At 41.4% G+C, this 72089-nt stretch overlaps 1 protein-coding gene across 1 annotated transcript; it reads left to right on the top strand.

Annotated features, from left to right (window-relative positions):
- The first annotated feature begins 35912 nt into the window (after positions 1-35912).
- On the top strand, positions 35913-68186 carry LOC147622474 (Sec23/Sec24 protein transport family protein). The gene is made up of 5 exons (XM_086822055.1): positions 35913-36676; positions 38119-39939; positions 40084-40200; positions 67444-67515; positions 67671-68186. Exons 1-5 carry the CDS (start codon positions 36074-36076, stop codon positions 67806-67808), a joined length of 2751 nt encoding a protein of 916 aa, XP_086678181.1. The 5' UTR covers positions 35913-36073; the 3' UTR covers positions 67809-68186.
- The last annotated feature ends 3903 nt before the right edge of the window (positions 68187-72089 follow it).

Raw genomic sequence — 72089 nt, 5'->3', positions numbered from 1 at the left:
AGTGGGGTGGACTTGGTGAACAAAATGAGATTAGGAGGCCCTCTTGAAAACCAATGGGTCCACTTTGATCATGTGCACCACTCTAGTGGTTGGACGACTATGAGTGCACATGTTTATCATCCATTTCTATGTGATTTAGTTACTATTGCAATCGAAGAGTTTAAGGTTGAAAACACAAATGCAAAAGTGGTATTCTGGACAATGCTAAATGACACTGTGGCGATGTGGATATGGGGCTACCCAATCTAATGGATTTATGTGGTTAATGAAGCACAGGCCAATTGGTTGGCAGTTCAGACAATCTTCAATAGAGGTGAAAAAAATGTTATGCTACACAAAGAAAGATCATGCCTATTTCATTAGGAGAAGAGCATGTTGGAGCATGCCAAGTGTATTAAGCCACAATATCAAGAGGAGCACAAATAGCTATCCAAGCAATGGAGAGATGCACCAAGTGAGGTTGCTACAGAAATAGCAAAAGACAAACTTGTCTCTTTTTGGAGATTGGGGCATGCACGAGAGGAGGACATCCCATCATTGGAGACATGGCTTGCTTGGTGGGAAGTGCGTGAATTACATTGGTCAAGAAGGATGTTACGTGGGAGAATAGTGGTCACTTTGTTCCCACTGTTAATCTCTCAGAGTCAAAGAATGCATCTATGAGGGCTCCCTAGGGTATACACAACAAGTCAGTCTGTTCTCTACTTGTGTTGCTGATCTTGCAATGGTTGTGCATCAAAGTGCTCACTACTACAAAGTAGACTTGACAGGAAGACATGAGGGCTCCAGGTTTGAGGCAAGTGCTCACTACAAAGTAGACTTGACAGGAAGACATGAGGGCTCCAAGTTTGAGGCAAGTGCTCACTACAAAGTAGACTTGACAGGAAGACATGAGGGCTCCAGGTTTGAGGCAAGTGCTCACTACAAAGTAGACTTGACAGGAAGACATGAGGGCTCCAAGTTTGAGGCAAGTGCAAAAAAGGTTTGAGGCAAGTGCAAAAAAGGTTTATATATGGTGATGAGGGAGTTGGTGCAAAAAAAAGATTGGTTGATTTGACATCTATGGTGTTGGAAGAACAAGATATATGTACTTCTTGTATGCAACATGCAGAGCAAAGAAGTATGTTGAGGAAGAGAAGAAAAGTAGATTCTAACATTTGCGATGTGCTTAGGGTTAGGGTTTGGGAGTGATTAGTGCTAACTACTTGTTCCCTCCCTCTCTCTCTCTCTCTCTCTCTCTCTCTCTCTCGTGATTAGGCTATGTGAGATCCCACTGCCCTCTCCGCACACCGGATTCCCGGTATAGCTGGCAGAGCGGAAGCAGCTCCCTCATGCGTAGGGCAAGGTTTCCCACTCAGGGCCTCGCCCACGAATGTCTGGGCACGAGACTAAGCTGGTGGTCATTCCAAAAACCAAAACCCGAAAAATTTCCCATGCGCGAAAAACGGGGACGATTCCACCATTTTGAATTTCTTAACAAATTTTTCTAACAAGGTCAAGATACTGAACTAACCTTCATCTAATTAAACCAGATAGAAGGAAATTTATTACAGACTTATCTTGAAGGAATCAACGCTTTTTTCCTAATTGAATCAGGCACAACCGTTGATCTATTCATTTGAGAAGTCTTCAGGTTATTATTTAACTATTCGAGTTCTAAGCATATTCCTATTAATCAATTTTATTATTAAACCTCTACTGCTAACCACATCCGGCCCATGGGTCAACCACTGGAATTGGTAGAACCAGACAAGTACTCACCCACCCATAATTGAATACCTTTCTTAACTTTTGCTTTAGAATACAGATACGCACACACTCCTCTTTAAACTTTAACTTATAAAACAATCCATTGACAAACAATTATTGGTTACAGATATCATAACTTAAAATTTCCATCCAGTTCCTTGTTTCTCAAAAACAGGTATCAGTGTGGACTCTCCGTCGAGACCAGTTGGTCAGCCAACGAGATCCAGTAAACAGATTACAATAATTTTTTATCATCATACATATATATCTTCCACGACATACCCATGGGTGTCCTAAGCACCGTGAGCCCGTGCATCGCCTGGTCAGAACCCTCCAGGATCCTCCTTAGGTGTCCTGGCACTTCACTCAGGGACCACTTCGTCGGCCCTCGCCCATCGTACCGGAAGCACACCATTTTTCACCATACCAAGGCTGGTCAAGACCTGGGTAGGTTTTTGCCATGTGAGCCGTCCTTTGAACATTTCTCGCCAGCTGTTGCAACCGAACTTCCCTTAGAAAAACACATATACCAAATGCTCCCTCCAGCATTCTGGCGTAAGACAGTCCTTTAAGAAAACAGGGTTTCTATGCAAGTTTTCATTTTTTATTTTCTTTTGAATATAATGAGTATATCTTAAATCCGTATCCCAATACTTCTAGATCGCAGGTCTAAATTCCAACAGAATTTCATGAATTCTGTAACCTTGATCCTCAGATCCGAATCAAAGGGTCTTAACTTGATTTCACATTCGGTGGGTGATTTGAGTGAATTTTCTTGAACTGGTCACATCATCTTTTCTTGAAACTGACGAAGGAGTTATGTCTTGGTCATAGTCTAATTCAGGGTTTGAGTCTTGAAAGGTTCTCCATAAACTATCTTTCTCAAACGGTAATATTTCAATTACTACTTTACTGAATTTCATTCATTGAGTATTTGCTTAACTGAATTCAAATCTAATCACACGAATTCCTAAGAGGAATAAATTAATCATTTATCTAAAAGTCTGACTTCGATAGTTTTTCTGAGTTTTCTCATTACCATCCTAGAGAATATGAAACGGTAGAATTTTCTCTCACAGAGTATTTACTTATTCATTTATCAATATTCATGGGATCATAGGATTAAAGAGAACTCTTATTTTGATATAAAAATTCTGTATGCATCTATTTATGCATAAAATCTAACTTCTATGGAAATAACACTTTTATATAAAAGAAAATCCTTTTATGCATCTATTTATGCATAAAAAATAATTTTGATGAAAGTAACACTTATAATTTAAAAAAAATCTTTTAAGCATCTATTATGCATAAAAATCAATTCTGATAAAAGTAACACTTTTATAATAAAAAAATTCTTTTATGCATCTATTTATGCATAAAAATCAATTTTGATGAAAGTAACATTTTTATAATAAAAAAATTCTTTTATACATCTATTTATGCATAAAAATCAATTTTGATGAAGGTAACACTTTTATAATTAAAAACAATTCTTTTATGCATCTATTTATGCATAAAAATCAATTTTGATGAAAGTAACACTTTTATAAATAAAAAAATCTTTTATGCATTTATTTATGCATAAAAATCAATTTTGATGAAAGTAACACTTTTATAATAAAAAAATTCTTTTATGTATCAAAATCAATTTTGATGAAAGTAACACTTTTATAATTTAAAAAAAATCTTTTATGCATCTATTTATGCATAAAAATCAATTTTGATGAAAGTAACACTTTTATAATAAAAAAATTCTTTTATGCATCTATTTATGCATAAAAATCAATTTTGATGAAAGTAACACTTTTATAATAATAAAAATTCTTTTATGCATAAAAATCCATTTTGATGAAAGTAACACTTTATAATAAAAAAAATTCTTTTATGCATCTATTTATGCATAAAAATCAATTTTGATGAAAGTAACACTTTTATAATTAAAAAAATCTTTTATGCATCTATTTATGCATCAAAATCAATTTTGATGAAAGTAACACTTTTATAATAATAAAAAAATTTCTTTTATGCATCTATTTATGCATAAAAATCAATTTTGATAAAAGTAACACTTTTATAATTAAAAAATTCTTTTATGCATCTATTTATGCATCAAAATCAATTTTGATGAAAGTAACACTTTTATAATAATAAAAAATTTTCTTTTATGCATCTATTTATGCATAAAAATCAATTTTGATGAAAGTAACACTTTTATAATTAAAAAAATTCTTTTATGCATCTATTTATGCATAAAAATCAATTTTGATGAAGGTAACAATTTTATAATAAAAAATTTTCATTTATGCATAAAAAATATTTTTGATAAAAGTAACACTTTAATAATTAAAAAATTCTTGTATGCATCTATTTATGCATAAAAATCAATTTTGATGAAAGTAACACTTTTAGAATTAAAAAAAAATATCCAATATGCATCTTTCTATGCATAGAAATTAATTATAATGAAAATAACACTTTTATAATAAAAATATTTCTAATATGCATTTTTCTATGCATAGAATGAAAATAACACTTTTAGAATACACAAACGGTGGGGATTACTCTTTTTGAATAATAAAAGATAAAACTTATTTCGTAAAATTTAAGAAAATTTTACCATAACCTCCTTTGTATGGTTGACCATTTTTTATTTTTTTCATTCTCAAGTTACTTAGAAATTATCCCAAATGGTTTAAAGCATTCTAAACTAATCAAATTTCACTTTTTAAAGAGAAACAATATGAAAAGTTTAATTCTAAGAATTTGATTACATATCTAGGATAAAGAAAGACTGAATTCAAGAATGAAGAGAGGGGGAAAGCCTTTCCAACAAGACATAACATCATTTTTCATTTTAAAGAAAACAAAAATTAGAAAACCATTAAATGGAATAAAAGAAAAGTAGGATTTCTAGCTTACATGAATTTTTATGAGCTTTTCTTTGGCTTGATGGTTTGAGGGATCTACTCTTATTTGCAACAAGAGTGGCCACTAATTCTTTTGAAGAGGAAATGGTCAAAAACTAATGAATTATCAATAAATTCACTGTTTTTGGCTCTGGAGAGGAGTAGAATAATAGTGCATAAAACACTATTAAGCTTCTACAAAGGGGGAGGCTTCTATTTATAGGAAAAAGTGAGCTTCTAACCAAGCAAACTGATTCTAGAATTTTCCAGATCAGTTTGGTCAATTTTTGACCATTTTTGGGTCAATTTAGTTCACTTTTTGGATCCAGTTTTGAATTAGGAGAGAGGAGAGATAAAATATCTAATTTTATTGATTTAAAATTCAAAAGCAATGATGGGAAAAAGGTGCCTACTTCATGAGGGGGAATCCCCACTCTGAGGTGTCAAAAATTCATTTTTTAGTATTTCCTTTGGTCCTTAGTCCACTCTTCATCTTATGTGAGTATTTACTCATTTTTGGGGGGATTTTCTTTATTTCTTCAATTTACCTCCTCCCTATATTTGGATTAATCTTATTGGTCCATAGGAACCTTAATTTAAAATTTTTAAAAAATTTAGACCCTTAGGATAAGGCCTTTTGAACATATTATAATTTATTTCTAATGCACCTTCTGAAATTCTTTTTCAACTTCTGTTTCAGGGGAATTTATTTTAATAAGATGAGATATTTTTCCATCCAAAAATATTTAAAAACTGAAACACCTCTCTCTAGAAGATTTCTCTAGGCCAAAACAGGTAGAAACAAGATCTTTTATATTTCTGAAGAGGGATTTGATTACAGGGAAAGATACTGGACTTCTTGAGAGGCAGGGGAGGAATCTTACATTCTCTCCCACTTGAAAAACGCGAGATGTCCTCATCTCGCAAACTGGGGGAAATCCTGCAACAGTTCGGCTTCTTTCTCCCAGGTGGCATCTTCAAAAGGATAGAACTTCCATTTAACCAATAATTCTCTCAGAATTCTATTCCTCAGAACCTTCTCTCGAACATCAAGGATTTCTTCAAGTTGGAGTTACATCTGCCCTTGGGTTGAAGAAGTTAAGATTTCATCACATCAAGCACATGATTCGGGCTTAGTACATACTTTTTAAGTAGGGTGACATGAAATACATTATGTACTTTGAGATGAGGAGGCAAAAGAAGTTCGTAGACTAAGTCACCTACTTTCTTTGTAATCAGATATGGCCCCCAATATCTGGGGGATAACTTCTTGTACTTCCCAAGAGATAGAGAACTTCTTTTGGGGCATACTAGAATGAAGACCATATCTGCTTCTTTGAATTTTCTGTCTGTCCTCTTCTTATCTGCATACTGTTTCTGTCTATCCTGGGCAGCTTTTATATCTTTGCGAATTGACTGCATCTGCTGCTCCATGTCATCAAGCATTTGTCTGGACATCTCGACCCTAATCAATGGGTTGGACCAAGTTAATGGAGTTAAGCAATCTTGTCCATACACAGCTTTGAAAGGGCTCATCCCAATACTTCGATGATAAGAAGCATTGTAGGCGAACTCAACTAGGTGCAGATAACTTAGCCACTTCTTGGGTTCCCTGCCTCGATTACTTGGTTTACCCTTTCTGATTGACCGTCGGTCTCAGGATTGTAAGTTGTGCTGAGATCCAAGAAGGTTCCTACTGCTTCGAAAAATGCAGTCCAGAATCTTGACGTGAATTTGGGGTCTCGATCACTTACTATTCTTCTGGGTAGGCCATGCAATCTGAAGATTTCCTTGAGGAACACTCTGGCCACAACCACTACAGTGTAGGTTTCTTTTACTGGAATCAGATGGGAAACTTTGGTTAGTCTATCAACTACCACAAAGATGGAGTTGTAACCTGATTGCACTAAAGATAATCCAGTAATAAAATCCATACTGATGCATTCCCACTTCATCTGCTAATGGATGTAACTTCCCAGGCATTTTTACTCTCTCAGCCTTGACTTTCTGACATGTCGTCAGACATTGACGTACATGATTAAGTACATCCTTTTTTAGTCCAAGCCAAAAGAAGCTTTTCTTCATAGACATGTAGGTTTTGATGAAACATGGATGTCCTGCAATAAGGCTGTCATGGGCTTCATTCAGAATTTGACCCCCCTTAGTTCCCTCATCATTTTGGGAATGCATAGCCTGTGATTATAATACATAATTCCATCATCCAGGCTGTACCCTTGAGCTCAGTTCAACTCCTATGGAGTTTTGCTTTCCTGCATAAGTAGGTAGCAATAGGGCCAAAGGATCTATCTTGCATGATCTTCTCTCTTGCTTCAATAATCAAAGGATTTGACACTATAGTAATTGCAAGCAAGGAGGCTTTTCTGCTAAGGACATCTGCTACCACATTTTCTTTGCCTAGGCGGTACTTAATTTCAAAATCAAATTCCTGCAAGGTCTGCATCCACCTTCTTTGGGGCATGTTGAGATTCTTCTGAGTGAAGATCCACTTTAAGCTCTGATGATCTATCTCATCAAAGTGAATCTTTGACCCAATAGGTAATGTCTCCACAACTTCAGGGCATATACTGCTGAAAGTAGTTCCAGGTTGTGGGACAGCATAATTCCTCTCATGCGTTCTGAGTTCTCAGGATTCATAGGCCACTGCATGACCTTCCTGCATGAGTGCACCTCCCAGGGCAAAACCACTGGCATCGGTTATTATTACTACCTCAAAGGGTAGAGGGAAATCTGGCAACTTCAGAACAAGATTGGTTACCAAGGCGGTCTTCAGCTTATCAAAAGCACTCTGGCACCTGGCAGACCATTGAAACAGGGTATTCCTCTTGAGAAGATTAGTCAGGGGGGAAGCTATGAGAGCATACTTTGGTATAAAAATTCTATACCAACCAGTCAATCCGAAGAATCCCCTGACTTCTTTCACTGATTTTGGTTCAAGCCAATCTATGACTGCTTGGACTTTTGCGGAATCTGGAGAAATTCCATCTTTGGATACCAGAAAGCCCAAGTATTCAACATGGTTGACAGAGAAAGTGCATCTGCTCTTTTTTGCAAAGAGTTGGTGCTTCCTTAGAATCTCAAGAACTTTTCTGACATGAGCTTCACGGTTAGGTGCATTCTTTGAGTAAATCAGAATATCATCAAAGAAAACAATCTATGACTGCTTGGACTTTTGTGTAATCTAGAGAAATTCCATCTTTGGATACCAGAAAGCCCAAGTATTTAACATGGTCGGCAGAGAAAGTTCATTTGCTCTTTTTTGCAACGAGTTGGTGCTTCCTTAGAATCTCAAGAACTTTTCTAACATGAGCTTCACGATCAGGTGCATTCTTTGAGTAAATCGAAATATCATCAAAGAAAACAAGAACAAAATCATCCAAGTATTCTCTGAGAATGTCCTGCATTAGGCGATTGAATGTAGTTGGGGCATTTGTCAATCCAAACGGCATGAGAGTGAGGTGGGGCTCCTGAGAAAGTGTTCTATGGGAAGGGTCTTCCTTCACTTCTGAATCTCCCAGTATCCTGATTCTGATTTGGGCCTTGCTGTCTCTTTGGGGGAGGAAAATTTGTACTTCCCGGGGTTTGGAATCTTTTAAAATTAGAGGGTTCATGCTTCAGCGGGACCTTAACTATACAAAGGCTTTGGCAAAGTCCTTTGCCATTCTTACTGCTTCGGCCACCATTGAGACAGGTTTGGCATTCTTTACTAAGGTGTCTAATAGCTCGTTCATTCCTCGAATGAACCTAGCCATCAGTTGTTCTTCATCCAATTGTGGAGAATATTTGAGGAGAAGGGCAAAAGCTTGATGGTACTCTTCAATTGTCCGGCTATCCTGCTTCACTTCTAAGAATTCATTCATTTTGGTTTCCAGGAAGCCCGGAGGAAAGAACCTTTTCCTAAGATATGCTTTAACATCTGACCAGGTCTGGGTATTTCTGTCAAGATGATTTGTCTTGCAATGGTTCCTCCATGCGACCCTGGCCGTTTCCACAATCTTTAATCTGGCAAGAGCCATCTTGCTTCTCTCATTGTAGCCAGTTACATCAAAGTATTCTTTCATAGCCTCAATCTACTTTTCCACTACTTCACCTAACTGCTCCCCTTCACCCTTGAAGGGACCAGGTTGGGATCTGTGCAGTGCTTTTCGAACATCCGGATCTAACTCTTCGTCACATCAGTTAGAGGATCCGGTTGCCTTGAACGGGCCGCGCGCCTCATGACTCTGACAAAACGAGATTTTTGTCAGCTTAAATTTGACAATAGATTTATGATTATTTAATTTTTAAGATTTATCTTTAAACAGATAATTATTTCATCATACTTCTTGAACAAGATTAACCATATTCACAATTATGAAAGTAATTTAGATTTTTTTTTTGCAAAACCTCATTTATTATCAAAAGTTTTCAATATATACATAGAGCATCACGGCTCCAAAGTCACTACCTCAATTGCGTACGCATAAAGAAGCGAAACTGCGAAGGAGACATGCCATGGTACACACATGATTCATTACAGAAAGAGGTGCTGTAATTGTACTTCTAGGGATAAAGCGACTAAGAAGCCTAAAAACTCGGCATGAAATTCGGAAGTTCCTGGGTGAATGATTAAAGAGTTGTACATGCTGAACAAACCCTAGCCTTATCAGAATCATGGCTAAGAAAATATTTTGCATGAGCCTCTGATGCTGATTGGTACTGATATTAATACATCGTCCTCTAAAGGACCATATATACCGACGTCACTCCTACAAGATCAGGAAAGTAAAGACTCTCAAAATGACGTGCGAGTCTCACTCTGCTTACTCGGGTCGTAGCAAAGTTGATGAGGTACTCGAATGCAAAGGCTATCATATCCTGACTCTGGGAGAGTTCAGGAATGCCAAATAGATTCGGGGTATCCATCTATAAGTTTCCAATTCAATTTATGAGTTTTCAATTTTTGAAGTTCATTCAACATAATATTAACAAGCGAAAACATTATTTCCTAGATTTACTTTAAAATTTTAAGCAATTTCTGTTGCTGTTACGTAAATTTACAACAGCACTCTAATACCAACTATGAGATCCACTACCCCCTCCGCACATTGGATTCCTGGTAGCTGGCAGAGCGGAAGCAGCTCCCTCATGCGCGGGGCAGGGTTTCCCACTCGGGACCTCACCCTCAAATGTCTGGGCACAAGACTAAGCTGGTGGTCATTCCGAAAACCGAAACCGAAAAAATTTCCCATGCCCGAAAAACACGGACGATTCTACCATTTTGAATTTCTTAACGAATTTTTCTAACGAGGTCAAAATACTGAACTAACCTTCATCTGATTAAACCAAACAGAAGGAAAACTATTACAGACTTATCTTGAAGGAATCAACGCTTTTTTCCTAATTGAATCAGGCACAGCTGTTGATCTATTCATTTGAGAAGTCTTTAGGTTATTATTTAACTATTCAAGTTCTAAGCGTATTTCTATTAATCAATTTTATTATTAAAACTCTACTGATTCCAGCCTAACGCCATCCAGCCCATGGGTTAGCCACCGCCCAACCACTAGAATTGGTAGAACCAGACAAGTACTCACCCACCCATAATTGAATGCCTTTCTTAATTTTTGCTTTAAAATACAAATACGCACACACTCCTCTTTAAACTTTAACTTATAAAACAATCCATTAACAAACAATTATTGGTTACAGATATCATAACTCAAAATTTCCATCCAGTTTCTTGTTTCTCAAAAACAGGTATCACTCTGGACTCTCCATCTAGACCAGCTGGTCAACAACGAGATCCAGTAATAGATTACAATAATTTTTCGTCATCATACATATATATCTTCCATGACATACGCATGGGTGTCCTAATATAAGCACCGCGAGCCCGTGCATCACCTGGTCAGAACCCTCTAGGATCCTTCTTAGGTGTCCTGGCACTTCACTCAGGGACTGCTTCATCGGCCCTCGCCCATCGTATCGAAAGCACACCATTTTTCACCATACCAAGGCTGGTCAAGACCTAGGTAGGTTTTTGCCGCGTCAGCCGTCTTTTGAACATTCCCCACCAGCTGTTGCAACCGAACTTCCCTTAGAAAAACACATATACCAAATGCTCCCTCCCCAGCATTCTGGCGTAAGACAATCCTTTAAGAAAATAGGGTTTCTATGCAAGTTTTCATTTTTGATTTTCTTTTGAATATAATGAGTATATCTTAAATCCGTATCCCAATACTTCTAGATCGCAAGTCTGAATTCCAACAGAATTTTATGAATTGTGTAACCTTGATCCTCAGATCCGAATCAAAGGGTCTTAACTTGATTTCACATTCGGTGGGTGATTTGAGTGAATTTTCTTGAACTGGTCACATCGTCTTTTCTTGAAACTGACGAAGAAGTTATGTCTTGGTCATAGTCTGATTCAGGGTTTGAGTCTGGAAAGGTTCTCCCTGAACTATCTTTCTCGAAGTGTCTCACTAGGCTCTGTCCTATGCACACACACTGCATAAATCTTCATCATCGATAGCCATCCTGGTATACATATGTGGATGGGGGGACCATAGTGGGCGCAAGCCTGGTCCATGGTACGATGACCCATCGCCTAGATCTTATTAATCACCACCCCTGCTTCACCCGAATAATTGTGCTTCATGCCTAATCAATCCTACCCTTAACTTCTTCTTCGACTCCACATGTATGGATCCTCGACATATCGACTACCACTCCTATCAACACAAGATCCCAGAGATCCAACAATGACAAAAGAAGACAAAGCATAAAAAGAAAAAGAGAGAACACCGCAACCTAATGACTCAACATACACGGGAGCCAAGATACCCATCACAGTGTCTTGACAAAGATGCTAAAGCTTCATGAACATCGCCATTGACATGCAGCATCTTGGAATGCAAGCAGTATTCATGCATGTTGCCTTCTTGTCCCTTCGGAATTCCCCCCTCGCCACTTGCTTACTAACCCCATTGTTTTACTAACTCCTCTTTAATCATACCACCTACCACTAGGATACTATGCTCAATTCATTCAAGTACTCTTAACTCCTCTAATGAGGATGTCCTCGCAAAGGTGAATAATTTATTTTTAAAAAGGAAAAACCCAAAAAATAAAATAAAGAGTACTATTAGGCACATACAAGAAAGCAAACTCATAAGAGCCCATATACGACTAGCTGGATACTCTACTAACTTCTTTCCATCTTACTAACTCCCCCACCCCCTCTCGTTTCTGGAGCGACAAGAGAACCAACCAAGTGTGACACTTCCCTATGTGCCTCCACAACCCCTCACCAATCACGAGGACGTGATCAACTTTAAGAAGGGGAGTATGTTAACCGCATATTGGTTAACACATTCCTATGACAACTATGTCCACACACTTATGTAATGGGTGCCCATGCTATATTGTAAATCCCGTCATTTGATGAGGGAAATGCCCTAAAGATGTTCCTAAGTATTGAGCTTTGATGGACAGATAAGAGGATCTTGGTCAACTCGCCAAACCATAGAGAAAAGCCTTGTAACTATGTTTTGGATGCCTCGGGTCCGAGTGGCCTAGTGGGAAAAGGCTTCGAACTATAAAAGCCAATTTCTCTGTTTGTAACTCATTCTCCCATTTGTGCAATAGAAGTGGAGTGTTCTCTCTCTCCCTCTCTCTTGCAACTCTAACCTAGCATGTGTGGTGTGCTTAGGGTTTGGGTTTGGGAGTGATTAGTGCTAATCACTTGTTCCCTCTTGCTCTCTCTCTCTCTCTCTCTCTCTCTCTCTCTCTCTCTCTCTCTCTCTCGTGATTAGGCTAACCAATGCAATCATCTGCCATGAAGATCCCACATGATCTTCGAGAGAGAGCTTGCATCACCCATTTGATTAGAGCAATCGTCTCAAAGTGATAACATTGTGTGAGAGGATAGCCGGCGATGACGAGCGGCTACGTTGGAGCTCTTGAGCCATGCTCGAGCTCGGCAGATAGGCAACTTTCCACGACACGTTAGGGTAGGGTTCCCTTAACATATGAGAAATTTATTCCCTTAACATATGAGAAATTTATTATCATTAGAGTTGGAAATTATAAGGGGTAAAAAGAATTAAATTAAGCATTAAGGTCCTTTACTCTAAGGTTGGCAAATTATGCAATATTAAATTTAAGAAAAATATGTTTATGGTAACCATGGTAGGGTGGTGACATATGTCTATACCCTTACTCAGTTCATCCCATGATTTCATGCAAAAAAAAAAATTTGTATGCTCACATGACATCTTTGAATGGTATTTTTGAATGGTTAGTAGTAGGTGAAACAACAATGATCTTGTAATTTTTTTGGATAATTTTTGTAGTATGAGAAAAATCGACACCCTTTTTCTATTTTAAAAGCTCCATTATAGCCTGTGTGCACCTCCATAGCCAAGCTACTTGTGCCAAGGTTGATGCTCAATCTCTTGGGGATTGATTCCCATCCATAGAAGCCACCTACCTAAGCTTTTAAGCCTGCTTTCTTTAAGTAAGAAATCTTCTTGTAAGCTGCGCAATCTCCTTCTCTTGGTGGTAGTGTTGTTAAATGTTGAATGATCACCCCCTACTAGTAGCCTTTTCAAGCCCTATAGGTTGCCTAATTATCCAAGTGATGAAGCCTTAGACAAAGAAGAAAGCATATCTCAATTTTAGTATACTCTTCAAGCTGTCCATCTTCCCTTAAAGAGTTGCGCTTTTTTCCTCTATACATTATACCCCATCTATGAGATCACCTTAATCCCTCCTTGGTGAGACTATCGTACCTTTTCTACCTTGCCTCTGCTGGTGTGGATGAGGCATCCCTAGTTTAAGGGGTTGCCACTAGGCACTTCAAAGCTTCTTTATGTAAGCTCATTTCACTTCAATATTTCACTTCAATTGTTTCACCTTAAACTAGGCATACCTAGTTTAAGGGGTTGCCACTAGGCACTTCAAAGCTTCTTCATGTAAGCTTATTTCAACTCAATTGTTGCACTTTTTTTTCCTCTACTATTGGCAGCCCTATTGTGTACCCTCTCTTGAAGCTTACCATTTGTTTATAATTCTAGCCATATATTGAGTTTACCTTTCTATGCTTAAGAGGTTGCTTTAGCTCCTTGATAGTCTTAAAACTTCACAAAATTTAGTGCTAGTTTTTTAATAGAGATGAACTTAAAGAAAATCAATTTAAATCCATCCCCAGGGACCGAGTGGTGGTAGCGTGATGGCTAGATTACAGGAAGATCAAATCAAGGCTCAGGTCTCCTCCCCCCTTTTTCCCCAATGAAATAAATTAAGATATATATTTCGCTGCTTATTTAGAAAAGTTTTAAATGGGTCAATTTTTTTATATATAGACAATGCATGTTGAAACCTCTTTGGATTCAAAGGAGCATCCATCCAGATCCTAAGTTGGAGGCACCCAGTTACCCATGACGGCGATCCCAAGAGGGAGGGCCTCACAAGTGCTATCAGAGCCACGTACTCTTGTCACTAGTGGAGATAAAGATGACCTTGGCTTTGTGATATATTTAGGCCATGGAAGAGGTAATTCTCCAACGATGCTAGCATCCACCTGATGATTTTAATGAGTATGTGAGCTTGTTCCTAAGAGGATATACATCAGTTTGTTCCTAATAGTTGGGGCACTGGTGTGGTGATTAAGTAAAGGGATTAAGTAAAGGGATTAAGTAAATAGTTGGGGCAATGTGTGATTTAGTAAAGGGACTAAGTAAATAGTTGGGGCAGGATGTGATTTAGTAAAGGGACTTAATAACAACAAGAAATTTTCCTTGGGTATAAAACACTATGTTGAAACCCTTGTTTTAAATATTTTAATAAGTTCTAATGTGTCTAGCTTGAGATCAGAGAATTGCCAAGTTTATCTATATGTATTTTGGATTTCTTTTTGGGCCATTTAAATTAGTAAAATCCCTGCCCATCTAGATATTCCCTTACTGATTGAATTTTATAGACAGTTATGATGACCCCTTTAACCTTGAGGTAGGCCTAGATATGAGAAATTTATTGGCATTAGACTTAGAAATTATAAGGAGTAAAAAAGAATTGAATTAAGCATTAAGGTCCTTTGCTCCAAGGTTGGCAAATTATCCAATATTAAAATTAAGAAAAATATGTTTATGGTAACCATGGTAAGGTGATGACATTTGTCACCATCCTCACCCCCCGCAATGAAGAAAGATCACACATTTTCCCCTTGCTAATTTTGAAGGCTTGAGATCATTCCAAACTAGATGTATGGTATTTTTAAGAGGTTAGTAGTAGGTGAAACAATCGTGATCTTGTAATTTTTTTGGATGGTTTTTGCATGAGAAAAATCAGTGCCCTTCTCTCTTTGTTTTCAAAGCGCCACTACAAGATGTGTGCACCTCCATAGCCAAGCCGCTTGTGTCAAGCTTGGGGATTGATTCCCAACCATAGAAGCCACCTACCTAAGCCCTTAAGCCTATTTTCTCAAGTTAGAAATCTATTTATAAGATGCACAATCTCCTTCCCTTGGTGGTAAATTTGTTAAATGTTAAATGATCACCCCCCTAGAGCCCATTTCAAGCCCTATGGGTTGCCTAATTATCTAAGTAATCAAGCCTTGAATAAAGGGGGAAGCATATTCTTCATGATGTCTATCTTCCCTTAGAGAGTTACACTTTTTTCCTCTATAGATGATAGCCTGCTGGCTATGATCACCCTAAGCCTTCCTTGGTGAGACTACCATGCCTTCTACCTTACCTAAGGTGTAGAGGAGGAAATCCTAGTTTAAGGGATTGCACCTCGGCACTTTAAAGCTTCTTCATGTATACTCATTTCACCTCAATTGTTGCGCTTTTTTCCTCTACTATTGGCAACCCAATTGTGTACCCTTGGGACCCTCTCTTAAAGCTTCCAACATCCTTCATCAAGTTCTCAAAGCCAAGGCTAGGCTTCAAGCTCTACCTTTTTCAGCTATCAAGTCAACAATCAACAAGGTCACCTTTCTTAACTCTAGATTATAATTCATTATTCTTGTTGATAAATGGTTTAATTGAAATTAATTCAAGTGTTTACTTATCTAGAAAAATGAGAAGTCTAGTAGAGATTCATGCATGACTTTACCCAATTGAGATATGGTGTGGGTGAGTTGATGTCTATCAAAAGGAGTTGTTTTTCTTGCAATGAAGGGTGAATTTTTTGAGTTTATTTTAGAAAAAAAAGCATATGAACTATGGAATCTTTCTTGTCTAGATATTAAACTTGTGAATGGGTAATTGTCTATATCAGTTATGTGATGTAATCTTTCTAGCCATGTTCAGTTGGATATCATGTTTTGTATAAGGGCACAAAGGATAAATTACTCCACGATTTACCCTCTTGTCTAGATTTTAGATTTGTGAATGGGTGATTTTCTTTGTCAATTATGATGTAATCTTTCTAGCCATGTTTAAACTAAGTTGGGATCATGTTTTGTATAAGGGCACAGAGGATGAAGTCCTCCATGATTTACCCTCTTGAGTACAAACTGTATAGATGATGAGTGATGTGAGAGAATGTAGCTTAAAGAGAGTAGCCATTGCCATTTTTTTCAACCATGTCAATGTTCTAATACATGCATATGGTTTCATAGGTGATGTTATGCATGTCTAAGGTCATGTTAATGATGTAGTGCATGTATGTGGATTCATAGGTGATGTATATGCTTACATATGCCTCCGTAAAAGTCATATTATGCATGCCTATGATTCATATTAATGATGTGATAGTGCATATTTATGTGATTAGTGCATCTCATGATCATGTAATTCATATTAATTCTTGTGCAAGGGCATAGGGATTGGAGAATCTCATGCCAATTTTTCCCTTCTTTTATTTGAAATTATGTAATGAGAGAGAGACAAAGAAAAAAGAAATTAGGGCTTATCTTTGCTAGTCTAGATAGATTAAGTTGTTTTTTTACTAGCTTAGATTAATTATACCATAGTATTGATTTTTTAGATAGTGTATACTATGGTCTTGATAATTATAAAATATAGAGACCTAGTCAAAGTAAGGATTTTGATTTTCTAGATGATGTAAATCATAGTATTCTTAGCTTTGATGTTGCATGTGGTTGTGTTAAACAAGATGATGCTTAAAGTGATATTGTTATTATAGATTAGATTTATATGATATTGTTTTATTGAGTGGGGGCATAATAATGCCATTTTGATGTGAACAATGATGTGTTTGGCTAATCTAATCTAATCATAGGATTGTCAAGTTTTGATGCTTATATCTATCAATGTCTTTTCTTATCAAGTTTTGATGCTTATATCTGTCAATGTCCTTTCTTATCTCATTTATCATAGGATTGTCAAGTTTTGATGCTTATATCTATCAATGTCTTTTCTTATCTCATTTATTTGAAGTAAAGGAAGACATGCTTTGAAGTGTTTCTGGGGTGATGTTTAACTATGTGAAATTGAGTTTTAACCGCAAGCAAGTTTAGACATGTTGATTTGACTATATGATTGTATGTAGAATTTCTTCTTTTGAAATTTGGGGATTTCATATTAAATCAATCAAGGGAAGAAATATGTGTGTGTAAGTCCATAAAGATTTAACTAGAATAAATTCAATCCATTAATAAAACAAGACTTAAACATGAGCACTTAGTTCCAGAATTGGTTCAAAATATAAATTAGATTTTTCAGTAAGGGGATTCTTGTGTAAGCATGAGTTTAACAAGGAATCTAAGGATTTTTAATTAACCCTCCATGTTGAATTTACATGGAGACTCAAGTCCCCAGGGATGGAGCTACACAAATATTTAAGATGTGGGAATAACCAAAGATTTAGATGGTTGAGAATGGGATGGCCTCCTATCCGAGGAATGTCACTAGTCTCCGCGTGTAGGATAGTGATCAAATTATGCCACCAACTTCTCACTCAATGGAGAAGATTAATCAGTGAAGGAATGATGAATAGAGGGGCCATGACCCAATCCCTTCCTTGAGTCCCCCACCACTAGGTGACCAGGAAGAGGTCTAGTGATGTGGTCCTAGGAGAGGCTATCACCCACGACTCCTGGGAGAGTTTGGAAGTGGAGTAATTAGAAATCCTACCTAGAGACATACTAAGGTTAAGGACCAAGGTGTCTGGAGTAGAACTCCAATGTTGGGCAACCAATGAACTGAGGATGGGACTCTAGTGCAAGAAATCTTAACATAAAAAAATCTAGATTGGAATTGAAATTGCAAATTGTTTGTTGGGAAACCAATGAATTGAGGATGGGCCTCTAGTGTAGGAAATCTTATCATAAAGAAATTTAGATTGGAATTAAAATTGCAAATTGTTTGTTGGGCAACCAATGAACTGAGGATGAGCCTCTAGTGTAGGAAATCTTCTCAAAATCTTATCGTGAGGAAATTTAGATTAGAATTGAAATTACAAATTGTTTGTTGACTCTTGAATAGAAAGATGAACTTAAAGGAAAACATTTTGAATCCATCCCTAGGGGACCAAGTGGTAAGGTGGTGGTTGGATTGAAGAAAGGTCGGTAAAGGAAGGTTAGATCTAGGCTTGAGTCTCCTCCCATGTTTCCTTGGAGGAAGCGATAAACTATAAACTGATATATATTCCACCTACCTATTAGAAAAGTTTTAAATGGGTCAAAAAATCAAAAAATCTAGATAATTCTTGTGTGAAACCCCTTGGGTTCGGAGGAGCATCTGGATCCCAAGTGGGAAAAGCACTCGAGGGCAGTCCCAAGAGGGGGGAGCTGGGCAGGACCTCATAAATAGTATTAGAGCTCACTAGTGGAAATAAAGATGACCTTGGTTTTGTGATGTATTCAAGCCATGGAAGAGGTAATTCTCTAAGGATACAACCATTCACCTGATGGTTTTGATGAGTATGTAAGTTTGTTCATAAGAGTATATGTATGAATGAGCTCACATGAAATTTACTGAAGAGTGGGCTATAAACCTTGGACTCTTCACTAAAAATAGTTTGGACACCTAAGTATCCGCCCGTGATGTTGGGATAAGTTTTGTAACTCTAACGAGGACTATTGCAATTGTTAATCATAACCTCTATAGGAGATGCCCATTATTTTATTTCAAGATATTTTATTTGGGATACACCTTTTATTTATATCATTTATCAAGATTCATGTGTTTAATCAAACTGTGTGCACTGGTATGATTTGGTTAGGATTAATGTGTTTAATCACATGTGTGTACTGACTAATATTATTTTGGATGTAGGCAAAGAATCAGTGCAGATTATATGTTAATCGCGGGTGGAACATGTGTTGGACCACTATGAAATATTTTGGAAGACATGTGAACACCTTTTATGGTTTCATATTTAGGCATTTATATTTTTGTAAGGTTAAGGCCTCATACCTTTGTACATACCAAATAGTGTTTTATACTTTTGGTAGGCCCAAGACTTTATATTAATGCTTGTTGTATTTTTGGTAGGCCCAAGACTTTATATTAATACTTTTGGTAGGCCCAAGACTTTATATTAATACTTGTTGTATTTTTGTAGAGCTTGCTAGCTCAACTGAAAAGCACTTGTGCTTTGTTTTTGGAACAATCTTTTTGGAAAGCAAGTGCTTTTTCTAATACATATAAATATGGGTAAGTGATACAAGGGGCACACTCTACCCAAGGGAGATTCAACCCACTCTTGTTTTCCATTACGACCCATTGCAACGTTTTCGCTATAAAGTTTTTTTGTTAAGATTTGTTATTAAAAGCTTAAAAGCCTTAGCTTCAAAGCTTTATAAGCTTTGTTTCTAAGATTTTATAATAAAGCTCTAAGAATTTACTTTTTTTAAAGCTTTATATTAAAAGCTTACAAGCCCTTATCAAAAGCATCACTTCAAGCTTTTCAAAAATTGTAAGCTTTTACCCTTCCTCAAATATATATATATATATATATATATATATATATATATATATATATATATATATATATATCTCTCCAAAAAGCTAAGGCTTGAAAAAAAAATTCAAAGCTTTGGATTACTACAAAAGCTGGTATTTTCAAATTTTGATTTTGGGGACAAAGGCAAACATCACAAAGGCGGATTTGGGCTATTTCAACAAATCAATCTCAAAGGCTTCAAATACCACTCACGGGATTTGTGAGACCTGAAGTTGGGAATTCTTGCTCCACAAAATTGGAACAACATATACAACTTCAACAAATTTGAAGCAAGGACCGTAAGTATTACTCTTCACATATTGTTTATTTGCTTATCTTAATTACTATCAAATTTTTATAATTTTATTTTTCTCTCTCTATCTCTTATTGTGTCAAACGTACAATCTCCTTCTATTTCCAAGCAACTTCTATCTCTTAAGCTCAATAAGATAGAATTGGAAGAACCGGGAAAATATCAAGAAGTGTTGAATGTGATTTTGACATTAGACTCACCATCAAAGAAACATTTTGTGAACAAAAAAAACAAAAAAGGAAATAAAATTAGTCGTAAAGTTTTAACATTTCAAAATTTTTATGGTAAAAAGGATGGAAAAATGGTGTTGTCATCGATTAGTCAACTTGATGATTATCTTTCTCGAGAATAATGTTTCGAGAAAGATAAAGTCAAGTGTGCTGCAATTCATTTAGTTGAAACTACATCATTATGGTGAAATGCAATCAAGCAAGGACGTCAAAGACCTAGAACTTGGAAATAATTTCAAAAGCTTATTAAAAAGAATTTATTGCCATCTCAATATAAAGCAAGAGCATGTCAACAATGGGACATGCTTTGTGTTGACAAAGAGACTGTATAACTTTATGTAAGGACAAATTTCGGCAAGTTCTTGTTCAACCCCAAGCCATTGAACGAGTGAGAACAAAGGAGCAAAAATGCAAATTCATTGCCAACTTAAAGCCTACTCTTTGAGTGGAGATCAATATGTTCCAGCCTCATTCTCTCTTTAAGGTGATCTCTTTGGCTTTACAATAGCGAGTGAAAGAATAGAGAACCAAAGAACATGAAACAACCACAAGATTCTCATGCTAACAAATTTAGAAAGTTTGTTCCTTTTTGTAAGTTTGATAGGTACACTAATGATACCAAGGGTATTGCTTACCGTTGTATTCATATGATGTTATTCTTAGAATGCCATGGAGACATGAGCATAACCCACACATTGATTATGATTCACATGTCATATCTTTTGTATTCAATGGTGAGAATGTATGCTTAAAAGGATTACGGGAATCTAGTGAATATGCACTCCTTAGCCATACCCAAGCTAAGCGAGCTATGAGAAAAAAAGAAAGGACTTATCTAGTCATGGTTAACGAGGATTCTACTTCTAAACCCATTTCCAAGGACATCTCGCACCAACCATTCATTTCACAATTTTCGGATTGTTTTATGCATGAGTTACCTCCTAGATTACCTAATTCTAGACCAGAAGACAAATTATCATCGGTAGTATTTCTCCTTTGTAGGGCTCCTTATAGAGTAAATTTTCTAGAGAAAAAAGAGACCCAATCTCAAATAGAGGACCTACTTGATAGGAAACTTATTAGGCCTAGTAGTTCACCATATGGAGCGCCTGTTCTTCTCATCAAAAAGAAGAATGGAACATTTCGCATGTGTATTTTCTTCCAAACTTTAATAAGAATACTATCAAGAATAGATATCCTATTCCACGTGTGGATGATCTCTTAGATAAGTTGAGAGGAGCCAAATTATTTTCCAAGATTGACCTTAAGTCAGGCTATCATCAGGTTAGAATGGTTGAAGAAGATGTTTATAAGATTACTTTTCGTACACAAACAAGTCATTATGAGTTTTTAATACTTCCTTTTGGACTTACTAATGCACCGACTACATTTAGTCGCATGATGAACCATATATTCTTGAAGTACCAAATTTTTGTTTTTGTTTTCTTTGATGACACCTTAGTTTTTAGCAAAGTCGAATATGAACACAAGAAATATCTAAAGATAGAATTCAACCTTTTGAAAGAAAATCAACTATATGCCAACCTAGACAAGTGTGAATTCTTTCAAAAAGAAATTAAGTACCTTGGACATTCTGTGTCTGCCCGAAGGAATTCGTGTCGATCCCAAAAAGATAGAGACTATTAGATCATGGCCTAGACCAAAGGAGATTCGTGAGTTGAGATATTTTCTTAGTTTATGTTCCTACTATAGGAGATTTGTGAAAAACTTTGCTTACAAAGTACATCATTTGACGGAATTATTGAAAAAGACTAAAGTTTTTCTTAGGATTGACATGCATGAAAAATCTTTTAATACACTTAAGTATTACTCGTGCACTTGTATTAACATGGTTAGATTTCCTTAGACCATTCTTTGTAGCAGTGTGACTGCTGATGCTAGTGGACATGTTATTGGTGTTGTGCTTATGCAAGATAATCACCCAATTGCCTTATGCAAGATAATCACCCAATTGCCTTTGAAAGTAGAAAATTGAAACCACCTGAACTTAAATATCATATCACCCAATTGCCTTTGAAAGTAGAAAATTGAAACCACCTGAACTTAAATATCATATCTATGATAAAGATTTAATTTATGTTGTTCATGCATTAAAATTTTAGAAACATTGTCTTTTGGGTTTTGGGTTTATCATTAAAAGTGATCAACAAAGTATTAAGCATTTGCTCTCACAACCTCTGGTATCAGATAGACATATTAAGTGGACATCTTTTATTGAAAGTTTTTAGCCTACTATCCAATACACACCTGATGTAAAAATGTTATGGCTGATGCTTTGAGTAGGAGACCTACCATTAATAATATATATGCTATAAAAGGCATTTCTTTTTATAACATCAAGGGAACATATGACAATGATTCTAATTTTTTTGATGCATACAATAAGTTGAAAGATAATGATTGGTTACCACATTTTGATTACTCGTTTGATGATGGTTTTCTTTTCTTCCAAAAGAGATTATGCATTACTAAATCATTTAGGCAAACCATTATTGAAGAATCTCATCAACCTCCTTTCGTTGGTCGTAGAGGAGCATCATCTACTTTGCAAATAGTTACTAGAGATTTCTTTTGGCCTATTGTGCATAAAGATGGTGCTAAGTTTGTCTCTGAATGTGTTGTTTGCCAAAAGATTAAGATTCAAAAAGGAAAGAAGTTTAGTTTGTGTATGCTTTTGCCTATTCCTAACAAACCATGGGAATAAATAAGTATAGATTTTATAACTCGATTTCCTGTTACTTCTAGCAAATAGGCTTACTTTATTGCTTACAAAAAGACATTCACTGCATATCAAGCTTCACATATGTTCATTAAACAAGCGTTTATACATCATGGTTTACCAAAGATTATTGTTTTAAATAGAGATACAAAGTTTTATAGCGAATTCTGGACGACATTGTTTGATACTCTTGAAACAAAACTTGATTTGTCTATTGCTTTTCATCCTGAATCTAATGGACAAACTAAAGTAATAAATAGCATAATACTTGATTTGCTTAGATCTTATGTCTCATCCCAACCTAAGTAGTGGGATAAATATTTGCATATAATAATTGTCCTCATACTGCTATTAAGAAAGCACCATTTGTGATAGTCTATGGTTAGGCTTTGCCTACTCCTACCACTAGACTTTCACATTCTATAGAGGCTAAAAATTCTTTTGTTAGAGACTTTAACAAAATTCATGAAACAATAAAGTTAAATATTCAAAAAGGTCAAGAGAAATACATAAAGTACATAAATTATAAATGCAAACATATTCTCTTTAATGAAGGCGATTATGTGCTTCTCATATTGAGAAAAGAAGACTTAAATCTGTAGAGACGAACCTTGTAATTAAGTTAGCTCCTAGATTTTATGGACTTTTCAAGATAATTACAAAGATCAATGATAATGCATATAAGTTGGAGCTACCTTCTACTTGGCATAACTATTTTCATATTAGTCTTTCAAGACCTTTTAAAGTACCTCTACCATCTCATCCTACATTAGAACAACTTTCTAAATTGGCAGATGCAGAAGAACATCTTATGTCTGAGTTTATTATTAACCATGAGACCACCACTACACGCACAGGTAACACTTATGTTAAGTATTGCAACCGGACCTTTAATTTTCTTGAAGAGAATAATCAAAAGACTCATAAATTAAATCAAATATCAAAACAACTACTTGAATTAAATTAAAAATTAAAGCACATATCAAAACATAGAGCAAGAGAAAGAAATACATCACCATCAACACAAGGCAACACAAGACTGGGTGCAATCTTCCCCCCCCCAACGTGAGTGGCTTCTTCTCGCGTGGGTATTTTTATATGTTCCAAAAAGTAGGCTTTAAGCCAAAAATAAAGTATACATCCATATTTGGACTTGGCCATTTAATTAACCTTTGTCCTCAAACCTTCTAAGGTTTGCACAATTCTTTTAATACAATAATCTAACTTGTGCACATATGCACATTACAAAATAAATCAACTAATGCTCGTACACACACTGTACAATAAATTGACGCGTGCACACATCACACTGATGTCAAAATAATATCAAATGCCATAGTACAGCCACAAAATATTGTGAGATCGGTCCACACGCCATGACTCAATCCACCATCCGTGCGACACCTAAATCGGTACCCTTGCACACCTCATCACCTAAACTCATAAACATAAACCACGTCAGTAGTAACAATCAATTGACATCACATCAATCAATCTTAATGTGTTCATGAGAAATAGGCATCATAAAAAATATATAAATCAATGACCATGATTATCATTCAAATAACATGGGTCATAACAGTCCTCCCTGTTGGGAATCAACTGTCCTCAGTTGTATAATCAATGAGTGGATGGCTTCATGGCACAAGTGGGGGACAAGATCATCACATCAAACAATTTCTGAAATAAAACCAAACAAATGAACGCATGTGAAAAGGATCTAAGTGTCCCATACCACATAGGTACCTTCCACATACAAACACTCGTTGGTAAAAGATAGAAGACATAGATACGTCTGAGGTAGGTATGTAAAACCAATCTAATGTCCCATACCATAGATTAATTCCACACAACACTACCTTAAGAATAGAAGTTTGAGATGGAGTAGCTAATTCCCTCTGAAACTTTCATTCTGACATAACTTTTCTCTATCCTCAAAATTAAACTACAAGTCTTATTCCAAAAATGAATTAGGTTGAAATGGAAATTCTTATCGACTTAAAATTGAAAAAATAATCACTTACATTACTGTCAACTTGATGAATTATGGAGAATTGTTCTTGATCTTAATCTTGTAATTGTCTAACTAAAATTTCAAAAATTATAATCTTTGAATAGGTATATAATTCTTGAATTTGTGAATCTTACTTGTAAACAATGAAAACTAAAGAGGATCTTGATCTTAAGCTTAATCTTAAACTTGAAATCAAAACTTGAATAATGATAGACCCTAGTTGATAGCAAGAACTTGATATACTAGTAATGAATCTTGGCTTAGATTAAAAATACTTGAATGGATGAAAATTGAGAGATCATAATTGCAATTGAGAGAAAATTGAGAGATCAGTCTTAAATCGTAATTGAAATTCTTGAATAAATCTTGTTCTTAAGGGGTTTAAATCTTGTGGTTGACTTAGAACAATTCTTGGTCTAAAAAGAATCTTGTACTTGGATAGATCTTAAACTAGAACCCTTGAAAATTTAAATAAAACTTTACTTGAATTGGTATAAATTTCGTAATTGTGATTGGTATACAACTTAAGCTTAGTTTCTAGTCACTTGAGAGCTATTTCTTTACTTTTCTCATCATCACTAAATTCGATGGTGAAGCAATTGATAACTTGAATCAAAGACTAGAGAAACTTGCTTGGTTCTTGAATCTTCAAATTGGTCTTAATCTTCTATGAAATGTCTAGCAATCATTTTTACTTAAATTTGGGCAACTAGATCTTGAAGATAACTTTTGCTAATCTTGTCTTGATCTTTCTAGTTAGGTCACTGTATCTAAAATTCTTTTCAGGAGCTAAAGTTTTCTAACTAGGTCTAGAAGAAAAGAATATTCAGAAGACAGATACAAAAGTAAACAAGAAATTGTATACAATAAATAATTTTTAACACATACCTCCACCTTTGGTTATTAGTGTGTCGAGTGTGTTAACCTCTTCGGTGTCAAGCATGTCCTTTTGTGCAATTTGGTTCTTCTTTCTAGTTGGGCAAGATTTAGCATAATGCCCCAACATCTTACACCTGAAACACTTGACAATAGGCAGCTTGGATACGATGTCATTGGTCAGGCTATGCATGTCAGATGCTTCCACAATTTTAACTTTCTTCTTAATATATTTGTTTATTCTAGAGATAGACGTCGTTCAATCTTTCTTTGAAAGTTGTCGCGATGCTCTCGCTCTTGATTCAAAAGAATATAGAGTGAATCAAGCTGTTCCTGAATAGTACGATAATGTTGCGGATATTCACCCATTTCCTGACAATTAAAAAGAATAAGAAAATTTTAAAACAAGAGAAAAGATAGGATTTCTTATCTCATATGGAACGTCGAGCTAGATGTGAGTCCTGCCAAGTTAGCTCAATACACAAATGTATAATTTTTCAAGAAATAATCCATGTACTCTTTAAAATTAGAAAACTAGCCGTAAGTTAAAGCAACATTTTAATGATATCTTCACTAACAAGCTGTTTATATTATTTGGACTTCATGAGGATTTAGAAAACAACATTATTCACAAGAATTTGACAACTCTTGAGGTAAATTCTAAAAATCTGTAGAAGAAATCCAAACTAATTATATGCACATGAGATTCTTTTTGATGAAATATGAAGAGAATAGTCAAAAAATATTTTTTTTCTTTTGTAAAACATTTTACTAATCTCATTTGTAAAGCTTTAAGCTTATATGAAAGCTTATTTGAAAAACTTAACAAAGCTTTATAATAGAAACTTTTTCAAGCATTTCTCAGCCTGAAATGTCAACTCACAGCTAACCTAAATTTAGAGAATAGATGATATATTTATAAATATGGTCTCCTTTAAAAAAAATCAAAACTTTATACTAAGCTTTATCTCATAAAGCTTTTAATATTAAACTTATTTAGCTTATTAAAAAGATTATGAAAGCTTTACTATTAAAGCTTGCCAATGCCCAACGCCAATCGTTAGAAAGCAGCCCACTAAAAAAAAGAAAATTCAGCATCTAATATAAAAATAAAAAATAAACATTGTAACTTATAAAGCTTTTAGATAAAATAAGCTTTGTAATAACAAAGCTTTTAAGCATTAAATTAGTAAATCAGCTGAAAATTCCTCTCTTCCCCTGAATTCGAAATCGCAGCGCTGGCCGCCCCGCCGCCGACGGGATGGAGAGAAGAGAAAAAAAAAGAAAAAAGAGAGACAAAAATTTGCCACGCCTCAGCCCTTCAGGATGCGCATGCCGTCGGAAGGAGGGAGGAGCCGCTGCAACCGGACCTTTAATTTTCTCGAAGAGAATAATCAAAAGACTCATAAATTAAATCAAATATCAAAACAACTACTTGAATTAAATTAAAAATTAAAGCACATATCAAAACATAGAGCAAGAGAAAGAAATACATCACCATCAACACAAGGCAACACAAGACTGGGTGCAATCTTCCCCCCCAACGTGAGTGGCTTCTTCTCGCGTGGGTATTTTTATATATTCCAAAAAGTAGGCTTTAAGCCAAAAATAAAGTATACATCCGTATTTGGACTTGGCCATTTAATTAGCCTTTGTCCTCAATTAACCTTTGTCCTCAAACCTTCTAAGGTTTGCACAATTCTTTTAATACAATAATCTAACTTGTGCACATATGCACATTACAAAATAAATCAACTAATGCTCGTACGCACACTGTACAATAAATTGACGCGTGCACACACACACATCACACTGATGTCAAAATAATATCAAATGCCATAGTACAGCCACAAAATATTGTGAGATCGGTCCACATGCCATGACTCAATCCACCATCCGTGCGACACCTAAATCGGTACCCTCGCACTGTGCAATACCTAAATCGGTACCCTTGCACACCTCATCACCTAAACTCATAAACATAAACCACGTCAGTAGTAACAATCAATTGACATCACATCAATCAATCTTTACGTGTTCATGAGAAATAGGCATCATAAAAAATATATAAATCAATGACCATGATTATCATTCAAATAACATGGGTCATAACAAGTATCTTGTGACTTTGATGCCAAATGAATGCCAAAAAAGTTTTTTTGTTCTTATCAAAATATCATCCACTTACTATCCACGCAATTGAGGTCAATTGCAACCTGAGCAAGAGGGAATGTTAGTCATAACCTCTATGGGGACACCATTATTTTATTTCAAGATATTTGATTTTGGATGCGTCTTTTATTTATATCATTTACCAAGAATAATGTGTTTAATCAAGCTGTGTGTGCTAGTATGATATGGTCAGAATTAATGTGTTTAATTAGTTGTTTATAGCACTGACTAATATTATTTTGGATATAGGCAAAGAATGAGTGATGGATTATGTGTTAATCGTGGGTGGAACATGTGTTGGACCACTATGAGATATTTTGAAAGACATGTGAACACCTTTTATGGTTTCATATTTAGTAATTTATATTTTTGTAAGGCTAAGGCCTTATATCTTTGTACATACCAAATAGTGTTTTATACTTTTGGTAGGCCCAAGACTTTATATTAATGCTTGCTATATTTTTGTAGAGCTTGCACGCTCATAAACTCAAAAGCACTTGTGCTTTATTTTTGGAAAAATCTTTTTGGCGTGCTTTTTCTAATACATATAAATATGGGTGAGTGGTACGAGGGCCACACTCTACCCAGGGGAGATTCAACCCATTCTTGTGTTGACGATAACCTCTACTCTATCTCTCTCTTATTTATTTTATTTGGTTTATTAAGGTTTATGCTTTTAATTTATGCAAGTATATGTTATGCTCTAATTTTTGTGTTGAGAAATTAGAGTTTCCTTCTCTAAGTGTCTTAAGGTCCTGACATGCATGGTCCTAGTCCCTTTGGGTTACCATGGAGGACTCACAGAAAATATATTAACTGGTAAGAAGATGGGCCTGGGAGGGGCTAGTAGCAGAATGAATGGAAGGGGCTAGTAGCAAGGTACATATTTGAATAACGTTAATAAAAATTATCATGTTGAAATGAAATTGATATCAACCATGGAGTTAGACAGACTTCATGGTTTACACACTGATCCTAATGAGCATGATCCCACCAATACTTGGGGCTTGATTTATTTCCAACTAGCAAGTGAGGTTGTCAAAGAGGAAGCTCGACATGAATCCTACGAGAGGCAATACTTTAATGGCCGTAGATCTACCATGTGGTAGAAAGTTTATTTCTAAGACTTTAGGACATTTACTATTCAAGTCCTGTTTGGACCTTTCCCTAGGTGGATAGCCAACCTTCATTTTTGCCTAAAGCTAGGGTCCGCTCGTATCATTGTGAACTATGTTATATCGAACGATGATGATGAGTTCCATTAGAAACTCAACTATCTTTTGGCTTGGGTAGATGGAAAGGAAATGTTAAAGAGTTATCACCAACAACTAACAAACAAGTGAGGATAACTAACAGCCAACTGAGGATGATTGGATGTGATCCGATAATCATTGCCAACTCACAACCAAGAGAGGATGAAGGACCAATCAAAGTCTACCAAGAGGAGTTTAGAAGATTGTCGAAGTATACTCGTGGCATGATGGAAGGGCACTTGCTTAACCAATGTGTTATTAGTTTAGAGAACCCTCTCACTAGCGAGATAATGACTAACATCTATCATGGATGCAATAAACCAAGCAAAGGCTAAATTGGAGATGATGCACCCTTCTTGTCCACCTTTACCTCCTCATAATAACAAGAAGAGGCCTTTTGTTCCTGACTCAAAGAGGTTTGATAAGAAGCAATCATCCACTCTCGGGGACAAGTTCCAATTTAACCCGGACCTTTAAATCGGAACAATCACGATAAAGACAGAGGAATTGGTTTTGTCTCTTGAACTAATGAATAGAGAACGTATTGAGGGGAAGTGCTTCAAATGCTTTGACAAGGGCCATGTCACAGCAAAGTGCAGTGAGAATGTACCTACAGCTTCACATGCTAGCAACATGACAAAATACCCCTAACATTTTTAATCCTTTTAGGAGGACTCAACCAATAGGGAAGCACAAGTAGTTACACTTATGGATGAAGTGGAGGAAGAAGAATAGCATGGTAAGAATGCATGATGCTATAGTTGAAGCCAAGATGCATAATAGAAAATTTTCAATAAACCAAGCTCAAGGGTCTCATCAAGGTATTCCCTTCAGTCTAATTAATTTTAGGAATACTCACTCTTTTATATCTCCATCATGTGTAAAGAAGTTTAAAACTATATGAACATCTAAAAAGCTTAGGGTGACATTGGCCAAGGGAAGGAAAGAGATCACTAATAGCAAAGTTGAGTGATTTGGGTTTTCCCTTTGTGGTAAGGAGACTTTAAAGGAATTTAGAAAGAATCATGCCTTTGGGAAATTATGAGGAGATTTTAGGCATGGATTGGTTAGCCAAGAACCAAGTTGAAATCAAAATGTCAAGATAGGATTATATCCTTTATGGATCTTAATGACGAAAGTCTAGATTCATGGTATAGTTGTGGGAAACCTCCCCTACATGTTAAGATTACTATACTTATTAAGGGACTTAGAAAAGGGTTAAGTATTTAGGCCATCAAACTCAACAAAACCAAAGTTTAGAAAGGAGACTTTAAGCTTGAATGGTCTCCACATGAAGTTAACCATGAGATAGAGTTGGAACCAAGGTCTAGACCTATGGCTAGGAGAGCCTATAAGATGTATGTGCCCGAAGCAATTGAATTGAAGGATCAACTGAAGCAACTCTCTGATCAGGATTTAAAAAAATAACATCCCCAAGATTGCTTTCAAACATGGGCATTATGAGTTTCTTGTCATGCCATTTGGGTGTGTCACCATTCAAAGTTTTGTTTGGACAAGAATGCATCACACCCTTGACTTGGTTTTACCTTTTAATCAGAGTCAAAGCCACCAAACAAATGTTAGAAGGCATGGAAATTCAAAATAAAAAATATCCTATAAAATTTAAAGATAGCTCAAGACCATTAAAGAATGATCTAAAGATATTCATCAGAACTTTTGAAGAAGGAGGCATGGTGTTTCTTAGAAACAAACCCAAGTGAAGTACCTTGGGCATTAGGCAAATTTAGGAAGTTAGCAAACAATTTTTTTGGCCCATATCTGGTAACAAGAAAGGTAGGAGAATAGGCATATGAACTTTTGTCACCTCCTCATCTCTAAATCCACAATGTGTTCCTTGTCAGACTACTTAAAGAAGTATTTTCTCGATGAAACTCGTGTATTCATTGGTGACCATATTGCAAACTTGAGAGGATATTGGATATCCAAGAGAAGCCCCTTATATGTAAATGGTTGGGGTAGTGTGTGATTCAATAAAGGGATTTGGTAACAACTAGAATTTCAACTATGTTGAAACCCTTATTTTAGATATTCTAATGAGTTCTAGATGGTTGCTATGTCTAGCTTGAGATCAAAGAATTGCCAAGTTCATGTGTATATAGACAAGATCTTTTAAAAATGGTATTTTGGGAAAAAAATAGGCCATTTAAATAGTCAAATCACTTGCAAGATTAATTTGAAAACTATTAGTGACCTATGTAAAGGGATTTGTCACCTCAAGTATGGCCTTCCCTATCTAGATGCCCCTTACTGGATGAATTTCACAGATGGTTACGATGACCCCTTTGACCTTAAGGTGGACCTAGATATGAGAACTTTATTAGCATTTGACTTGGAAATTATAAGGGCTAAAAAGAATTAAATTAACCATTAAGTTCCTTTACTCTAAGGTTGGCAAATTATCCAATATTAAATTTAAGAAAAATATGTTTATAGTAACCATGGTAGGGTGGGGACATTTGTCACCACATATGAAGGAAGATCACACATTTTCCCCTTGCTAATTTAGAAGGCTTGAGATCATTCCATACTGGTGTATGGTATTTTTTAATGGTTAGTAGTAGATGAAAAAACTCTGATCTTGTAATTTTTTTGGATGGTTTTTGCATGAGAAAAATTGACGCCCTTCTCTCTCTATTTTTGAAGCTCCATTGTAGCCTATGTGCACCTCGATAGCCAAGCTACTTGTGCCAAGGTTGATGCTCAATCGCTTGGGGATTGATTCCCAACCGTAGAAGCTACCTACCTAATGTCTTAAGCCTACTTTGAGCAATCTCCTTCTCTTGGTGGTAGTGTTGTTAAATGTTGAATGAAGAACCCTCGAGCAGCCCTTTACGCCATGTCGGTTGCCTAATTATCTAATTGATAAAGCATATCTCAATTTCAGTATACTCTTCAACCTATCCATCTTCCCTTAGAGAGTTGCACTTTTTTCATGTACAGATGACAACCCACCTATGATCACCTTAACCCCTCCTTAACCCACCTATGATCACCTTAACCCCTCCTTTTGTGAGACTACTATGCCTCTTCTACCTTGCCTAAGGTGCATAGGAGGAATCCCTAGTTTCAGGGATTGCCACTCGGTATTTCAAAGCTTCTTCATGTAAGCTCATTTCACCTTAATTGTTGTGCTTTTCTCCTCTACTATTGGCAGCCATGTTGTGTACCCATGGAACCCTCTCTTGAAGCTTCCCATTTGTTCACAATGTCGCACCTTGATTTTACATTTCTACTCTTAAGAGGTTGCTTTAGCTACACGTGAACCCCTCCTTGGCATTCTTAACAAAATCTTGTAGAAATTAGTGCTAATTTTTCCCTCCATTCACCATGTCAATGTTCTAATACATGCATATGGTTTCATAGGTGACGTTATGCATGTGTAAGGTCATGTTAATGATGTAGTGCATGTATGTGGATTCATAGATGATGTATATACATACATATGCCTACATAAGAGTGATATTATGCATGTCTCTGATTCATATCAATTATGTGATGTATGCATATGGATTCATGAATAATGTGATGCATGTCTATGCTCATATAAATGATGTGATACATGCATATGGATTCATAAGTGATGCTATGCACATCTATGCCCATGTCAATGATGTATTATATGCATATGGTTTTATGAATAATGCAATGCAGATCTATGTTCATGTCAATGAAATAAGGCATGCACGTACTTCCAAGGATAATAAAGATCCATGCTTGTACTTATATAAATTATGAAATTCGGGCTAAGGCTTATGTGAATAAGGTTAATGAAGGTACATGTTTGTGTAAATAGTCCTCACTATTGTTTTGATGTTAGAGATAGTGCATACTCATGTGATTGGTGCATTTCATGCTCATGTAGCTCACATTGATTCTTGTACAAGGGCATAGGGATTTAGTCACCCTATAAATTTTCCCTTCTTTTATTTGAAATTATGTAATGAGAGAGAGAGAGAGAGAGAGAGAGAGAGAGAGAGAGAGAGAGAGAGAGAGAGAGAATGGTTTCTCTTTGCTAGTCTAGATAGATTAAGTTATTGTTTTTTTTTACTAGCTTAGATTAATTATTCCACATTATTGAATATTTAAATAGTGTATGCTATGGTTTTGATAATCTGATAATTTATAAGATGTAGGCCTAGGCTAGTCTAAGTAATGATTTTAATTTTCTAGATGATGTAAATCATAGTATTCTTAGCTTTGATGATGCATGTGGTGGTGTTAAACAAGATGATGCTCAAAGTGATATTGCTAGTATAGATTATGTTTATCATGATATTGTTTTATTGAGTGAGGGCATAATAAGGCTATTTTAATATGAAGAATGATGTGTTTGGCTAATCTAATCTAATCATAGGGTTGCCAAGTTTTGATGCTTAGATCTATTGATGTCTTTCTTATCTCATTTATTTGAAGTAAAGGAAGGCATGCTTTGAAGTGTTTCTAGTGATGTTTAACTATGTGAAATTGAGTTTTAACCACAAGCATGTTGGCTTGACCATATGATTGTATGTAGAATTTATTCTTTTGAAATTTGGGGATTTCATATTGAATCAGTGAAGGGAAGAAATATGTGTGTGTAAGATCTAACTCTTATAAATTAGATTCATTGGGAATAGTGAACATGATAAAACAAGGCTTAGACATGAGTTCTAGAATTGGTTTCAAAATATATATACGATTTTTTAATTAGGGGGGATTCTTGTGTAAGCTCGAGTTTAAGAAGGAATCTAAGGATCTTAATGAGCCCTCCTTGTTAAATTTACATGGAGACTCAAGTCTCAGGGATGGAGCCACACAAACATTTAATATGTGAGAAAAACCAAAGATTTTGATGGTTGAGAATGATTTGTATCCATTGTCTTATGCATATTGAAAGAAATTCTCGATGGGGATGGCCTCCTATCCAAGGGATATCGCTAGTCTCCGCGTAGGGGGGATAGAGATCAAATTATGCCACTAACTTCTCACTCAATGGAGGAGATTGATCAATGAAGGAATGATGAGAAGTAGAGGGGTTGTGACCCAACCCCCTCATTGGGTCCCCATTAGGTGACCAGGAAGAGGTCGAGTGATCCATGACTCTTGGAAGAGTTTGGAAGTGGAGTAATCAGAAATCACAGGGATCATTTGAGTATTGGACACACAAATGAACCAAGGTCAAGGACCAAGGTATCTTGGAGCAGAACTCTTGCAACAAACGAACTTGCACAGATATGAGGATGGACCTCAATAAGTGTAGGAAATCTTATCATAAAGAAAATTGGATTGGAATTGAAATTGCAAATTGTTTGTTGACTATTGAATGGAAAGAGGAAATCAATTAAAATCCATCCCTAGGGACTGAGTGGTAGGGTGGTGGTGGCTGGATTACGAGAAAGTTGGATTCATGCACAAGTCTCCTTCCTTGTTTCCCCAATGGAAGCAATAAACTGTAAATTAAGATATGTCTTAGAAAGGTTTCAAATGGGTAAATAAATAAATAAATAATATAGATAATGCTTATTTATTTAAAAGTTTTAAATGGGTTAAAAAATAAATAAATCTAGATAATGCTTGTTGAAACCCCTTTGGGTTTGGAGGAGCATTTGCTGTCCAGATCCCAAGTGGAAGGAGGCACCCAGCCACCCATCAAGGCAATCCCAAGAAGAGGGAGCAGGGCAAGGCCTCACATGGAAAAAGTAGATAAACTCTCCAGAGACTTTCTATGGGGCTCTAAATAAAAGAAGAAATGACACACTATCTTTTGGGCTTAGATGTGAGACCCAAAGGAGATAGGTGGTGCGGGTGTGTCCAACGTCTAGTTGAAAGCAAATGGTATAGTATGCAAGCTGGTTACCCTAGTATACAAGCAAATGGCCTAGTATGCAAGATTATTACCCTAGTATGTAAGCAAATGGCCTAGTACACAAGCAAATGGCCTAAGCTGATTACTGTGGGTAGGTAATCACATACTCCTGGGTTGGCTGATTGGAGTGGACCTTACAAAAAAACAATGCTTTAGTTGGTTCATGGAGAAGGCACATAAGAAACTAGTCTGTTCAACTATCCTTGGGCTGGTAGGATAAGCATATACTCATTGCCTCTATAGTGTTTGTTGCCTCAATCAATGCCTTCACACAAAAAGCTAGTGGGCAAAAGTGGATAAACTCTTCACTATGGGCCCCTCTGAACAAAAGAAGAAATGGCACTCTATCTCTTGTGCTCAGATGTGAGATCCAAAGGAGCTAGATGGTGCGGGTGTGCCCAATGTTTAGTTGAAAACAAATGGCCTATGCAAGTTGATTACCCATATATAAGATAACGAGCCATGGTGGTGCATTACCTGCATTACCAAGCATTGGCTATCAAATGTAGGAGGGCTCCCAGGCAAATTATATTGGAGGGACACGCTATTCTCAAAGGCTCCATGTAAGATCAAGCACTTTATTCACCTGTAGGGCATAGTAAGCTGTTGGCAAGGTGCACTCAAGACGTTAAAATGGATTGGGCAAAACACATATAACTTTCAAGAAATGGATGCCTTCCAGAACAACCCCATGGCTCAAGCCACGAGTTACTATGAATAGCCACATAAAACTAACCATGTGAAGTCATGCCATTGTATAGGCTCTAGCCTGTTGTACATACCTTTTCTTTTATATTTAAAGTTTTCACAAAAAAAAAAAAAAAACTCTATGGAGGCCGGCTGATTACACACTTGACCTGCCAAATCATCTATGCGGTGCAAACGGTGCAAGCAGGACGGCCGGTGGACGCTGCCAGTTTGGGCACCTGAGTGTGGCATGGATGGGAGGAAACGCCAGAGGTAAATTGATCTCAGAAAAGAAAGCTGTGGACTGAGGAATCACAGAAGGAAGAGACGCTGATCGGAGAAGACATCATGGGCGACACGCAGAACAGTGCTTACTCTACACCCCCTCCTCATCACCACCACCACCACCACCTTCATCAACACACGCACAGCCCATCTCACTCTTCATCTTCGCCCGTCTTGCAGGGCCAGACCCCTCTGCCCACTTCATATGCCCCAATTGCAAGACAATTCTCATCGCCCACAACCCCTTCAAGCAGTGCAAGTACAGGGATCCCCCTCTCCAATGGCGCGTGGATGGGCGGCAGATCAACCCCAGAACAGCAGCACCAATTCGCCCACCAACAGCAAGCCACACAACCCTCTGGATCCACCACCAGCAATTATCCCATACACAATTTTGCGCACCTCTCCCCCCTTCCCCCTCCCCCTCCCCCTCCCCCCGACTTCAGATCAGTAGCCCAATTCTCACCCCCTCCTCCCCCGCCAGCCTTTTCCTCTCCATCTGCAGCTTTCGCTGAGATCCCAGTCTCTGGAGCAGACCTTCGGCAGCCCATTGTCATGAATGGAGCCCAGACACAGACTCTTCCGGATGATGGGTCCTTAGATCAGCAGCTTGATTCTGCCAGTTGGTCGGCAGCATCGTCCTTCGTCTTGTTCTCTGCGCACACGGTAAGTGGGATTTTCTGTGTTGCTTAACTTAGTTGGATTTTGATTCATGTTGCTTAGTTGGGATTCTGATTCAAGTTGGGCTTTTGATTCATGTTACTTAGTTGGGCTTTTGATTCATGCTGTTTTGTTGGGCTTTTGATCAATGCTGCTTAGTTGAGTTTTTGATCCATGCTGCTTAGTCAGGCTTTTGGTCCATGCTGCCTAGTTGGGCTTTTGATCCATGCTGCTTAGTTGAGTTTCTGATTTCCAGTTCGTGATTGAGCTTTTGATCCATGCTACATGATTAATGCAATTTAAATGGTGTCGTTATCCAATTCGCTTATCAAAGCTTTTGATCTACACTACTTTATTGGGCATCTGATATATCTTGATTGCGAGATTATTTTGCTCTTCAAGCTTTTCACATAACATAACTGGTATATAGCGTTTTCCAGGGCATCTACATGCATACGCCCTCTTGTAAACACAGCCATAACGCTTGCACTTTCATTTACAACATTTTTAAAAGCAATGCTACTTGGTGGCAAGTCACCATGAGATCCTCACCTATAGCGCTAGAAATTACATTGGTTTTCAGGCATTTTTCATTCCTTGTCTTGCAGGTCTCCTTTGTAAGATGCAAATTGAGTGCTCTTTCCCTCTTGGTCATAGTTCATTTGTCACATGAACTACATTATTCTCGAGGATGAAAAAAGCAATCATCATTATTTTTCATGATGATGATGATCTTCATCCTTTACCATGATCATCATTCTCATCATCATCCTCCTCCTCCATCACGATCATGATGCTTACGATCATCATCCCTCATCATGATCATCATTGTTATTGTCGTTGCCATTGTCATCATCATTTATCACAATCACCACGCTTCATCATGATCATCATTATCATTGTGGTTGCTGTTGCCATCATCCATCATCACGATCATTATCTTTCATTGTGATCATCATTGTCATCAGTGTTGCCATCTTCATGATCTTCATCATCACAATTGTCATCTTTCATCCTGATTGTGATCCTTCGTCACTATTTTTATCCTTCTTCATGATCTACTTTGTCATAGTTGTTGCCATCATCATCATCATCACGACAATCAGCATCATCATCCTTCATCGCGATCATCATTGTCATCATTATTGCCTTTATTTTATCCTGAAAACAAATCATAGGCGTAGATAGTTTCATTGCATGCTACACCTGACAACTACTATGTGGAGCAAGCATTGCTATTTTGTGTGTGTGTATGTGTGTGCACGCACTTGCGCTTTTGAGTGCTATTGTCTGTTTTCTGTTTCTAGGCAAGGTGCTATGTTAATCCCCTTTTGACACTTCATTTTTGCTGATAAATGGAGGCATATCAGTCCCTAATTTGTGACACACTCTTTACCCTAATTCTTTGTTTCCCCCTTTGATGAATTTTTCTGGTATTTTGTGATCAGGTCCTGAGGGAAAAGAAGGCCTTCAATATTCCAAGTCTTGGATTTGGTGCAATAATCTGCCCTGGGAGGGAGGTGATTCCTAGCCCCCCTACTATAAGACACAGTGCTTCTTGCTGCCAAAACTGTGGTGCGTTTTCCAACTTGTACTGTAGTATAGTTCCTAGCACAGGCCAATGGAAGTGTTCCCTTTGTGACAAAATGAACAGCAGCTCTGGGACTTACAGGGCGGCAAGCAAAGAGGATCTTCAAAACTGGCCAGAACTTGTAACTTCTGTGGTGGATTATGTTGAAGCCAGCACTCGACGTCCAGGCTTTGTGCCTGTTTCAGAAACAATAATGGCAGCTCCATTAATGATCCTCATTGATGAGAGCCTCGATGATGCCCACTTGCAGCATTTGCAGAGCTCTCTTCATGGTTTACTTGATTTGTTACCACCTGCAACTCGAATCGGACTTATCACCTATGGAAGCACTGTTTCAGTCTATGACTTCTCTCAGTCAGGGGTGGCGGCAGCTGATGTTTTTCCAGGCAACGTTCTTCCAAATCAGGAGCTTCAGAAAACGTTACTTTATGGGACGGGGGTTTATCTGGCCCCTCTGCATGTTTGTTTGTCAGTAGCGCATGCCATTGTATCATCATTGCGTCCATACAGAGGGGGGTTGGCAGAAGTGGCAAGACATCGGTGCATGGGCACAGCCGTTGAGGTTGCTCTTTCTCTAATCCAAGGCCCCTCTATTGAAATGCCCAGAAGCATGGTAAAGAGGTCAGGTGGCTGTAGTCGCTTATTGATTTGTGCAGGGGGTCCTAACACCTTAGGTCAAGGATCTGTGCCTCATTCTCAAAGCCACCCAAACTACATGTACCTGGAGCGAAAAGCTATCAAGCAGATGGAGCATCTTGGTCAAGAAGCTCGAAGACAAGATGCTGTGGTGGACATCCTCTGTGCAGGGACATGTCCAGTGAGAGTGCCTGTAATACAGCCATTGGCTGCTGCTTCAGGAGGTGTGCTTATTCTTCATGATGACTTTGGTGAGTCCTTTGGTCTTAATTTGCAGAGGGCAGCAAAGAGAACTTCTGGGTTTCGTGGTGTTTTTGAAGCACGTTTTTCCGAGTGCTTTACTGCGACTCACGTCATAGGACCAGGAAAAGAAGCCGCCTCTAGTGCTCGTGAGACTGCTAGAAATGATAGGTCGGTAACCATGGAAGTACCAACTATGGAAGAGTGTCAGAGCTTTGCAATGAGCTGGGAGTTGAACAAAGATATCAAAGAAGAAAATGTGTACTTCCAGTTTGCAGCCCAATACACCAACTCATATTTAATGAATGTTACTCGGGTGATCACTGTAAGACTCCCAACAACCAGCAGCTTAGCACGCTATTCACAAAGCATCGATGATGAGGTGGCGGCAGTTCTGATTGGCAAGCGCACGGCAGCGTTTGCCAAAACTGCTTCTGATGCTCTGGATATGCGTATGTCAGTTGATGAAAGGTCAAAGCAGATTGCTTTGAAGTTGGGCAGAACCCTGAACAAGACCAAATTGCGCTGCTTTCCCAGTGAATTGCCCAGATTAGGAGAGATCCTATTCCATTTAAGACGAGGTCCTTTGTTGGGCAGCATTGTTGGTCATGAGGATGAGAGGGTGGTGCTCAGGAACCTTTTCTTGCAGGCATCATTCGATTTATCTTTACGAATGCTGTCTCCACGAGTTCTTATGCACCGTGAGGGTGGTACTTTTGAAGAGCTGCCTGCATACGATCTTGCAATGCAGTCGGATGCTGCTATTGTTCTTGATCATGGCACAGATATTTTCATTTGGATGGTACTCTCTGTGTGTGTGTGTGTGTGTGTGTTTCTCTGTGTCTCTCGTGTTTCTGTGTCTCTCTCTCTTTCTATCTTTTCTCCACGTGCTTCAGGTTGTAAACAAAAAATGCTTTAAGACCTTTCTTTGCGTTTGCTCAAGCAGGGGTCTGATTTGGCAGCTAACGAAACACTCAGTGCAGCTGCTCTTGCGGCGTGCAGGACACTTGTGGAAGAGCTCACAGAGCAGCGGTTTCCAGCACCTCGGGTCCTTTCTTTTAAGGTTTTATCCCATTTCAGTCGTTGACATCTCATTCTTTTTTATGCTTATAGTCTTCTGCAATGTCAAATAGGGGATTGTTGTAACTTCAAGCGGAAGTGTGATTGTTAGCCTGCATACCTTCTTTTGTGATGGTTTTTTTTTACATCATTTCTTTTTAAAGGTCCTGTGATATATGGGTGCTTGATCACTCGTTTATGACAGTTTGTGGTGAGCACATGTTAATTCTAAGTAGGTGCTGAGTGCTGGCAACACCAACATCGACAGCATTGTGATATCTCAGAGCAACATTTTTCATAATCATATCTATAAAGACCAGTAGGTATTGTACTCAAAACTATTTTTGGTTGTCCAAGGAACAATCTTGGAATACCTACTACTTCTACAAAGGCTAATCCTAGCTTTTATCAGTCAACAGCATTTCAAAAAGTTGTATAATCAGAAAACATCTCGTTTGGTTCTCCCTGTATGAAACCATTTATTATAAGGGTATGAACCATGTTGTTTGGTTCTCCCCATTTATTATCAGGGTGTGAACCATCCATCATACACATAAAAGTCCTTCATTTAGTACTTTTTCCCATGAACACTTTTCCCAGCAAACATGGGGGCCCACAGTATTTTCCCGCATGTATCCGTGGGCCCAATGGCCGCCTTGACAAATGCATGTGCACTGACCATCTCCCAAGCACCAAAACATGACCAATGGTGCTTGACTCATTGTATTGGATAATCCTTTATCCTCAATAATTTGTACATGCTAAGGAGCTATTGTCTTGCTAGGTGATAGTTACCTCTGCCTTGAGGTCCGTCTGTATGCGTGATAGTTAGCAGAGAGCTAGAAAGTAAGAAAAAACGGGATGTAGATCAGGTGTATGAGAATAATGAACTCTTAAAGTGCTATGGATACATAGGTGGTCAACGTGTTGTTGTAGTGAAAGTAGTGGCTAGGAGGATGCCATCGCGGAGCAGGCTGCTCGGCATGCTTGCTTTGTGTTGACATCCGCTAAGAGGCAAGTAGACGTTTTTGATGGCGGCATGAAAGAAATATAACTATGATGCCAAGTCGCTTGTCCAGCACATGGAGTTTGTGTACGATTTTATGGTCACTCCTTTAGTAGGAGCAGACATAATTTTGGGTACAAGTTTTGATGCATGACTAACCGGGTGTCACATATGTTTATTATCTCAACAAGTGTGTGGCGGGCCACCGGTCACATTTAAAGGTAAACCAGGCATCCCAAACTTCCCCCTCGGTTTCTTATTTTCAGGCAAAGCGGGAGATTTGGAAAGGTGGAGTGTGTAGTCATATATGTCGAGGTAGCGTACATGACAACCGATATCTCCAAGAGATCCTAGGCCTTGTTCAATCGATTTGAAAAGTCGTTCCTTTGGAACAATCTGTACCCGCGACTACCACCCTCTTGACCCACAGATCACACGATTAAATCTTATCTAGGCTCGAAACCACCGAGCAAGTTCTCGTACTGCCCAAGTAAATCTATGAAGGTAGAGCGGACTAGCTCTAAGAGTTGTTGAGGTCAAGGGTCATTCTTGAGCATTCAGATATAGAGGCTTCCAAGCCAAGACCAAGAGCTAGAGAACCAAGACCAAGGGTCATTCTTGAGCATTCAGATATAGAGGCTTCCAAGCCAAGACCAAGAGCTAGAGAACCAAGACCAAGGGTAGAACCAAGGCATGTGGATCACTACAGAAGCTGTGAAGTAGCAAGACCGAGCAGCCCTCATGTGTATTAGAGCATGCAACCTTGGATTGCTCTAATCTCTAATGCTGCACCTGTTCTTCTTGTCCCCTCCTTGGGCTGAAGCCTTGTGGCCCAAGACTTAGATCCATTCTTGGAAACTTGCAACCCCTTGTTTCTCCTTGGGGGCTTCATACCCCATGATACCAAATTGGGGGCTCTATACCCCATGGCTACTCTTCTTCTGGCACCACCAGGGGTACTTGATGTTGAAGAACCACTTGGCTGCGTTTTCTTGTCTGGACCAAAAACAACCACCTCTGTGTTGTGCGTTTCCCAAATCTGCATCAATTCAGCACCTCTAGGGCTTCCATCAGGCTCTAATACCAATGTAACATGTGGAAGAATTGCTTGTATTAAGAACTATGCAAAAACGCAAAGATGAATAGAGAAAAAAGAGAGAGGTGTTACTGAAACAGTGTTTTGTGTATATATTATATGCTTTTATGTGTGTGTGTGTGTGTGTGTGGAGTGCGTGTGTGAGAGCATATCTTGATACAGAGTTCTACACCCACTATTGGGCACTGATGACGTTAGTGGGGATGTCGTAGCCATACTATGCATAATGGAGTTGATAGTTATATAGTCTTGTGGGTTGACTACCATGAGTATATAACATGCACGTTCCTAAAAGGTGAATTTGGGCATGTTCTTGGATTCATCTAGGTATATAGATCCTAGCCAATCATGGCCTGCAAAAGTTTACGTCTATGCCTATGACCTGTCCCACAAACTTGGGATCAGATGACTATATTATGAACTGCTCTATCCTATTTATAGACTCATGGAACTCCCCTACCTATACCTGAGTGCTGTTGGCCAGATCCTTAGACATCAAATTACCAAAAATCCCATAAAAAGAACTGTTCAATGCCCTAAAAGGCTCCTAATCATAGCCAAAATCGAGGACTAAGTATGCCCACATCTGTGCATGTGACATCTATTGTGTCTTATTAAGTTTTTGAGTAGTGTTAATCTCTCATGTGCTCACCTTTAATCTACGTTTAAGTGTTTTGTGGTATCACTCATGTGATTGGACGACCAAGAGCAAGTTTTTGACGTCACTCATCGAGTGTATGCTTGGGTGTTTGAACGGTGCTAAAGTTTTCTTGAAGATTGACCTCAAGAGTGGGTACCACTAGGTCCAGATTGTGGTGGGGGACATCCCCAAGACGTCATTTTGCACTGCATGGGCTCATTGTGAGTTCGTGGTCATGCCCCTTAGGTGAAAAAGCAGATCGGCTACATTCAATTGGAGCATGGTTTAAGGTGAGACGTATAGTACGACGTGTATCGTTTCTAACATATGGTACCTTAGAAACCTTGCATTTTTTTTCACTCACACGTACACTCACATGCATTGTCACATGCATCTTGCACTGGAGTGCTATGTGACACACTGGCTCTACATCAGTGCAACATTCATAGAGTGGGATTACCTCTTTTAGGAATATTTGTCGTATGCCGTGACCCCATTGTAAGCCCCAGTCTGGGACATGTCAAGCACGAGCTACTACGTAGGTTAGTCTCCACAGCCATAGAGAGTCTGCATGTGTTAGTCCTCTTACCCACTTGGAGAATTCATTAGAGTCGTGTAGAAGTCTACCCTAGGATTAGGTGTCAGCACATAGATGCATCCAGGATGTATAGAGCATGTAGAGGCTAGATGCATGCCTAAGGGCCAGCCCATGGCCATAGCCTTAGAGTAGGCAGCCTGTTTGGGGACTGTTTACAGCCTTGGACAATAGATAGAACTAGCCGACAGCAGTCGGCCAGCCTAAATAGCATCCAGCAGCAGTAGGTTGGGTGTGTTCCTACAGTCGGCCAGCATAAAAGACTTGCAAACATGCAGTCGGCCCAGCACTGTAGTCGGCTAGCATAAAGGACAAAATATATAGAATATGTGCAGCATTAACCACATATATATAAGAAGCGCATCCATTCAGTCCATCAGATCTCTTTTCAGCCATGCATAGATCATCCATCTCCTCAGTGTTTCCTTCCCAGGCAACAAGGAGAGCATCAGTTCAGCATTAGTTCATCAGCGTTTCAGCATACAGACAGCATCGCATCAGTTCCAAGCATTCCCTTCAGCGTTTCCTTCCCAGGAGACAAGGGAAAGCCAGTGGGGCAGCAGTTCATCCAGCAGATAGTCATCAAATCAGCATATTCAGCATATAAGTCATCATTCCTACCTCCAACATAGAGGGAAGCCGGCATCGAAGGGTGGACCTCAGCATTGGAGCAAGGAACAGTCCTCATCTTCAGCATTCAGCCCATCCTCTCATCCCAAGAAGGATCTTCATCTAGGACAACATCATAGATCTATTTAGATCTCATTGTAAACCCATTCATCTAATATAGCTGCAATGCATTGCATTGACACTATTTGTCTATCTCTTAAGCATCATTAAGTGAAGTTTAGTTTGCCTAAGGTTGTGTTTACGACGGTCAATCGCTCACATGTCACAAACCGGTTGCAAGACATCTGTAGAAGCATGTAAGTTGCATGTAGAAAGGGGTCAGCCCTTAGGGATACCCCAGAAGAGGGATGCAAGTCCAGTACCATCAGTGGGCATTGGGTAGGCTCTAGGCCACCCAAGAAGGGCCAGGAAGGCCCTAGGCTTTGCCCACCAACCGAAGGAAGGGTTGGGCAGGCTGTCGGCCACAGCCCAAGGGGCTTGGCCAAGTAGCCGACAGGATCTTGGGGCCAACCCAGCCAGGCAGCTGTTAGCAGTCATCTCCTGTCTGTACACTACGCCAGGGCCTCTGTTGTGGGTGTGCCCGCCCATTTTTGGTGTTCCCCCATTTTTCCTCCCTTTCCATGTATTTTTCCCATTTTTTGCTAGGTGTGGAAGATTGTTTTTTTCCTGTCGGCTGTATTTGTTGCTGGTCGATTGCACTGTGCTACCCGACCTGACCTACAGCACTGGCCAACTGTGTTTCACCCAGCCGACTAGGTCTTTTGCTAGTTGTGAGCAGTCTGGGTGCTGTTGGCCTGTTTTAGGCTGGCCGACCAGCAACCTGGGGCCATATAAAATGGCCCTTGCCCCCCCCACACTTGCATTGTACCATTCTGGGATTTTCTAGTGTATATACAGAGTTTATACAGCTTCTCTCTCCCTCTCTCATCTGCGTTTTGCTCTCTACAGTAGTTGTCTTCATATCCGCTATGCATTCTGACATGGTATGAGAGCCCGAGGTGGCTTGAAGCTTGGAGATAGTGGGACCTTGAGGGTTTGCTGATTTGAGGTGTTGATTGGAGATTGCTTGGGTTGTTCGGGACTTGGAGATCAGGTAGAAGGCGACCATCACCGTTGGACAGCCACCTTGCATATTATTTGCAGCCTCTACTTCTTCTTCTTTTTTCCCACCCACCCTCCCTTCACAAGACCTTGTGAACCCTTGAGATGGCAGACTTGCTTGAGATGGCTGAGAAGCATGTGAAGATCCCTACACTCCCCACGTTCCCGGTGGACCGACAGTTGGACGGGAACAACTATGCCATATGGAAGGTAATGATGGAGTCCATTTTGGAGTCTTATGACTTGGTTGATTTCATTGTAGTTGGTGTTCCACGGCCGGAGTTGGAAGACGGGGAGTTACCCTCTATATGGAAAGAAGGGGAGGCTCAGGCACACAGTTATGGAATGGTGTCGATGCCTTTGTGCGTTCTTTCATCTTCCTTAATTGCACATCACAGGTGATTAATCATATAAAGCATATGACGCTGGCTAGAGGGATTTGGCAGCATTTGGCTTCTCTATATAACAGGGTATCACCCATGAAGCAGATCTCCTTGGAAGTGTAGATGCGGGTGATGAATCCTGCAAAGTCTTCGACAATGCGAGAGCACATCAACAAGTTGCAGGCTCTTCAACAGGAGGTTCTTCAGGCTGGGAAAGAGAGATCTTCAGAGGACATGGCCAGTTGTCTCATTTTTTCGCTCAGTACTCAACATTTTACTCCTCTTTGATCACCAGTGGCAAGCTCAGCACCATCACGTGGGAGGAGCTTGTGCCTATGGTCTTGGACCAAGAAGAGCGTTTTATGAACCCTCCACAGGGTGGAGGTTCTGAGGCCTTGATGACTGGCCAGCGATCGAAAGGCTGTAACAACAACAACAATAAGGGCAAAGGGAAGTCTTCATCGGAGAAGTCTTCTGTGAAGAAGCCCGATTCAGATCGTGAGAAATTGAAGGCCGAGTGGACCTGTAACGATTGTGGCGAGAAAGGCCACTATTGGAGAAAGTGTCCCAAGCGGAATACCGCGAAGAGTGCTGATTCTTTAGCTTCAGGTGCAAAGACTCCAGTCTTTGTGCACTTGGAGATTTTGGACACAGATGCTTCATCTTCTTGGAGTGAGGAGGCAGTTGGCTTCACCGCCAGGGATACTCGGGAGTGGATTCTTGATAGTGGTGCTTCCAGGCACATGACTCCTTCCTGTGAGTTCTTACAGGATCTTAAACGGCAGCTAGGTCGCATTTTCATTGGCGACAATTCCACTGTACCGATTCATAGTGAGGGCAGGATGGAGATTATTCCTGATGGCAGAGGGGGGAAGCATTCCTCTCGTGTTCTTTACGTCCCCGCACTTGGTTTTCATCTATTGTCAGTGCATGAGGTTTTCAAGACTGGCTTCCGGGTGGAGTTTGAGGAGCATTCTGTTGCTCTACGGGACAGAGAAACAGGCCAGGTTGTTTGGGAAGGTAGAGTGGAGAACGGTATCTACAAACTCTCAACACTCTCCTCTTTGATAGGCACTCAGACCGGTGACTTGTGACACTATCGTTTTGGCCACTTGAATGTGGATGCGTTGCGGCGGGCTTTCCAGGACCAGATGGTGGATGGCTTGCCAGATGTTGGTAGCAGGCAGGGACGCTGTAGTTCTTGCATCCGTGGGTAAGCAGCATAGGGAATCTTTTCCAAAGCAGGCTTCTAGGTGGGCTTCGAAACCTTTGGAGTTGGTACACACTGACTTGTGTGGACCTATGCATGTGTGGACCTATATAGACCCCATCCTTGGGAGGTTCTTTGTATTTTATGCTGCTGCTTGACGATTGTAGCAGATTCACATGGGTTTATTTCCTTTCCCAGAAGGACCAAGCTTTTGCTCGGTTCAAGGAGTGGCATGTGATGATGGAGAAAAAGTCTGGGTTGTAGATAAAGACTCTTCGGGCTTACAAAGGAGGAGAGTTTTCTTCCAATGCGTTTGTGCGGTTTTGTGCAGAACATGGCATCAAGAGGGAGTTGGCCAATACAGGTTCGCCTTCAGAGAATGGAGTGGTTGAGCGAAAGAACCGGATTGTGGTGGAGATGGCGAGAACGATGTTGGAGCATCATGATCTTTCTCGTCCACTTTGGGGAGAGGCTGTGGCTACGGCTATCCATATCCTCAACCGATCTCCGAGGACTTCAGTACCAAAGATGACTCCATTTGAGGCTTATTTTGGCAGGAAACCAGATGTCTCCCATTTTCGTGTGTTTGGGAGTGATGCCTATGTTCACATTCCAAAGAAGCAGAGGGGGAAGCTTGACTTGAAGTCCTAGAAGCTTGTATTTGTGGGATATAACTCTCTTTGACCCAGAGTGGAATGAGGAGGTTGTTAGCAGAGAGATGTTGTTTTTGATGAGCATGTTCCAGCTTCCACTGTTGATGAGCCGCCACTTCTTGGAGACCTAGATGAGTCTGATGATGATTCCCAGTCTATTGTTCCAGCTGGACAGCCTGAGCAATTGTTGAGGTTGAGCCCGAGGCTGGAGTTGAGCCCCCGCAGTAGTAGCAGGAGGCTCCGTGTTCTGTTCGAGTACCCAGGTGGTTGTTAGACACCCTTCGGGAGTCAGGTGCTATGGAGCTTCCCTCCGAGTGGACCATAGAGGACGGACCTTGAAGATCGCAGAGAGTTCGTGACAAAAGTCATTCAACGGAGCTCTTATAGGTAAACTATGCTTTGATGTCTTGTATCATGCGGGACAAAGAGCCCACTTCCGTGAAGGAAGCTCTTTCTCAGGATACTTGGAGGAAAGGGCAAGTGGAACTGGATGCCATAGAGAAGAATAAAACTTGGGAGTTGGTTCCGCGGCCGTCAAAACGGTCAGTCACTCATTGGTGTCAAGTGGGTCTTTAAGACCAAGTATACGTCAGATGGGTCGGTGGACAGACACAAATCCAGACTTGTGTCTAAGGGTTATGGTCAACGGCCTGTCATTGACTATGAGGATACCTTTGCACTGACGGCGAGGATGACCACGATTCGGACCGTTCTTGCCCTTGTCTCTTCTCAACAGTGGCCTGTATATTAGATAGATGTGAAATCCATGTTCCTTAATGGTGACTTGAAGGAGCAGCCTCCAGGCTTTGAGGTTCTAGGATCAAAGGGGATGGTTTACAGGTTGCGGAAGGCCTTGTATGGTCTTAAGCAAGCTCCCAGGGCTTGGAATCAAAAGATTGATTCCTTCTTTCTACGGACTGGATTTCAGAGATCAATTGCAGATCCTAACTTGTATCTCTTTCGGGAACGCGATTTGGTCACGTTGATCATCCTTTATGTGGATGACCTCATTCTCACTGGCGGTCATGTGGAGCACATTGCAGTGACGAAGGTTGCCTTGTCAAAGGAGTTTGAAATGACCGACTTAGGCTTACTCCTTCTTGCGATTGGAGATCTGGCAGACCCAGAGGGGGTTCTTTGTCTCTCAGCAACGGTATGCTCATGAGTTGCTTGAGGCCTTTGGGATGGAGAACTGCAAGCCTATCATGTCACCGAACACGAAGCTTACAATGAATGATCCTTGTTAGCCAGTTGATGCCTCTCTGTATCGGAGGCTTGTTGGTTCATTGATCTGGTTGTTGAACTCCGAATTGGACTTGAGCTTTCCTACGGGCTGTTACGCTCGTTCATGCAGACGCCTTTGAAGTCTCATTGGGATGTAGGATTGCGAATCTTGCGGTATTTGCAGGGTACGAAGGATCTTGGACTCTTCTACGACATTGGAGAGGAAACAAAGGATCGAGTCCGACTCCAAGGCTAGAGTGACTCAGATTGGGGAGGAGATCTAGACACGAGGAGATCTACATCAGGCTATGGATTTACCCTCGGCTCAGGAGCTATATCATGGAGCAGCAAGAGGCTGCCAACTATTGCCTTGTTGTCTATAGAGGCAAAGTACCGGGATGCTTGTGGTGCTGCTTGCGAAGTTGTGTGGCTGCAGATGTTGCTTGGTGAGATTGGGTTTCCACAGAAGGAGCCCACGGTCATCCAGTGCGATAACCAGAGTTGTATTGCTATTGCTCGGAACCCGGTCTTCCATGCCCGGACCAAGCACATAGAGATACAATATCACTTTGTTCGTGAGAAGATTTTGGCTGGTGGCATCTTGCTTGCTTATTGTTCGACGGAGCACAATGCGACGGACCTCTTCACGAAGTCTCTACCTCAGGCTATGTTCCGGAAGCACTCTAGCTCACGGGGGTTGGTTCCATATCTAGGAGCTGAGAGGGGGTGTTAGCAGTCATCTCTTGTCTATACATTACACCAGGGCCTCTGTTGTGGGTGTGCCCGCCCATTTTTGGTGTTCCCCCATTTTTCCTCACTTTCCATGTAGTTTTCCCATTTTTTGCTAGGTGTGGCAGGTTGTTTTTTGCCTATCGGCTGTATCTGTTGCTGGCCGACTGCATTGTGCTACCCGACCCGACCTACAGATTGTGTTTCACCTGGCCAACTAGGTCTTTTGCTGGTCGCGAGCAAGTTTGGCTGCTGTCGGCCTGTTTTGGGCTGGCCGACCAGCAGTCTAGGGCCATATAAAATGGCCCTTGCCCCCCCACACTTGCATTGTACCATTCCGGGATTTTCTAGTGTATATACAGAGTTTATTCTCTCTCCCTCTCTCATCTGCGTTTTGCTCTCTACAGCAGTTGTCTTCATTTCCGCTGTGCATTCTGACAGCGGCCTGGGCAGCCAGTCGGCCAGGCCCAAGTGCTGCCTAGCGGCGCACAGCACATAGCAGGCGCAAGGCGGCCAAAAGCTGCAGTGTGAAAGCGCCTAATTAAAAGGGCATTAATTTGCATCAGACATGGTTGTGACATTTTCTGCAGCAGGCTGACTCGTGTTTAACCAGCCAACCAGCATATAGAAGAAAGAAATTAAGAAAGAAAGTTATATTAACGTACACGGGAGGCCGAATCCGACCTATGGGACAGATCAGGTACATCCATTTACATTCCACTGTGGGTATCGATGCCAAAGAGGGTATAAATACCCCAGTCAGAATTCAGTCATAGCATCTCATTATTCACAATGGGTTGTTGCAATCCAAGGACCAAGACAGCCAAGGGGAGTGCTACAGCCAAGGTGAAGTGAAACCGGCCTGACGGGTGGTGAAACAAACACTCGCACATAAAACACTTCAACGCCATTGAGGACCTAGAAAAGGGAAACAAACAGGGGGAGCTAGAGTGCTCCTGCAAACAGTACACGGACACCGATTGGCCCCAAAACGCAGTGGCCCCTTGCGGTATTTCTTTAATTGATTATAAGAGCTTTGATTACAATAAGGCTGGGAACTCAGCCGTCACAGTAGAACTTCTGAAGCCTGCAAAGAACCTGCATCATGGCTTCTTGTCCACACGGCATCCACAAACAAATCCAGCCATTGTTCACATCGAAAGACTCTCTCACATTGAGTCTGCATACAGAAGCTTTCTCCCATGATCAGGGCTGCCACAACCATCCATAGCCTCTCACACTATGAACAGCATCACACCCTGACACATCCAGTGCTTCTGCATCACAACACAGACTCCCAAACTGTCTCTCAAAAGAGAACTCGTATCACAACACAGCATACCATACAGTTGACACACCTGTACAACCCTCTCTACCTTCCAAGGGTACTATCCATCTCTGTCATGGATTCCCTGTCCCCTAAATCAGTAGCAAGGCTGTACCAAACATGTGTCCATTCCTGTACCCTTTGCCTGCATGTGACCTATTTCCTGGAGAAACCCAAATACATGTTTCCTCGAGAAACCTACGACCTGTTTCCACATGAAACCCTTAGGCCTGTTTCCCTTTGAAACTTCTGGCAACATAGAGATGCCCATAACTGTAGGTCCCTCTATTCCTTTCTAGCAGGAAGAAAACAATCTGCTCCATGAGCACGCAGCCATGCGAGCTTGCATCACTTCCATGCCAAGAAACATAACCAAATGACCTATACTTGCAGCCAAAAAAACCCAAGCACATAGCTGAATTTGCAGCCAAACAAAAACAGCCCATAAACTGTCCCAAAATAGTCCTGAATCCAAAGCAAAGAGAAGCTGAAAGTTCCATCAGTTGAACGCCATCAACATGATGTCTATGTTCATGAAAAACCAGCCCCTGTCCACCTTTATGTCAAGAGAAGCCAGCCCCTGTCCACCTTCTGCAAAAACACGCCCCCTCCAAAAAGCACCAGTGCTATTGGGCGTTTCATAGCAAGCAAGGGAGGGAAAGAGAAAGTTAAGGCTCATGTGCAGTCCCACTGTTTTCACCCAAAAAGCAAGCACAAGAAGACACTCAGCTGCGCCTATAGTCCAGCCCCTTGTGCGTGGAGAAAAACATGCGCTGCTCTGTCCAGCGCTGCCTGCAGCCACCCGTTTGCCAAGAGAGAGCGAGAGAGCGTGGCATGCTGACACCTGTACCTGCAGCGCGGCTGTTCAGTCCGCCTGCAGCCAGTCCCACAGCCACTAACGCCTTCCCTTCTGCAACCTGCTAGAAGCCTGTAGAGCCTGCTGTCCTTGCAAAGGAGAACCATCCCACAAGTACTCCTCTGTCCAGCAGCCGCCTCTGCAAAGGAGGAAACCGGCGTGTAAGAGTAGTCCTCCTCCTGCGGAAAGCACACACTCATCAAGAGATAGGCGCCTCCAATCTGCCCGCCAGCCCCTCTTCTTCAAAAAAGCACACGTGTGGCCCCAAAATAGCATAAAGGCCACGTTTTCTTTCATGAAGGGCATTATAATGATTTTTAAAGGTTTTTGAAACCTTTTAAGTTAAAATCTTTTTGCCCCCTTCACTATTGGGTTGTCCACACATGGGCTTCCTTTTTCACTCCAACCTGATGCCATTCACACTGTCCACCATGTCCCCGTGCACACCTTCATACTGTCCAGAGAAAAACACAGGGTCGTGACATACCCCCCTCTTGAAAAATGGCAAGCGTCCTCGATTGCACTCAATGGCACAGCAAGGCATCTTATGAGCAAAGACTCCCCATACGACAAAAACAATGGCCTTCCAATGCATCTGGGTGATAAAATAATCATCCTGCACAATAAGCCACACTGTCACACCAAAATGACAAACCACTCTTGCTTGTTCCTTCAGAACCTACAGCAAAAGTCTAAAATCAAATGGAAACACATTAACGGTGTTAGCCAAAAACAAAACCATGCATCATTCTACATATGACAAACATATGCAATGACACATATATGCATTCGCAAACAATATGCTCCTCACAATGCTCTACCTACTACAAAGTAACAGTCTAAGGGCTGCTCGCAAGCCTTACGCCCATGGGCATCCCGCAGGACCCACAACTGAAGGTACAACATGAGCATATGAAAGCACTCAATGCATCCAAACACTACATCCACTAAGTACTTACCACATATGTCTCATGGCCATCCCGCAGGAGTCACACCCAGTGGTGCATCCATGACATAATAAAGCACTTGATGTATCATACCAACATACATGCAGCACATGACACAATGCAGAGTATTTCCCAATGTATTCTCAATGGTACCAGGATCCAATGGCACCAGAATACAAAAATACCTCTACCTCAAAAAGTGTATGCATACATGCACAAATAGAGTTCGATCCATATTTCCATGAACCAAACTAACTCTAGGATTGCTCGCAAGACTTATGTCCTCCATAGACTTAGCCATAGTTGCAATTATAGTTCAAGGTGCGGCCGACTATGAACCATAACCCAACTTTACCATCTCATGTTACTAGTACACAATATCATAGAAGTCCCATAAGCAGATGTACTGTCAGCCTCAGTACCTTCGGGTGAATACAAAGATGTCACCAAGCGACTCCTAGTGTCATGTGCATCACAGATGCCATGGACATTTCTAGGGCTAGATCCAGAAGAGGCAAGCAGATAAAGACTAGGAACTAGATAGAGTCAGACTGTGGAGCATGTGGCCAGTTTGGATGTGGAGAAGAACCAGGGTACAGTCGGCTGTACCAGAAAGCATGTCGGCTGACGTCAGCAATGCCAGGAAGGTGTGGCAGCAGCAGGCGCATCCAAGACAAAAAGCACATCCAGTCGGCTGGATTTAAGGGGATTTAATGGACATGTAACTGGCCGACCAGCAGTCGGCCAGTTCCTCATTTATTCCAAGGGGCTATAAATAGCCCCCCTTGCTCATAGCATTGATCATTCTCTCCCACTAGGGGATTGGATCATAGGAGGTCCCATAGGGGACAGATTCTAGGGATAAGAACCTTTTTATGAAGGCAGCCCATGGCTGCAAGGATTTGTACCTTTTTTGTACATAGTATATACTGAAATTCCAGCACTTCTCACTCTCTCTCTCTACTCTCTCTCTACCTGCGTTTTTGCATCATGGTGCGTTTTTGCATCAGAAGGTCTTCAAGAGTATTTAGGGCTGAAAGAAGACTACCCAGAGCTTCCGCGCGTTACATTGGTATCAGAGCATCAGGCTCAGCAAAGCTAAACACTGATTCAGTCCCAGATGATGGTGTACAGGTCCAAGGTACAGGAAAGTACACGGATTCGAAGCCCAAGGCGGGAACACAGATCGGGAAGAACTCCCAGGAGGTTTGTTGGTGGTGTTCCACAGTGCCAGATGGGGATGGCAGTTCTGTGAGCCAGATGGGTTCTAAGGGAACGGTCCCAAGGGAGGTTGATCCTCCAAGGGTGATGTGAGAGTGCCAGACTCAGTTCCAGGAACGAAGACCAAGACGGTGTTCAGAATCAGGGCAGGAATGGATTGTGGACTAGAGGAAGACCAGATGCATAGATCTTCATCAGAGTCAGAGTGGTTTGGAGAACAGACCGGATTTTCAGAGAAAAAGGTTTGCCAGGGATGGATGATGACAGAGGGACTTCGGAACAGGATTGGGATGATGACAGTCATCCAAGAGCAGATTGGATTCCCGTCATCAAGTTTAGCAGAGGGGGATGTCATGTGCATCACAGATGCCATGGACATTTCTAGGGCTAGATCCAGAAGAGGCAAGCAGATAAAGACTAGGAACCAGATAGAGTCAGACTGTGGAGCATGTGGCCAGTTTGGATGTGGAGAAGAACCAGGGTACAGTCGGCTGTACCAGAAAGCATGTCGGCTGACGTCAGCAATGCCAGGAAGGTGTGGCAGCAGCAGGCGCATCCAAGACAAAAAGCACATCCAGTCGGCTGGATTTAAGGGGATTTAATGGACATGTAACTGGCCGACCAGCAGTCGGCCAGTTCCTCATTTATTCCAAGGGGCTATAAATAGCCCCCCTTGCTCATAGCATTGATCATTCTCTCCCACTAGGGGATTGGATCATAGGAGGTCCCATAGGGGACAGATTCTAGGGATAAGAACCTTTTTATGAAGGCAACCCATGGCTGCAAGGATTTGTACCTTTTTTGTACATAGTATATACTGAAATTCCAGCACTTCTCACTCTCTCTCTCTACTCTCTCTCTACCTGCGTTTTTGCATCATGGTGCGTTTTTGCATCAGAAGGTCTTCAAGAGTGTTTAGGGCTGAAAGAAGACTACCCAGAGCTTCCGCGCGTTACACCTAGATAACAAATGAGCCTGTCTGTAACAACAAGGGAGCGGAGGTGCTACCCCCCCTCTTGAGCATCAGGCAATGCTCCAGACCTATGCTCTGCTGAACCTGAATGAGCCGTAACAAGAGTCGACTCCAACTCAAAGGCATCAAGATAAAGCTGCAAATCCTGAGGTGAATCTGCTAAGTCACCCTCTTCCATCCACTTCGCATCCATCAGTGAACCTCCTCCATCCACTTCGCATCCATCAGTGAACAGCTCTTGAACTTCACAGGATAGCGACGGGAAACTTTACCCTGTACCTTTCTTTCGTTATGTGCCAGTATATGCTCAGGAATAAGAACCTCGTCAAGTTCCTCCACTTCCATCTGAGCCTCATCTAATACATCCTCAGGCACCCAAAACCTGCTTGCACTCCACCCAAGTGGTAAGCACAAGTCCTCGATGAAGCATAGTAGATCACCACTGCTAAACATAGAAAGAAACTGTCTTCCGAACCCATGAAGCCTCTAGGAAGATACGACCGGTGACAAACTGTCAAATGTTTTGCACCATAGCACTTCAACTGCTTCTTGTTCTCTTGGCTGACTACTTCTTGTCCGTGGTGTCTTTTCTCCTGAGCTTCATCTTCAGCTCTTGCTCTTCACCTCATATAGGCAAAGACACACAACCCTGCACAGCCTCCTGCACTTCCTTTTCACTTTCCACATGTTGAAGCTTTTGATGTGACTCTCATGAGACAACCACGAGCTCGCCCCCTTGGGAAAGTTGGCGATTGTCCCGACCAAAGCAACCACGGACTCGCCTCCTTGAGAAAGTCGATGATGTCCCGGCAACGGAACCTTGAAACCGGCCTGACGGGCGGTGAAACAAACACTCGCACATAAAACACTTCAACGCCATTGAGGACCTAGAAAAGGAAAACAAACAGGGGGAGCTAGAGTGCTCCTGCAAACAGTACACGGACACCGATTGGCCCCCAAAACGTAGTGGCGCCCCTTGCGGTATTTCTTTAATTGATTATAAGAGCTTTGATTACAATAAGGCTGGGAACTCAGCCGTCACAGTAGAACTCCTGAAGCCTGCAAAGAACCTGCATCATGCTTCTTGTCCACACGGCATCCACAAACAAATCCAGCCATTGTTCACATCGAAAGACTCTCTCACATTGAGTCTGCATACAGAAGCTTTCTCCCATGATCAGGGCTGCCACAACCATCCATAGCCTCTCACACTATGAACAGCATCACACCCTGACACATCCAGTGCTTCTGCATCACAACATAGACTCCCAAACTGTCTCTCAAAAGAGAACTCGTATCACAACACAGCATACCATACAGTTGACACACCTGTACAACCCTCTCTACCTTCCAAGGGTACTATCCATCTCTGTCATGGATTCCCTGTCCCCTAAATCAGTAGCAAGGCTGTACCAAACATGTGTCCATTCCTGTACCCTTTGCCTGCATGTGACCTATTTCCTGGAGAAACCCAAATACATGTTTCCTCGAGAAACCTACGACCTGTTTCCACATGAAACCCTTAGGCCTGTTTCCCTTTGAAACTTCTGGCAACATAGAGATGCCCATAACTGTAGGTCCCTCTATTCCTTTCTAGCAGGAAGAAAACAATCTGCTCCATGAGCACGCAGCCATGCGAGCTTGCATCACTTCCATGCCAAGAAACATAACCAAATGACCTATACTTGCAGCCAAAAAAACCCAAGCACATAGCTGAATTTGCAGCCAAACAAAAACAGCCCATAAACTGTCCCAAAATAGTCCTGAATCCAAAGCAAAGAGAAGCTGAAAGTTCCATCAGTTGAACGCCATCAACATGATGTCTATGTTCATGAAAAACCAGCCCCTGTCCACCTTTATGTCAAGAGAAGCCAGCCCCTGTCCACCTTCTGCAAAAACACGCCCCCTCCAAAAAGCACCAGTGCTATTGGGCGTTTCATAGCAAGCAAGGGAGGAAAAGAGAAAGTTAAGGCTCATGTGCAGTCCCACTGTTTTCACCCAAAAAGCAAGCACAAGAAGACACTCAGCTGCGCCTATAGTCCAGCCCCTTGTGCGTGGAGAAAAACATGCGCTGCTCTGTCCAGCGCTGCCTGCAGCCACCCGTTTGCCAAGAGAGAGCGAGAGAGCGTGGCATGCTGACACCTGTACCTGCAGCGCGGCTGTTCAGTCCGCCTGCAGCCAGTCCCACAGCCACTAACGCCTTCCCTTCTGCAACCTGCTAGAAGCCTGTAGAGCCTGCTGTCCTTGCAAAGGAGAACCATCCCACAAGTACTCCTCTGTCCAGCAGCCGCCTCTGTGCAAAGGAGGAAACCGGCGTGTAAGAGTAGTCCTCCTCCTGCGGAAAGCACACACTCATCAAGAGATAGGTGCCTCCAATCTGCCCGCCAGCCCCTCTTCTTCAAAAAAGCACACGTGTGGCCCCAAAATAGCATAAAGGCCACGTTTTCTTTCATGAAGGGCATTATAATGATTTTTAAAGGTTTTTGAAACCTTTTAAGTTAAAATCTTTTTGCCCCCTTCACTATTGGGTTGTCCACACATGGGCTTCCTTTTTCACTCCAACCTGATGCCATTCACACTGTCCACCATGTCCCCGTGCACACCTTCATACTGTCCAGAGAAAAACACAGGGTCGTGACATACCCCCCTCTTGAAAAATGGCAAGCGTCCTCGATTGCACTCAATGGCACAGCAAGGCATCTTATGAGCAAAGACTCCCCATACGACAAAAACAATGGCCTTCCAATGCATCTGGGTGATAAAATAATCATCCTGCACAATAAGCCACACTGTCACACCAAAATGACAAACACCTCTTGCTTGTTCCTTCAGAACCTACAGCAAAAGTCTAAAATCAAATGGAAACACATTAACGGTGTTAGCCAAAAACAAAACCATGCATCATTCTACATATGACAAACATATGCAATGACACATATATGCATTCGCAAACAATATGCTCCTCAGAATGCTCTACCTACTACAAAGTAACAGTCTAAGGGCTGCTCGCAAGCCTTACGCCCATGGGCATCCCGCAGGACCCACAACTGAAGGTACAACATGAGCATATGAAAGCACTCAATGCATCCAAACACTACATCCACTAAGTACTTCCCACATATGTCTCATGGCCATCCCGCAGGAGTCACACCCAGTGGTGCATCCATGACATAATAAAGCACTTGATGTATCATACCAACATACATGCAGCACATGACACAATGCAGAGTATTTCCCAATGTATTCTCAATGGTACCAGGATCCAATGGCACCAGAATACAAAAATACCTCTACCTCAAAAAGTGTATGCATACATGCACAAATAGAGTTCGATCCATATTTCCATGAACCAAACTAACTCTAGGATTGCTCGCAAGACTTATGTCCTCCATAGAGTTAGCCATAGTTGCAGTTATAGTTCAAGGTGCGGCCGACTATGAACCATAACCCAACTTTACCATCTCATGTTACTAGTACACAATATCATAGAAGTCCCATAAGCAGATGTACTGTCAGCCTCAGTACCTTCGGGTGAACAAAGATGTCACCAAGCGACTCCTAGATAACAAATGAGCCTGTCTGTAACAACAAGGGAGCGGAGGTGCTACCCCCCCTCTTGAGCATCAGGCAATGCTCCAGACCTATGCTCTGCTGAACCTGAATGAGCCGTAACAAGAGTCGACTCCAACTCAAAGGCATCAAGATAAAGCTGCAAATCCTGAGGTGAATCTGCTAAGTCACCCTCTTCCATCCACTTCGCATCCATCAGTGAACCTCCTCTATCCACTTCGCATCCATCAGTGAACAGCTCTTGAACTTCACAGGATAGCGACGGGAAACTTTACCCTGTACCTTTCTTTCGTTATGTGCCAGTATATGCTCAGGAATAAGAACCTCGTCAAGTTCCTCCACTTCCATCTGAGCCTCATCTAATACATCCTCAGGCACCCAAAACCTGCTTGCACTCCACCCAAGTGGTAAGCACAAGTCCTCGATGAAGCATAGTAGATCACCACTGCTAAACATAGAAAGAAACTGTCTTCCGAACCCATGAAGCCTCTAGGAAGATACGACCGGTGACAAACTGTCAAATGTTTTGCACCATAGCACTTCAACTGCTTCTTGTTCTCTTGGCTGACTACTTCTTGTCCGTGGTGTCTTTTCTCCTGAGCTTCATCTTCAGCTCTTGCTCTTCACCTCATATAGGCAAAGACACACAACCCTGCACAGCCTCCTGCACTTCCTTTTCACTTTCCACATGTTGAAGCTTTTGATGTGACTCTCATGAGACAACCACGAGCTCGCCCCCTTGGGAAAGTTGGCGATTGTCCCGACCAAAGCAACCACGGACTCGCCTCCTTGAGAAAGTCGATGATGTCCCGGCAACGGAACCTTGAAACCGGCCTGACGGGCGGTGAAACAAACACTCGCACATAAAACACTTCAACGCCATTGAGGACCTAGAAAAGGAAAACAAACAGGGGGAGCTAGAGTGCTCCTGCAAACAGTACACGGACACCGATTGGCCCCCAAAACGTAGTGGCGCCCCTTGCGGTATTTCTTTAATTGATTATAAGAGCTTTGATTACAATAAGGCTGGGAACTCAGCCGTCACAGTAGAACTCCTGAAGCCTGCAAAGAACCTGCATCATGCTTCTTGTCCACACGGCATCCACAAACAAATCCAGCCATTGTTCACATCGAAAGACTCTCTCACATTGAGTCTGCATACAGAAGCTTTCTCCCATGATCAGGGCTGCCACAACCATCCATAGCCTCTCACACTATGAACAGCATCACACCCTGACACATCCAGTGCTTCTGCATCACAACATAGACTCCCAAACTGTCTCTCAAAAGAGAACTCGTATCACAACACAGCATACCATACAGTTGACACACCTGTACAACCCTCTCTACCTTCCAAGGGTACTATCCATCTCTATCATGGATTCCCTGTCCCCTAAATCAGTAGCAAGGCTGTACCAAACATGTGTCCATTCCTGTACCCTTTGCCTGCATGTGACCTATTTCCTGGAGAAACCCAAATACATGTTTCCTCGAGAAACCTACGACCTGTTTCCACATGAAACCCTTAGGCCTGTTTCCCTTTGAAACTTCTGGCAACATAGAGATGCCCATAACTGTAGGTCCCTCTGTTCCTTTCTAGCAGGAAGAAAACAATCTGCTCCATGAGCACGCAGCCATGCGAGCTTGCATCACTTCCATGCCAAGAAACATAACCAAATGACCTATACTTGCAGCCAAAAAAACCCAAGCACATAGCTGAATTTGCAGCCAAAAAAACCCAAGCACATAGCTGAATTTGCAGCCAAACAAAAACAGCCCATAAACTGTCCCAAAACAGTCCTGAATCCAAAGCAAAGAGAAGCTGAAAGTTCCATCAGTTGAACACCATCAACATGATGTCTATGTTCATGAAAAACCAGCCCCTGTCCACCTTTATGTCAAGAGAAGCCAGCCCCTGTCCACCTTCTGCAAAAGCACGCCCCCTCCAAAAAGCACCAGTGCTATTGGGCGTTTCATAGCAAGCAAGGGAGGGAAAGAGAAAGTTAAGGCTCATGTGCAGTCCCACTGTTTTCACCCAAAAAGCAAGCACAAGAAGACACTCAGCTGCGCCTATAGTCCAGCCCCTTGTGCGTGGAGAAAAACATGCGCTGCTCTGTCCAGCGCTGCCTGCAGCCACCCGTTTGCCAAGAGAGAGCGAGAGAGCGTGGCATGCTGACACTTGTACCTGCAGCGCGGCTGTTCAGTCCGCCTGCAGCCAGTCCCACAGCCACTAACGCCTTCCCTTCTGCAACCTGTCAGAAGCCTGTAGAGCCTGTTGTCCTTGCAAAGGAGAACCATCCCACAAGTACTCCTCTGTCCAGCAGCCGCCTCTGTGCAAAGGAGGAACCGGCGTGTAAGAGTAGTCCTCCTCCTGCGGAAAGCACACACTCATCAAGAGATAGGCGCCTCCAATCTGCCCGCCAGCCCCTCTTCTTCAGAAAAGTACACACGTGGCCCCAAAATAGCATAAAGGCCACGTTTTCTTTCATGAAGGGCATTATAATGATTTTTAAAGGTTTTTGAAACCTTTTAAGTTAAAATCTTTTTGCCCCCTTCACTATTGGGGTTGTCCACACTTGGGCTTCCTTTTTCACTCCAACCTGATGCCATTCACACTGTCCACCATGTCCCCGTGCACACCTGCAGACTGTCCGAACGACCAACTAAACATGGAGAAAATACATAAATGCCCATAAATAGGCTTTGCCCAAAATACACTGAGATGCACTAATTCTAACAGTCAGGTCACTTTGACTCATTCGACGAGTCTGGCATCGACAGTATACTCCAACACACTATTGTTTGGGTAACTTGTCTTCATAATTGCTTTGCATTGGATTATTTGGCCTTGGAACTTTGTATAGATTAAATACTCCAATAATATACTTTGGTATTGAGGGGGACGAGGGGGAGGGGTCGGCCCATTCGCAACCCCAATGGTGGTGTAATTTGCAATGCCCGTCTCTTTTGCAAACATCTTGTGCAGTGATGTATCGTTTAGTTGTTTTATGCAATGTGGCTTTTACATTTTAAATGTTGACACGTGTATTGTTCATGAAACGGTGTCCAAGGACGTTCACACCTAGCTGGTGTAGTTATATGTTCAGACACGTACACTCACAGGGAGTGTTCACACACTGAAGCTCCGAATATCCAACAAGGACTCAGTGGCCGTTTCATCAATTTCGAGACTGAAACATGAGGACTCTTCTCATTCATCGTTTGCATTGGGTGGAGTTTCTTTAGTGGCTAGTGTCATGGAGGCACTACAAAAGGACATGTCATCGGATTTGTCTTCACCATGGGAAGATATGACAATGGGTGTGTCCTCACAATGCGCAAATTTCTTGAAAATTGTCCCGACAACAGCCGGAGTTTTTGCTTCGGTGTATCAACGGATGTATTACTTGGAATCAGTTCCATATAGAGAGATGGTAGTCTAGACATATAAGTACCGGGCAGTACTGATGGATACAAATTCGGTGCATGTCTTCGTCGCTGGAATGTGGACAGCGGAGTTTTGCGAGCCTTTCTCGGGAGTGTGCTTTCCGTGAGCTACCAAAGGATACTCGGAAACCTTCAATGTTTTTTCTTGGACGCTTTGACAGACACAAAGATCAGGCAAGAGTTAGTCATCTGCAACTTTCCTCGCAAGTCTTTGTGCTAAACGGCAAGGACGGAATGTGAGACTTCCCACTAGACGCAAAGTGGTTTTGCAATGTTTGAGATCTTGGGCATCGTGGATGAGCTTTGCTTGGATCTTTTCCTTTTTTGCAAGGGCACTTTATATGGACAACATGCAACTCAGGGCACCTACAGAGCAAGTGGGAGACAATGTGACACACCTCACGTATTATAGAGGTCGACCAATATTGGGCAAAGTCGGACAGCACATGTGCCATGTGCTAGTGATGATGTGGCAATGATGGCGTGGCAACGATGATGCGACAGTGATGATGTGAGGTCCCGCAGAGGCCAACAGAGGTAGCATAGGCCAACTAGCACTATCAATGCATATATATACGGGAGTAGCAAAATCATCATACTCTCTAGCTCCACACAATTCCAAGCAATCCTTTTTGGGTGTGATCATCAATCACCATCTTCTCTGTGTGCTTGCTGCTGCTGTTTCTTTGTGTGTCTTTGTCTGTGTGGAACCCTAACCCTAACATTTATATCATGTTTGCCACTCTCTTTGCCATGTACATCCCCTTCTTTTCCCGACCCAAGCGGGGTGGGGGCTTGCTTGGAAGTCACGGAAGCCTCGTCTTTGTGCACATAAGACTTGATCTTGTGGGGCATAGTATTAGCTATGAGGGCTACCTTTTGGGAATTCATACCCAATTCATTTGCCATAGAATCCATAGTGTGTGCCACCTTAGACTCGGCCTTTGTGGCCTCCATAAGCTTGTGAATGTGCGGGTTATCATAGAGCATCTTGAGCTCTTCTTCCCTGGCATACAACTGCCTTTTGACATGCTCAATCTCTACTCTCAATGCATTTGGGTCATCCTCTTGCATCTTCTCTTTACCTCAAGAAGGCTGCCCCACATGTATTGGCTCCTGTATATAAACTACATGCAAATGCTTATTGCACAAAGCTTCAGAAGCATGAGTACCGCTTGCTTGTTACTAGCCCCTTGACCACTTTGTGCATGGCTGTCCATAGTATTTGACGCCTGTTCATGCCCAAACGACCATTTCCCCACTGAAAAGAGGAAAACAACTGTGCTTTGATACCACTGTAGCTACACCAGCTAGGTGTGAACGTACCTGGACACTGTCTCGTGAACAATAGGCGCGTCAACACTTCAATGTAAAAGCCACATTGCACAAAACAACTGAATGATACATCACTGCACAAGATGATCTGCAAAAGAGACAGGCACTGCAAGTACACCACCATTGGGGCTGCGAATGGGCTGAACCCTCCCTCAATACTGAAGTATGTTATGAGAGTATTTAATCTGTACAAAGTTCCAAGGGCCAAACCAAATAATCCAATGCAATGCAAGTATGAAGACACGTTACCCAAACAAAAGTGTGTCAGAGTATACTGTCGATGCTACCGGACTTGTCGAACGTGTTAGAAGTCATCTCCTGTCTAGTTTTATACACCAGGGCCTTTGTTGTGGGTGTGCCCGCCCTTATGAGGTGTTTTCCCATTTTTCCCCACTCTCCGCATTTTTCCCCTATTTTTCCCATTTTTTCTGAGGCTTGGGAGGGCTGCCAGATGATGCCCGGAGCACCCCAGTGCTGGCCGACTGGATCTTGATCAGTCGTGGGCTTCAGGGCTGCTGGCCGACTGCCTTTTACCAGTCGTGGGCATCAGATAGCTGGCCGACTGCATTTATGCAGTCGTGGACCTCTTTCTTCAGTCGTGGACACTTTTAGTGCTGGCCGACTGCCCTTCCAGGGAGGTATATATAGGTCCTCAGCCCCCATGCCTTATTTGTATCATATCTCGGGATCTTCTTGTGTATATAGAGCAGAGTTACACGCCTACATCTCTCTCTCTCTCTTGTGCTGTTTTTCTGCCTGCGTTTTTGCTCGTGTTCCCAGATTTGGTCATCATCTCCGTTGCATATTCTGACATGGTATCAGAGCCCTAGGCTCTAGATAGGTCTTCGGATTTGTGTGAGCAAGAGGGGGGCTGTTTTGTGGCTGATTGGTGGACTGTTTTGGACGGTTCGGGAAGAGGAGAAGCAAGAGGAAGGCGGGCTGATTTGCTGGACAGCCACTTGCAGGTATCAGTTCTTCTTTGTTCCCACCCACCCACCCTTTTCAGAGTACATCCCCGCGATGGCAAATCTGTATGAGATGGCCGAGAGACATGTGAAGATCCCGACACTCCCCACGTTCCCGGTGGACCGTCAGTTGGACGGGAGCAACTACGGCATATGGAAGGTGATGATGGAATCCGTTCTGGAGTCCTACGACCTCGCCGATTTCGTCGTTGTTGGTGTTCCACGGCCGGAAGTAGAGGAAGGGGAGTTACCGTCAACCCGAAAGGACCGAGAGGCCCAGACGCAGATGTGGGATCACGTCAACGCCAGGGTCCATTCGTTTATCTTTCTCAACTGCACACCACAGGTAATCAATCATGTCAAGCACATGACGCTGGCCAGAGGTATATGGCAGCATTTGGCCTCACTTTACAACAGGGTATCGCCCATGAAGAGGATTTCCTTGGAAGTACAGATGCGGGTTATGAGCCCTGCAAAGTCGTCGACGATGCGGGAGCATATTAACAAGCTGCAGGCTCTTCAGCAGGAAGTTCTCCAAGCTGGGAAGGAGATATCGTCAGAGGACATGGCCATAACGTTGCTGTCACATTTGCCCTCTTCGTACTCAGCATTTTACTCATCGTTGATTACCAGTGGCAGGCTCAGCACCATCACGTGGGAGGAGCTTGTGCCCATGGTCCTGGACCAGGAGGAACGATTTACGAACCCTCCTCAGGGTGGAGGTTCGGAGGCCTTTACTGGCCAACGGTTGAAAGGCCGTAACTCGGGCAAAGGGAAGGCCTCATCGGAGAAGTCTTCTGAGAAGATGTCCGACGCTGACCGCGAGAAGCTAAAGGCAGAGAGGACCTGTAATGATTGTGGCGAGAAAGGCCACTACTGGAGGCAGTGTCCCAAGCGAAAGACCGATGAAGACTCCTCAGCAATCATGAAGACTCCGGCTTTTGTGCACTTGGAGGTGATGGACACCGATGTTTCATTTTCTTCAGGCAGGGAGGCGATTGGAGGACTCTCCGCAACGGATACTCGGGAGTGGATTCTCGATAGTGGTGCTTCCAGGCACATGACTCCTTCCCGTTCCGGTTTACAGGATCTCTGCAGGCTTTCTGGTCATATTCTTACTGGGGATACGTCCACTATCCCAGTTCACAGTGAGGGCAGGATGGAGATAGTTCCCGATGGCAGAGGGGGGAAGCATTCCTCCCAGGTGTTGTATGTTCCGGCACTTGGTTTTCATCTATTGTCAGTGCATCAGGTTTGCAAGACTGGCGTACGGGGGGAGTTTGGTGAGCATTTTGTTGCTCTCCGGGACAAAGCAACAGGCCAAGTGGTTTGGGAAGGTGGAGTGGAGAATGGAGTTTACAGGCTTTCAGCACTCTCTCTCCCAGGTCCTCAAGATTGTGATGAGTGGCAGTGTGGTAATAGCTACTCAGGTGTGGATACGCTGCAGGAGCGGGCTTTCCGAGACCAGATGGTGGATAGCTTGCCAGTAGATGGCAGCAGTTGGCAGGAACCTTCCAGTACTGAGGTTGGTAGTTCTTGTGTTCGTGAGTCAGAGGAAGCTGAACAAGTCACTTATGCTCTGATGTCTCGTCGTGTTCGGGACATAGAACTTCCAGTAGTTGAGGATGTTCTTTCCACGGGGACCTTTCGGAAAGCCAGGCAGGTGGCAGGTGTTTACTTGCAGAAGGAGGTGGTTTCTCCAGGCTTTGTGGTTCCGGATTCAGAGGGGGTGGTTGACAGGTTTCAGAAGGCCTTGCATGGTCTTCAGAAGGTTTCCAGGACTTGTTTGTGCACGGTAACAGGTGTTGATCCTTGTGAGCAGTGTGATGTCTCTGTGATTCAGAAGCTGTATGGTTCATGGATCTGGTTGATGGACACCGGATTGGACGGGAGCTTCCTGATGAGGCAGTTGAGCTCTTGGTTGCAGATGTCTCTTTGGGAGGCAAGATTGCGTTTCCTGTGGTTTCTGCGGCATGCGAAGGATCATGGACTCTTGGACACAGGAGGGGGATTGTTGGATGGAGTCCGACTCCGCGGTTGGAGTGACTCGGTTTGGGGAGGAGATCCGGACACGAGGAGATCTACTTATGGCCCAGGAGCAGTTTTACGGAGCAGGAGGAGGTTACATTGCAGGTTTGGGCTTCCACTGGAGGAACCCATGGTCATCCAGAGGCACTTTGTTCGTGAACAGATCGTTGCTGATGACATCTTGCTGGAATTCTGTTCGACGGAGGACAGTACGGTGGACCTCTTCACGAAGTCACTCTCAGGATTTGCTCAGGCGGCACCCCAGCTCCCAGTGGTTGGTTTCACAGCCAGGAGCTGAGAGGGGGTGTTAGAAGTCATCTCCTGTCTAGTTTTATACGCCAGGGCCTTTGTTGTGGGTGTGCCCGCCCTTATGAGGTGTTTTCCCATTTTTCCCCACTCTCCGCATTTTTCCCCTATTTTTCCCATTTTTTCTGAGGCTTGGGAGGGCTGCCAGATGATGCCCGGAGCACCCCAGTGCTGGCCGACTGGATCTTGATCAGTCGTGGGCTTCAGGGCTGCTGGCCGACTGCCTTTTACCAGTTGTGGGCATCAGATAGCTGGCCGACTGCATTTATGCAGTCGTGGACCTCTTTCTTCAGTCGTGGACACTTTTAGTGCTGGCCGACTGCCCTTCCAGGGAGGTCTATATAGGTCCTCAGCCCCCATGCCTTATTTGTATCATATCTCGGGATCTTCTTGTGTATATAGAGCAGAGTTACACGCCTACATCTCTCTCTCTCTCTTGTGCTGTTTTTCTGCCTGCGTTTTTGCTCGTGTTCCCAGATTTGGTCATCATCTCCGCTGCATATTCTGACAGAACGAGGCAAAGTGACCTGACCACCAGCCTCATACACTTGGAGCTGAGTGAACATGTAACTGTCGTTCTGAGACCACGCACGATCAACCGCTTTCGTACAAGAGCCTGGCTCACTCAACTCACACAACTGATGCCGACCATGCAAGCACAGTAGGACGCACAGAGCAAGTGCACTGTAGGTACAGGTCAGGTGCAGCCAGTACACAGCAGGTACAGGTCAAGTACAGTAGGTGTAGTCAGGTAGAGCAGTTGCACTGCAAGTACTGAAGGTGCAGCAATGTGCTCAGCTTGGAAGTTCTTCAGAGCTCGTCCTCTTCCCTGTAGGTTTACATGTGGTTTCTGTGTTGCCAAAACGAATTCCAAGGATTCTTGGCGGTGGTGTTTTTTTCCTCAAAAAAGAATCTGCTTTTTTGTTTTGTTTTTGTTTATAATTAATTTCTTGAAACAAGTAATCTGTATTATACTGACCTTGTAATGTGTCAACTGATCTCCAGGAAGGAACTTCACAGGCAAGATATCTTCAGGCAAGGCTCATACCTGCACATAAAGATCCTCCTTATGAACAGGTATCTCCATTAGAACATATCATCTGCTGTCCAGCCATCAGTGGAAGTATAAAGGGGATTTCATTTGCTTTGAATTATGTTAGTGGGCCATTGAAACACAAAGAAGAGAATCTTCTAGTTGGTTTCTGTTACCAACCTTTTTCTGTGTTTTGTAGGAAGCGAGGTTTCCTCAACTACGTACTCTGAAGCCAGAGCAGAGGGCTAACTTGAAGAGCAAGTTCTATTATGTTGATGATTTGAGCTTCTGTGAATGGATGCGGAGCTTAAAACTTGTCCCTGCTGAGCCTCACTGAAGACTGGAGCTTTGCAGCAGTCCATTATCATTCCCAGTATTGTGGGATCAAGCTGCAACATATGTCCGCTCTGGAGTGGGCCATTGCAGTTCAATGAGTAAGCCTTTAGAATGCGAGTTCAAATTAGCGTTGCCTCATCTGCTTACTCATCCTTGGTCAGAGTTGAAAAAAACAGAGGACACATTTGTCATTAACTGACTTAGATGTATTCCTTTTTTCTTGTCGTCTTCTGTTAAAATTGGCAAGTTACACATAGCAATTATCGGATTTCTTCAGAGGTGCCCACACAAGGACTCATCCCCAATGGCCTTTGAGTTCTTTAGGAGATTCTGTGAACTTTGATTTAAAAAGTTGGAATTTAATACTTCTTATTGGGGACTTTGCGGATCCTTTTTGGCCTGCTTGTTTGCTTGACAACCTTTCAACTTTGCACTTGGGTGTCGTGTTTGCACATGAACTTTCTGAAGTTGAAACACATTTAGCAATTATTTGGAACTTTCTCTAGTAAAAATACATTTAGCAGTTAAGTTGTCGTGTTGGCAATTAGTAGCAATAAAACTAGGCTTGTCAAAACAATGAACCAAGCAAGTTGTGGTTGAAGATTGGAAGTGTGCTGAACTTTCTGAAAAAAATTCAATTCAAATTTTGATTATTGGGATCATGTTTTGGTTTTTAATGATCGACGAACTGTTTGAGAGAGGCTCATGATGCATTGATGAATGCTTATTTAAAAGACAGTGAAGAAATACCATATTTCTAAGGCTTACTTTGAACTGTCTTTAGCATGCTTGCCTTAAGAAGCTGATTCAAAAGGTTACAAAGAAATACTACCGTCTGTGCCTCGCTTCGAACTTGTCTTCAACAAGCTTGCCTTTACGATAGATAGCATGCACATATGAATGATCAGCAGAGAATGCACGTACGAATGATCATTAGAGTTAAGTAGTTTACATGTTTGTGGACTAAATTTTATGACCCTTCTACTGCATAAACATTGGTCCAGTATGTTGATAAGAGCACGTTGAATCATTCTGTAAGGTGTGCTCTTTGTTGTGTAGTATTAAATTTTAGTTGCATGGTTTAACATAAAGAACACAGTATAGTTTTGTTGTTGTGAGTACTAAATTTTAGATACCACTGGAGGCTATAGGACGGTATAGTTAAGCAACCCATTCCAAGATTGCAAAGCTGGTAAGAGCACGCCGAACCCCTCTGTAAGGAGTGCTCTTTGTTGTGTACAATTGTATAATAGAAGAGTACGGCCCTCTAGAGGAGAGGAGGTGGGTGGTGGGTAGCTTTTGTCCGATGGTTGGCCCCTCTGAGAGGGAGACTACACATGGGGAGAGGATGTCACTGGGGCATGTAGTGCTAAATGATGCCACCATCCCATGGGTGGTGTGCAAAAGTGGAGATGGTTTGCTTGGTGTTCCTATATGACTTGAGAATCACCTTGAAGGTGCTCCCATGGGCCGTGGAGGGTGTGATCAATATTTGTCAACATGCTGCAAATAGCAAGATTGATAGCCCCCACAATAGGCCTCACTGCATTGTTCATGTCAGTTGTGCCAGGCAGTGGTTATTTCACATATGTGGTTTTTGGACATTGAATGGCTCCATGGTGTTGCAAGAACCTGGGTGGTAGTCATATCTGTGATGCAATAATGTGATATATGAGCATATCGCTAAGCTCATCTTCATTGCCTTGGCAATGCTGCCCCATGTAATCAAGTGGACCACACCATTGCTAAGGCGACAAATTCTTCATGGGACTGTCTGCAATCCCAAAGGCAGTGACGCTGAGACTAATGTGGCTCTGTGCATTGGCAGCAAACCAATTGCCCAAAATGAAACAAGATAGTCCCCTTGATAGCCTTGCTCCATTGTGCGCGTCAGCTGTGCAAGGGTCTCCCATCTATGGTTTCTGGACATTGAATGGTTCCATGGTGTTGCAGTGATAGTTATGATAGCCCTAATGTTAAACCTCCTCATAGAGTATCACCCCTCTTACACCATAGTGCCCTCCAAGAAAACTAATCTACACAATCTTGTTGCTGCAGCCTAAAATTGGTGTAGTTTGCCTCCCAAAACGTGCAAATGTTATCTTGAAGGCGGGATTGAGTTCATGGTGCCACGCAGCAAAGTATGCAATGTCGTGATGGGGCTTTGTTGCAGGACTCTATCCTCGAAGGCAACCTTATTGAGAGAGGCTTTGGTCGAGGGAGGAGGAGTGGCTTCCATGGAGTTCTCCAAGGGAAGCAAGGGGGCGGATTCTCAGTTGTTTCTATAATCTAGGGGTTCTCCACATTTTGGTGTCTTAACCTTTCCCTCTTTCTCCTCTCTCTCAATCTTTCAATCGAATGTCTTCCTACCAGCCTTAGGCCCAAGATCCTCCCATAGTTACCACCGAGGAAGCACCTTGTGGGGTTTTTGAACCCAGGACCTCTTGGTCCTATAGGCAAACACCTTCAGCACTTGGGCTATCTCCTCATTGGCTCTTCTTCTCAAATTTCTTATTCTCTTAAGAGGAGTCCTCTTGCCTTTCCCTCCTTTCCTTTGAGATTTTCTTATGTAGTTTCTACATGCTTTTTTGCCCCCTAAACTTATGGACTTGAACATCACTTGAGACAACATCACCTTTTCTTCATCATAGATATGGAGTACATGGCATTCTTTTTGGATAAGTACTTTTTTATATGACATCTTTTCTTCTTCAATAGATATGAAGTACATGCCATTCTTTTTTAAAAGCACTTATCTTTATTGTTAACCTTCAATTCAAAATTTTAAGTATGATTTCTCAGGGTGACACCTCATTACTGATCTTTGAGAAAACCTTTTGTTAACCAATTTGTTGGTTAACATATATTCACCCGCTCGACCTACTGTAAGGAACTTTGCTATCTTACCTACTCGAACGATGTTGGAACATACAAAGCAACCTTACCATATATTTAATGTCAAATGAACCTACACATGTCCTATATTAAGTAAAGGGGTGGTAATTTATCGTCCTGTAATGTTTGCACAACCATTTTAGCAAACTCTTGGATGCCTCTATGCCTGCCCTTTTCTCATCCATTGTATTATCCACAATTACCTCATCTATAGGCTAATCTGTGGGTTGAAATTCGAGCTAATTTTTAGCCAGTATGGCATGATTTGTAGCACCTTATTGAGCATTCAATTGCACTGCTCGGCATTATATAAAGGTAGGAGTGTATCGAAGATGTCCTATGAGCATACATTTTGCTGTTTTTTACATAAAGGCATGGACTGAGCACCAAATTCTCAATAAAGACATCTCTACTCACCAAAATCTGCTTTATGGCTAGATGGTAGACTATACCTTTTGCTTTCTGAGCTGCATTCCACAAAAATACATTTTACCACCTTAGCATCCAGCTTATAACATTATTGCACACTCAAGCATAAGAGCATAAGTACGGCAACCAAAAATGTGCAAATGAGCAACAGAGGGCTTCAACTATTCCAAGCTTTATAAGGGATAATTGTCTGTAAAGCCTTGGTGAGGCATGTGTTTAGCACATAAGTGACACACACAACTACCTCCAACCAAAAATATGAGACAAATCCTAGCATTTAACCATGTAACATGTCATCTCCATGAGAGATTTGTTCTTTCTCTCAATCACACTATTTTGTTGAGGTGTGTAAGGCATTGTGCATTGATGTTTGGTACATCTTTTAGCCATATATATATGAAACTCCTATACTCCCCCTCTCGATCTGTATGAAAAAAGATGAGACAAATCCTGGCATTTAACCATGTAACCTGTCATCTCCATGAGAGATTTGTTCTTTATCTCAATCACACTATTTTGTTGAGGTGTGTAAGGCATTGTCCATTGATGTTTGGTACATCTTTTAGCCATATATAAATGAAACTCCTTTGACGTATACTCCCCCCCTCAATTTTTATGAAGAGTGCCAACTTTACATGTAGACACATCTTCAACTGTAGAAACAAAGTGTTTGAAGCATATAAAAACCTCTAACTTCTTTTAGCAGACACACCGAGGTGTGCCTAGACTAGTCATCAATAAAAGTCATAATGCAGAGATATCCCCTGATTGATGGTGTTCTCATAGGATCACATACATCACTATGTATAAGCTGTAATTTCTGGACATCCTGTTGTATCTTGTCCAAAATGCACCCCTCACATACATGTTTGAGAGGGGCCTCAAGCTTTGGTAACTCTAACACCATCTCTTTATTTTTAAGATGCAACAAATTGCCAAAATTTAAGTGATCAAAATA

This window comes from Cibotium barometz, chromosome 28, assembly GCF_041138505.1.
Source record: "Cibotium barometz isolate CiBa-2024 chromosome 28, ASM4113850v1, whole genome shotgun sequence".
In the NCBI taxonomy this organism is placed as follows: domain Eukaryota; kingdom Viridiplantae; phylum Streptophyta; class Polypodiopsida; order Cyatheales; family Cibotiaceae; genus Cibotium; species Cibotium barometz.
Note: the sequence above shows the minus strand (reverse complement) of the source record. Positions and strands in the feature narration are given on the sequence as shown.

Coding starts and splice junctions, on each gene's coding strand:
- LOC147622474 (XM_086822055.1), top strand. CDS start 36,074: ATGGGCGACACGCAGAACAGTGCTTACTCTACACCCCCTCCTCATCAC. Junction 39,940..40,083: donor CAGATATTTTCATTTGGATG/GTACTCTCTGTG, acceptor TTGCTCAAGCAG/GGGTCTGATTTGGCAGCTAA. Junction 40,201..67,443: donor CTCGGGTCCTTTCTTTTAAG/GTTTTATCCCAT, acceptor ACTGATCTCCAG/GAAGGAACTTCACAGGCAAG.